Source organism: Humulus lupulus, chromosome 5 (genome assembly GCF_963169125.1).
Source record: "Humulus lupulus chromosome 5, drHumLupu1.1, whole genome shotgun sequence".
NCBI lineage: Eukaryota > Viridiplantae > Streptophyta > Magnoliopsida > Rosales > Cannabaceae > Humulus > Humulus lupulus.
In genome coordinates, this window is record NC_084797.1 from 23,067,903 (window position 1) to 23,139,991 (window position 72,089).

At 38.0% G+C, this 72,089-nt stretch overlaps 1 protein-coding gene and 1 long non-coding RNA gene across 2 annotated transcripts; one reads left to right on the plus strand and one right to left on the minus strand.

Annotated features, from left to right (window-relative positions):
* Window positions 1-31,340: 31,340 nt before the first annotated feature.
* LOC133780319 (uncharacterized) lies at window positions 31,341-33,030 on the minus strand. The gene is made up of 2 exons (XR_009869226.1): window positions 32,535-33,030; window positions 31,341-32,423 (listed from the first exon to the last, which is right to left on the minus strand). It is a non-coding gene; the product is annotated as an uncharacterized LOC133780319 (long non-coding RNA).
* A 2,416-nt stretch (window positions 33,031-35,446) lies between these two features.
* LOC133780320 (hevamine-A-like) lies at window positions 35,447-36,346 on the plus strand. The gene has a single exon (XM_062220133.1). It carries the CDS (start codon window positions 35,447-35,449, stop codon window positions 36,344-36,346), a length of 900 nt encoding a protein of 299 aa, XP_062076117.1.
* The last annotated feature ends 35,743 nt before the right edge of the window (window positions 36,347-72,089 follow it).

The following is a 72,089-nucleotide window of genomic DNA, read 5'->3' on the forward strand; positions in this document are numbered from 1 at the left end:
ACAACATACTCGTATATCTCGTTAGGAATGATAGAGAAATTAGACAAACCTTGTAGAACTAGGTTTGTGACATAGTTGCCTTCGGGTGAAGTAGTCCTGTCATCACGGATAGTACGAGGCGTACCGATCAAGATTGAGGACGTAGAACTAGAAGGAGACCTGATAGAACTGGAGATCAAAGACTTCGACGTGATACAAGGCATGGACTGGCTAGCAAGGCATGACGCAACCATCAACTGCAAACGTAAGAAAGTGACGTTCAAGACTCCTGATGGCCAGAGACTGTGCTTTATGGGACAAGTTTAAGGATTACGAACACTGCTTATATCATCTCTTAAAGCTCAGAGGATGATAGGAAAAGGATGTCAAGCATTCTTAGCCAGCATCACGGATGTGGTAAAGGAAATTCCACTCAAAGTGTGAGACGTTCGCATTGTAAAGGAATTTCCATAAATATTTCCTGACGACTTACCAGGGTTGCCGCCGACTCGGGAAATTGACTTCACAATCGAATTAGTACTGGGAACCGAGCTTATCTCTAAGGCACCATATCGGATGGCACCTACCAAACTCAAGGAGTTAAAGACGCAGCTACAAGAACTCTTAGACTTGGGTTTCATTAGACCAAGCCATTCGCCATGGGAAGCACCGGTTCTATTTGTGAAGAAAAAGGACGGAAGCATGCGGATGCGCATAGATTACCGCGATCTGAATAAGGTGATGATTAAGAATAAGTACCCGCTACCCCGGATTGACGACTTGTTTGTTCAACTCCAAGGAGTGACCATGTTTTCAAAGATTGATTTACGGTTTGGGTATCATCAGCTCAAGGTACGGGAAGAGGATATTCCCAAGACAGCTTTTAGAACTCGTTATGGGCATTATGAGTTTTTAGTTATGTCTTTCGGTCTTACCAACGCTCCAACCGCATTTATGGATTTAATGAATAGGGTCTTTAAGGACTACTTGGATAAATTCGTCGTAGTGTTCATCGACGATATCTTGGTGTACTCAAAGGACGCAAACGAGCATGAGGAGCATTTAAAGTTGATCTTGTTACGATTAAAGGAGCATCAACTTTACGCAAAGTTCAAGAAGTGTGAATTTTGGCTTTCACAAGTAGCATTCCTCAGGCACATTGTATCGAAGGACGGAGTTGCAGTAGACCCATCTAAGGTAGAGGCTGTGAAGGATTGGCCAAGACTAAAGAACGCATCAGAGGTAAGAAGCTTTCTGGGATTAGCAGGTTATTATCGGAGGTTTGTAGAAGGATTTTCTAAGATAGCCACTCCACTTACCAACCTGACCCGGAAACAGCAAAGGTTCAACTAGACTGATAGATGTGAAGAGAGCTTCCAGTTGCTTAAGGATAAGCTATGCTCAGCACCAGTACTTTGTGTACCGACACCCAACGACAAGTTTTTAGTCTACTGTGATGTGTCAAAGCAAGGGTTGGGATGTGTGCTAATGCAAAATGGCAAGGTGATAGCCTACGCCTCAAGGCAGTTGAAGGAGTACGAGCAATGCTATCCAACACACGATATGGAGTTGGCAGCGGTGGTCTTTGCATTGAAATTATGGCGCCATTATCTTTATGGAGAACGGTGTGAGATTTATACAGACCAGAAAAGCTTAAAGTATTTCTTCACTTAGAAGGAGCTCAACATGAGGCAGCGCAGGTGGTTAGAACTAGTGAAGAATTATAACTGTGAAATCCTATACCACCCACGAAAGGCAAACGTAGTTGCTGATGCGCTAAGTAGGAAGAGTTATGGAAGTCTAGTAGCACTAGCCTGTTTAGAAAAGCCGCTACAGCAGGAGCTGATCAGTGCCGGAATGGAAGTAGTCATCGGTAATCTGGCTAACCTGTCGATCCAGTCAAGTCTATTAGAAGAAATACAAATTGGGAAAGGGCATGATGACACATTAGTAGAACACATGGATGCAGTTAAAGAAGGCAAGGCCACAGATTTCTCAACATCAGGACAGGGGTTATTGAGATATAAGGATCGGGTATGTGTGCTGGATGATCAAAGGATTAAGATGAAGAATTTAGAAGAAGCACACAATACCCCATACTCAGTTCACCCAGGGTCAACCAAGATGACTCACAACATTAAGGCAATATATTGGTGGCCAGGAATGAAGAAAGATATAGCAGAATTTGTGTCTAAATGTTTACTATGCAAGTAAGTGAAAGCAGAACATCAGCGGCCTGTAGGCTTATTGCAACCACTTAGCATTCCAGAATGGAAATGGGATGATATAGCCATGGATTTCGTGACGGGTTTGCCACGAACAAGTAAGCAGCATGACTTGGCTTGGGTAGTAATAGATAGACTAACTAAGTCAACTCATTTTCTGCCTGTTAAGACTTCATACACCGCAGACCAGTACACAGATGTTTATGTCCGAGAAATAGTTAGACTACATGGAATCCCTAAGACAATAGTGTCCAATAGAGGATCAGTGTTTACATCGAGATTTTGGGGAAGTTTGCAACAAGCCTTGGGTACTAAGTTAAGTCTTAGTACAGCGTTTCATCCTCAGACAGATGGTCAGTCCGAGCGTACCATACAGATTTTAGAAGATATGTTGCACGCTTGTGTACTTGATTTCGGAGGATCATGGAGTAAGTATTTGCCGCGTATAGAATTCTCCTACAATAGCTACCAGTCAACGATCGGGATGGCGCCTTATGAGTTACTTTATGGAAGAAGGTGCTGATCACCATTACATTGGGACGTGGTGGTGGTGGTGGTGGAGCGGTAGCGGTAGCGGTAGCGGTAGCGGTAGCGGTAGCGGTAGCGGTAGCGGTAGTGGTAGCAGTAGCGGTAGCGGTAGCGGTAGCGGTAGCGGTAGCGGTAGCGGTAGCAGTAGCAGTAGCAGTAGCAGTATGATAGTTACTGTGGTTTTTGGTTCAAGCCGAGACTTTGTTGAACACTCATAGCAACACTTATAGATTTTATAAGTTTAACCTATAGTTTAAGAATATTAATTATAACATAAGGTTTGATTAATATAGCTGATTATAAAGATGATATTTATTATACTATAAGGTTTAGATAGAATTAATAAGATCATGATACTTTTCGTGTGCATGTTTATTTAAGGATTTAATTATAGTTTAAATAAAAGAAAGTTCTAGAAACTCTAGAATCTTCCAAGACCATTAAGAGCATGACACTTGTCACAATCTTGTTTATTTGAGGATTTAAGCATTTTAAGTGGATAATTCAAAAATAGAAGTTTCTAGAAGCCCTAGACCCTTCCAAAACTTGCTGGAATCTCATATTACTCAGTCAAACCTGATTAATCAATTCAAATTATGTTGAAAAAGTGCAATTACATGTTTAATATATTCACGTATGTCGATATATCGCAGCATAGGAGGCGATGTATCGCCATACGGGGAATAAGAAAAACACGTCAACTTTGCACAAACGAAACAACGAGCACACGGGACATAGGGACAGGCGATATATCGCCTATGATGGGCGATATATCAGCCCTAGGGCCATAATTTCAAACGTTGTTGAAACCGAGCTTGATTCATTCCTTAACCTCTTGACTAGCCTCTAAACATTTTGACCGAGTCTTCACCTGTTGAACGAATATTCAAATATTTTTCCATTAATATTCATTATTTTATTCAAGCTAAAAGGAGGTAGTTTCCCTCCTTAAACTCTATAAATAGGACCTAGTAGCTAGCCATTTTTCTCATTCTTCAAGCTGTGTTCAGAGCCTTCAAGTTGCTAGGGTTACTATAGAGTGATAAACACTTGGGTTAGGATAAAAGATTTATCATCTTAAGCTTTATAAACACTTGGGAAGTGAGATAAATAGTTTGTTTTCAATATGAAGGTGTAGTTCGGTTCTAGTACATTCAAAGGTATTTAAGTTCTTTGAACTTAAGTTTTCTTTTCGGTAAGCTTATTTTTGGTGGTTCAGTTCATTTCTTTATCATCTCTTTCTTTAGAAATACTCACATTCTTATTTTTGGTTTTAGGAGTGTTCCAAATCCCGTCCTTATTCTTTAATATCTGGTGCCGCAGTCGGTTGGGGTTAATGAGTAAGTGGGATAGTAGGGATGTTGGGATGTAATTCTTGTTACTATACCATAATAGCACATTTAGTAAAACTAAACATAGTGTAACATCCAAAATTCGTAACCTAATTGATACCAAATTAGTATTCGACTATGAGAGATTAGGTTCAGAATTTCGGCTTGTGAAATAATGTGGCTTGGTACTGTAATCGGTTGGGGTTTCGTAATGAGTGAGCGAGACATTGTGGATGTCGAGATGTAATTCTTGTTACTATACCATGATAGCACAATTTGTAACAATAATCATAGTCTAACATCCCAAATTCGTACCCTAATCGACACCAAATTAGTATTCGACTACGATAGATTAGGATATGGATTGCGCCTTGTGAAATCAAATGGCTTGGTATCGTAATCGGTTGGGGTTTCATAATGAGTAATTGGGACATAAGGAATGTCACGATGTAATTCTTGTTACTTGACCATGATAGCACAATTAGTAACACTAAACATAGTAACATCCCAAATTTGTAACCTTATCGCTACCAAATTAGTATTCGACTACGAGGGATTAGGTTCGAGATTGCGGCTTGTGAAATAATATAGCTTGCAACCGTAATCAGTTAGGGTTTCGTAATGAGTAAGCAGGACATTAGGGATGTTGAAATGTAATTCTTGTTACTATACTATGATAGCACAATTAGTAACACTAAATGTAGTCTAACTTCCCAAATTTGTATCCTAATCGATACCAAATTAGTATTCTACTACGAAGGATTAGGTTCAGGATTGCGGCTTGTGAAATCAAATGGGTTGGTATCGTAATCGGTTGGGGTTTCGCCATGAGTAAGTGCAGCATTAGGGATGTCGACATGTAATTCTTGTTACTATACCATGATAGCACAATTAGTAACACTAAACGTAGTCTAATATGCAAAATTCGTAAGCTAATCGCTACCAAATTAGTATTCGACTACGAAGGATTAGGTTTGGGATTGCGACTTGTGAAATAATATGGCTTGGTACCGTAATCGGTTGGGGTTTCGTAATGAGTAGGCAGAACATTAGGGATGTTGGGTTGTAATTCTTGTTACTATACCTTGATAGCACAATTAGTAACACTAAACATAGTCTAACTTCCCAAATTCGTATCCTAATCAATACCCAATAGTATTCTACTATGAGGGATTAGGTTTGGGATTGCGGCTTGTGAAATCAAATTTATTGGTACCGTAATCGGTTGGGGTTTCGCATTGAGTAAACGAGACATTAGGGATGTCGAGAGGTAATTCTTGTTACTATACCATAATAGCACAATTAATAACACTAAACATAGTCTAACATCCCAAATTCCTAACCTAATCTCTACCAAATTAGTATTCGACTACGAGGGATTAGGTTCGAGATTGCTGCTTGTGAAATCAAAAGGGGTTGTATCGTAATCGGTTAGGGTTTCATACTGAGTAAGTTGGACATTAGGGATGTCGTGATGTAATTCTTGTTGCTAGACCATGATAGCACAATTAATAACACTAAACATAGTGACATCCCAAATTTGTAACCTTATCACTACCAAATTAGTATTCGACTACGGGAATTAGGTTCGAGATTGCGGCTTGTGAAATAATATGGATTGCAACCGTAATCGGTTAGGGTTTCGTAATGACTAAGCGGGACATTAGGGATGTTGGGATGTAATTCTTGTTATTATACTATGATAGATAAATTAGTAACACTAAACATAGTCTAACATCCAAAATTCGCAACCTAACCACTACCAAATTAGTGTTCGACAACATAGGATTAGGGTCGGGATTGCGGCTTATGAAATAATATGGCTTAGTACCGTAATCGGTTGGGGTTTCGTAATGAGTAAGCGAGACATTAGGGATGTTGGGTTGTAATTCTTGTAGATATACCATGATAGCATAATTATTAACACCAAACATAGTATCACATCCAAAATTCGTAACTTAATCGCTACCAATTTAGCATTCGATTACAAAGGATTAGGTTCTAGATTGCAGCTTGTGAAATCAAATGGGTTGGTACCGTAATTGGTTGGGGTTTCGTAATGAGTAAGTGGGCTATTAGGGATATCAGGATGTAATTCTTGTTACTAGACAATGATAGCACAATTAGTAACACTAAACATAGTCTAACATCCCAAATTCGTAACCTAATTGCTCCCAAAGTACTATTCGACTACGAGGGAATAGGTTCGAGATCGCGACGTGTGAAATCAAATGGCTTGGTACCGTAATCGGTTGGGGTTTCTTAATGAGTATGTGGGACAGTGGGGGTGTTGGGATGTAATTCTTGTTACTATACCACAATAGCACATTTAGTAAAACTAAACATAGTCTAACTTCCAAAATTCGTAACCTAATCGCTATTAAATTAGTATTTTCTTGCTTCAACACAGTTGTCTAGTTTTTTTTTTTTTTTTAAATTGAATAACCTTTTCTGGAATAGAATGTTTTGCAATGCACCGATGTATGCACAATACAGACGGTCTCATCCAACCATGACTATCGAGGAAGTAAGTTGATCGCTTGATCACTTGTTTTACAGTTTTTTATATCTATTAACATCCAATTTGATTGTGTGCTATCTTGAAACAGATTCATAGAGTGTTGGGTGAAACATTTGAAGCTTTGTAGAGTCCAAAAATATTGACTTAGCTAGCTAGATAGTAATAGTAGTAGTTAGTATTAGTTTGTAGTGTGCTAGTTACCGTGGATTTTGGTTCAAGTCGGGACTTAGTTGGAAACTCATAGCAACAGTTATGGATTTTATAAGTTTAACCTATAGTTTAAGAATGTTAATTATAACATATGGTTTGAATAATATTGCAATATCTAGAAATATATTTATTATAACCTATGGTTTAGATAGAGCTAATAAGAGTGTGACACTTGTCATAATTATGATTATTAAGGAATTAAGCATTTTTTATGGATAGTTTTAATAAAAGAAAGATCTAGAAGCTCTAGAATCTTCCAACAGCTGTTAGGATCGTATTATGACTGAGTCAAAGTTGTTTATCCAATTCAAATTAAGCTGAAAAAGTGCAAATACGTGTTTGATATATCAACGTATGTCGATATATCGCCTACGAAAGATACAGAAAACACGTCGACTTTGCACGTGCGTACGAGCGGGGCTCGGGATTAGGGTGGAGCTGATATATCTCCCAGTGTAGGAGATATATCGCCCCTGGTGCTTCATTTTTGAAAAGTTTGGTTTTTAATTTTGAAAATTACCCTTAACCACTTAGACCTGCCTTTGAATGATTTTGACCGAGTTATGGGCATCAGTTGAACGAAAATTCAAATCTTTTTCATTTTATAATCATTTATTTATTCAAATAAAAAGGGGTTAGTTTCACTCCTTGAACTCTATAAATAAGACCTAGTGCTCAGCCATTTTCCTTATTCTTCAAACATTTTATCAGAACCTCCAAGGTGCTAGTGTTACTATAGAGAGATACAGTTGGGTTTTGGGTTAAAGCTTTGTACGCCCTAAACATCCATGGGATATTAGCGAGCTGGAAAAGGGCATAATTCTATCCGCCACGTGGAAGCCACCTACCCGGAGCTGCTATTATGAGTCTCCACCTCTTTAGCTAGAGGTAGTAAAAGGTTTAGTAAGAATACTCGAAGGCATCGGGTCAGCAGTGTTGACACCACGAGCTGGAACTACATCAAGCTCGAGGTACGACATAGAGCTGACACCCCCGACCATTTATGATGTCAACCACGCAATGTAAACGTGCGCATATCAGACATCACATGTCTTCTCCATTCTTGAATTCTCGGACACGCAACATAAACGTGCGTGTTCAGGCACCCCACGACTGGTTTGGGCCATGCGGTCCATTATCCCCCTTACCTATTGATTAGACAACACTTCATTGTCAGGTTTTAGGAATTAATCATCGGTGTCACAGAAGTGACATGATGGGTAAGAAGGTCACGAGATGACCCCCTTTACCAACACCCAGGTGTCCTCTCCCTATAAATATGGAGACCATGGCCGTAGCAAGGGGTTGGCGTCTAGTTTGTAAAGAAACCCCTGTAAGGAATACTAGAGATATATCAATAATATTGGCTGGTGAACTAGAGGGATTTTAATCTTCGAACCACCGTAAAAGGAAAGGAGTTATAATATTCCCCCTATACTATTCTCCCCAGTTTAGAATATAAATATTTACATATTACGGTTCATCATCTAGCACTAATCCATCCCGTTTATTCGTATAATTATCTGTTGCCGAAGAACCGCGTCAACAAGCTTTATCATTCTAAGCTTTTATAAACACTTGGGAAGTGAGATTTAATGTGATCTAGATATTGAGGTTTAGACCAAACCATAAGATCATTCAATGTATTCCTATTCCTAAGTTCAGTTCTATATGGTTCTTTAGTTTTCTTTTATTCAGATCCTAACTCTTGTTTATGATTCTTGATTAGGTATTTAAGTTCTTAAAACTTAAGGTTCTTCTTGGTAAGTTTCTTCTTGGATGGTTTAGTGTTCTTTTCATCTCTTTTTCTTTAGATTCTCACCATTCTACTGGATGGTTTACTATTGGATTATAGCAGTGTTCTAATCATGTTCTTGTTCCCAAATATCCTCGCTTTTGGTAAGGAAAATAAGCTAGATATATGTGCTTATATGTTTATGTTATGATATATTTTATGCTATGATATGATATATGTTATGTTATATGTTTTATAGTCCTTGGGAATATGACTTGTCTAGCTAGCAAACCCCAAGAATTTATGGGCATATGACTTGCTTAGCTAACAAGCCCCACAAATTTATGGGTTGGTACCGTAATCGGTTGGGGTTTCGCAATGAGTAAGCGGGACATTAGGGATGTCAAGATGTAATTCTTGTTCTTATACCATCATGGAACAATCAGTAACACTAAAAATAGTCTAACATCCCTTATTCGTAACCTAATCTCTACCAAATTAGTATTTACTATGAAGGATTAGGTTCGGGATTGCGGCTTGTTGAATCAAATGGGTTTGAATCATAATCGGTTGTGGTTTCGTAATGAGTAAGCGGGACATTATGGATGTCGCGATGTAATTCTTGTTACTAGACCATGATAGCACAATTAGTAACACTAAACATAGTAACATCCCAAATTTGTAACCTTATCGCTACCAAATTAGTATTCGACTACGAGGGATTAGGTTCGAGATTGCAGCTTGTGAAATAATATAGCTTGCAACCGTAATTGGTTGGGGTTTCGTAATGAGTAAGCAGGACATTAGGGATGTTGAAATGTAATTCTTGTTACTATACTATGATAGCACAATTAGTAACACTAAACGTAGTCTAACTTCCCAAATTTGTATCCTAATTGATACCAAATTAGTATTCTACTACGAGGGATTAGGTTCAGGATTGCGGCTTGTGAAATCAAATGGGTTGGTATCGTAATCGGTTGGGGTTTTTCCATAAGTAAGGGCAACATTAGGGATGTCGACATGTAATTCTTGTTACTATACCATGATAGCACAATTAGTAACACTAAACATAGTTTAATATGCAAAATTCGTAAGCTAATCGCTACCAAATTAGTATTCGACTACGAAGGATTAGGTTTGGGATTGTGACTTGTGAAATAATATGGCTTGGTACCGTAATCGGTTGGGGTTTCGTAATGAGTAAGCAGAACATTAGGGATGTTGGGTTGTAATTCTTGTTACCATACCTTGATAGCACAATTAGTAACACTAAACATAGTCTAACTTCCCAAATTCGTATCATGATCAATACCCAATAGTATTCTACTACGAGGGATTAGGTTCGGGACTGCGGCTTGTGAAATCAAATTTATTGGTACTGTAATCGGTTGGGGTTTCGCATTGAGTAAGCGAGACATTAGGGATGTCGAGATGTAATTCTTGTTACTATACCTTCATAGCACAATTAGTAACACTAAACATAGTCTAACATCCCGAATTCCTAACCTAATCTCTACAAAATTAGTATTCGACTATGAGGGATTAGGTTCAGGATTGCAGCTTGTGAAATCAAAACGGGTTGTACCAATGTAATTCTTGTTGCTAGACCGTGATAGCACAATTAGTAACACTAAACATAGTGACATCCCAAATTCGTAACCTTATCGCTACCAAATTAGTATTTGACTACGGGAATTAGGTTCAAGATTGCGGCTTGTGAAATAATATAGATTGTAACCGTAATCGGTTGGGGTTTCGTAATGACTAAGCTGAACATTAGGGATGTTGGGATGTAATTCTTGTTACTATACTATGATAGATAAATTAGTAACACTAAACATAGTCTAACATCCAAAATTCGCAACCTAACCGCTACCAAATTAATATTCGACAATAAGGGATTAGGTTCGGGATTGCGGCTTGTGAAATAATATTGCTTGGTACCCTAATCGGTTGGGGTTTCGTAATGAGTAAGCGAGACATTTGGGACGTTGGGTTGTAATTCTTGTTGATATACAATGTTATCATAATTAGTAACACCAAACATAGTATCACATCCAAAATTCGTAACATAATTGCTACCAATTTAGCATTCTATTATGAAGGATTAGGATCGAGATTGCGGCTTATGAAATCAAAAGGGTTGGTACCATAATTGGTTGGGGTTTCGTAATGAGTAAGCGGGCTATTAGGGATATCGGGATGTAATTCTTATTACTAGACAATGATAGCACAATTAGTAACACTAAACATAGTCTAACATCCCAAATTCGTAACCTAATCGCTCCCAAAGTACTATTCGACTACAAGGGATTAGGTTCGAGATCGCGGCGTGTGAAATCAAATGGCTTGGTACCGTAATCGGTTGGGGTTTCTTAATGAGTATGTTGGACAGTGGGGATGTAGGGATGTAATTCTTGTTACTATACCACAATAGCACATTTAGTAAAACTAAACATAGTCTAACTTCCAAAATTCGTAGCCTAATCGCTACCAAATTAATATTTTCTTCCTTTAACATAGTTGTCTAGTTTTTTAAAAAAAAAAATTGAATAACCTTTTCTGGAATTGAATTTTTTGCAGTGCATAGATGTATGCACAATACAGACGGTCTCATCCAACCATGACTATCGAGGAAGTAAGTTGATCACTTGTTTTACAGTTTTTTTTTATCAATTAACATTCAATTTGACTGTGTGCTATCTTGAAACAGATTTGTATAGTGTTGGGTGAAACATTTGAAGCTTTGTAAAGTCCCAGAATATTTACTTAGCTAGATAGATAGTAGTAGTAGTTATTATTAGTTTGTAGTATGTTATTTACCTTGGATTTTGGTTCAAATCGGGACTTAGTTGGAAACTCATAGCAACAGTTATGGATTTTATAAGTTTAACCTATAGTTTAAGAATGTTAATTATAACATAAGGTTTGATTAATATTGCTGGATCTAGAAATATATTTATTATAACCTATGGTTTAGATAGAGCTAATAAGAGTGTGACACTTGTCATTATTATGATTATTAAGGAATTAAGTATTTTTGATGGATAGTTTTAATAAAAGAAAGATCTAGAAGCTCTAGAACCTTCCAACAGCTGTTAGGATCGTATTATGACTGAGTCAAAGCTGTTTATCCAATTCAAATTATGCTGAAAATGTGCAAATACGTGTTTGATATATCAACGTTTGCCGATATATCGCAGCATAGGGGCCGATATATCGCCTACGAAAGATACGGAAAACACGTCGACTTTGCACGAGCGTACGAACAGGGCTTGGGATTAGGGTGGAGCTGATATATTGCCTAGTGTAGGCGATATATCACCCCTGGTGTTTCATTTTTGAAAAGTTTGATTTTTAATTTTGAAAATTACCCTTAACCACTTAGACCTGCCTTTGAACGATTTTGACCGAGTTATGGGCGTCAGTTGAACGAATATTTAAATCTTTTTTATTTTATAATAATTTATTTATTCAAATTAAAAGGGGTTAGTTTCACTCCTTGAACTCTATAAATAGGACCTAGTGCTTAGCCATTTTCTTCATTCTTCAAGCATTTGATTAGAGCCTCCAAGCTGCTAGGGTTACCATAGAGAGATACACTTGGGTTTTGGGTTAAAGCTTTATCATTCGAATCTTTTATAAACACTTGGAAAGTGAGATTTAGTGTGATCTCGGTATTGAGGTTTAGATCAAACCATAAGATCATTCGAGGTATTCCTATTCCTAAGTTCAGTTCTATATGGTTCTTTAGTTTTCTTTTCTTTAGATCCTAACTCTTGTTTATGATTCTTGATTAGGTATTTAAATTCTTGAAACGTAAGGTTCTTCTTGGTAAGTTTATTCTTGGATGGTTTAGTGTTCTTTTCATCTCTTTTTCTTTAGATTCTCACCATTTTACTGTTGGTTTATAGGAGTGTTCTAATCCCGTTCTTGTTCCCAAATATCCCGACTTTTGGTAAGAAAAATAGGCTAGATATATGAGCTTATATGTTTATGTTATGATATATTTTATGCTATAATATGATATATGTTATGTTATATGTTTATAGTCCTTGGGCATATGACTTGTCTAGTAAACAAACCCCAAGAATTTATGGGCATATGACTTGCTTAGCTAACAAGCCCCACAAATTTATAGGTTGGTACCGTAATCGGTTGAGGTTTCGCAATGAGTAAGCGGGACATTAGGGATGTCGAGAAGTAATTCTAGTTACTACACCATCATAGAACAATTAGTAACACTAAAAATAGTCTAACATCCCTTATTCGTAACACTAATCTCTACCAAATTAGTATTCGACTACGAGGGATTAGGTTCGGGATTGCGGCTTGTTTAATCAAATGGGTTTGAATCATAATCGGTTGGGGTTTCATAATGAGTAAGCAGGACATTAGGGATGTCACGATGTAATTCTTGTTACTAGACCATGGTAGCACAATTAGTAACACTAAACATAGTAACAACCAAAAAATTTAACCTTATCGCTACCAAATATGTATTCTACTACGAGGGATTAGGTTCGTGATTGCGGCTTGTGAAATAATATAGCTTGCAACCGTAATCGGTTGGGGTGTCGTAATGAGTAAGCGAGACATTAGGGGTGTAACTCTTGTTACTATACTATGATAGCACTATTAGTAACACTAAACATCATCTAACATCAAATATTTTTAACCCAACCGCTACCAAATTAGTATTCGACTACGAGGGATTAGGTTCGGGATTACGGTTTGTGAAATAATATGGCTTGGTACCGTAATCGGTTGAGGTTTCGTAATGAGTAAGTGGGACATTAAGGATGTTGGGATGTAATTCTTGTTACTGTACCATGATAGCACAATTAGTAACACTAAACATTGTCTAACATCCCAAAATCGTAACCTAATCGATACTAAATTAGTATTCTACTACGAGGGATTTGGTTCGGGATTGCGGCTGGTGAAATCAAAGAGGTTGGTACCATAATCGGTTGGGGTTTTGCAATGAGTAAGCGGGACATTAGGGATGTCGGGATGTAATTCGTATTACTAGACCATGATAGGACAATTAGTAAACATAGTCTAACATTCGAAATTCGTAACCGAATCGCTACAAAATTGTTATTCGACTACGAGAGATTAGGTTCCGGATTGGAGCTTGTGAAATAATATGGCTTGGAACCATAATCAGTTGGGGTTTCGTAATAAGTAAGTAGAACATTAGGGTTGTTGGGATGTAATTCTTGTTACTATAATATGATAGCACAATTAGTAAAACTCAACATAGTCTAACATCCAAAATTCGTAACCTAATTGCTACCAAGTTAGTATTCGACTACGAGGGATTAGGTTCGGGATTGCAGCTTGAGAAATCAACTGGGTTAGTACTGTAATCGGTTGGGGTTTCGTAATGAGTAAGCGGGAAATTAGGGATGTCGGGATGTAATTCTTGTTACAAGACCATGATAGCACAATTAGTAACACTAAAAATAGTTTAACATCCTATATTCGTATCCTAATCTCTACCAAATTAGTAATCGACTATGAGGTATTAGGTTTGAGATTGTGGCTTGTGAAATAATATGGCTTGGTACTATAAACGGTTGGGATTTCGTAACGAGTAAGTGAGACCTTAGGGATGTTGAGATGTAATTCGTAGTACTATACCATGATAGCACAATTAGTAACACTATACTTAGTCTAACATCCCAAATTCGTAACCAAATTGATATTGAATTTGTTTTCGACTACGAGGTATTAGGTTTGGGATTGTGGTTTGTGAACTCAAATGGCTTTGTACCATAATTGGTTGGGTTTTCGTAATGAGGAAAAGGGACATTAGGGATGTCGAGATGTAATTATTGTTACAATTCCATGATAGCACAATTAGTAACACTAAAAATAGTCTAACATCCCTTATTCATAACCTAATCTCTACCAAATTAGTATTTGAGTACGAGGGATTAGGTTCGGGACTGCGGCTTGTTTAATAAAATATGTTGGTAGCATAATCGGTTGGGCTTTCGTTTTGAGTAAGCAGGACATTAGGGATGTCGAGATGTAATTCTTGTTACTAGAACATGATAGCACAATTAGTAACACTAAACATAGTAACATCCCAAATTCGTAACCTTATCGCTACCGAATTAGTATTCGATGACGAGGGATTAGGTTCGAGAATGTGGCTTGTAAAATAATATGGCTTGGAACATTAATCGGTTGGGGTTTCGTAATGAGTAAGCCGGAAATTAGTGATGTGATTCTTGTTACTATACCATGATACCACAATTTGTAACACTAAACTTAGTCTAACATCCAAAATTAGTAACCTAACTGCTACCAAATTAGTATTCCTCTACGAGGGATTAGGTTCGGGATTGCGACTTGTGAAATAATATGGCTTGGTACCGTAATTGGTTGGGGTTTCGTAATGTGTAAGCGGTACATTAGGGATGTTGGGAAGTAATTCTTGTTACTATACAATGATAGCACAATTAGTAACACTAAACGTAGTCTAACATCCCAAAATCGTAACCATATCGATACTAAATTTGTATTATATTACGAGTGATTAGGTTCAGGATTGCGGCTTGTGAAATCAAATGGGTTGGTACCGTAATCGGTTGGGATTTTAAAATTAATAAGCGGAGCATTAGGGTTGTTTGGATGTAATTCTTGTTACTAAACCAGGATAGTACAATTAGTAACATTCAACATAGTCTAACATCCAAAATTTGTAACCTGATTGCTACCAAATTAGTATTTGACTTCGAGGGATTAGGTTCAGGATTGCGGCTTGTGAAATTAAATGGGTTGGTACCGTAATCGGTTGAGGTTTCATAATGAGTAAGCGGGATATTAGGGATGTCACGATGTAATTCTTGTTACCATACCATCATAGCACAATTAGTAACACTAAACATTGTCTAACATCCCAAATTCGTATCCTAATCGCTACCAAATTAATATTCGACTATGAGGAATTAGGTTCGGGATTGTGGCTTGTGAAATAATACGGCTTGGTACTATAATCAATTGGGGTTTCGTAATGAGTAAGCGAGACATTAGGGATGTTGAGATGCAATTCTTGGTACTATACCATGATATCACAATTAGTAACACTATACAAAGTCTAACATCCCAAATTGGTAACCTAATCGATACCGAATTTGTATTCGACTACGAGGTATTAGGTTCGGGATTGCAGATTGTGAAATCAAATGGCTTGGTACCATAATCGGTTGGGTTTTCGTAATGTGTAAGTGGGACATTATGGATGTCGAGATGTAATTCTTGTTACTATGCCATGATAGCACAGTTAGTAACACTAAAAATAGTCTAACATCCCTTATTCGTATCCTAATCTCTACCAAATTAGTATTCGACTACGAGGGAATAGGTTCGGGATTGCGACTTGTTTAATCAAATGGGTTGGTACCATAATCGGTTGGGCTTTCATTTTGAGTAAGAGTGACATTAGGGATGAGGGATATAATTCTTGTTACTATACCATGATAGCACAATTAGTAACACTAAACATAGTAACATCCTGAATTCGTAACCTTATCTCTAACAAATTAGTATTCGACTACAAGGGATTAGGTTTGGGATTGCGGCTTGTAAAATAATATGGCTTGGAACAGTAATCGGTTGGGGTTTCGTAATGAGTAAGCGCGACATTAGGGATGTTGGGATGTAATTCTTGTTACTATACCATGATAGCACAATTAGTAACACTCAACATAGTCTAACTTCAAAAATTCATAACCTAATTGCTACCGAATTAGTATTCGACTACAAGGGATTAGGTTCGAGATTGCGGCTTGTGAAATCAAATGGGTTGGTACCGTAATCGGTTGGGGTTTCGTAATGACTAAGCGGGATATTAGGGAGGTAATTCTTGTTACTAGACCATGATAGCATAATTAGTAACACTAAAAATAGTTTAACATCCCAAATTTGTATCCTAATCACTACCAAATCTATATTCGATTATGGGGGGTTAGGTTCGAGATTGTGGCTTGTGAAATAATATGGTTTGGTACTATAATCGGTTGGGATTTCGTAAGGAATAAGTGAGTCATTAGGGATGTTGAGATGTAATTCTTGGTACTATACCATGATAGCACAATTAGTAACACTATACATAGTCTAACATCCCAAATTCATATCCTAATCGCTACCAAATTAATATTCGACTATGAGGTATTAGGTTTGGGAATGTGGCTTGTGAAATAATATGTCTTGGTACTATACTCAATTGGGGTTTCGTAAGGAGTAAGCGAGACATTAGGGATGTTGAGATGTAATTCTTGGTACTATACCATGATAACACAATTAGTAACACTATACATAGTCTAACATCCCAAATTCGTAACCTAATCGATACCGAATTTGTATTCGACTACGAGGTATTAGGTTTGGGATTGCGGTTTGTAAAATCAAATGGCTTGGTACCATAAATGGTTGGGTTTTCGTAATGAGGAAATGGGACATTAGAAATGTCGAGATGTAATTATTGTTACAATGCCATGATAGCACATTTAGTAACACTAAAAATAGTCTAACATCCCATATTCATAACCTAATCTCTACCAAATTAGTATTCGACTACGAGGGATTAGTTTCGGGATTGCAGCTTGTTTAATCAAATGGGTTGGTACCATAATCGGTTGGGCTTTCGTTTTGACTAAGCTGGACATTAGGGATGTCGAGATGTAATTCTTGTTACTAGACCATGATAGCACAATTAGTAACACTAAACATAGTAACATCCCAAATTCGTACCCTTGTTGCTACCGAATTAGTATTCGACGACGAGGGATTAGGTTCGAGATTGCGGCTTGTAAAACAATATGGCTTGGAACAGTAATCGGTTGGGGTTTCGTAATGAGTAAGCGGGACATTAGGGATGTTGGGATGTAATTCTTGTTACTATACCATGATACCACAATTTGTAACACTAAACCTTGTCTCACTTCCAAAATTAGTAACCTAACTGCTTCCAAGTTAATATTCGACTATGAGGGATTAGGTTAAGGATTGAGCATGTGAAATAATATGGCTTGGTGTCGTAATCGGTTGGGGTTTCCTAATGTATAAGCAGTACATTAGGATGTTGGGAAGTAATTATTGTTACTGTACCATGATAGCACAATTAGTAACACTAAACGTAGTCTAACATCCTAAAATCGTAACCTAATCGATACAAAATTAGTATTATATTACGAGTGATTAGGTTCGGGATTGCGGCTTGTGAAATCAAATGGGCTGGTACTGTAATCAATTGGGGTTTTAAAATTAATAAGCGGAACATTAGGGTTGTTGGGATGTAATTCTTGTTACTATACCATGATAGCACAATTAGTAACACTCAACATAGTCTAACATCCAAAATTCGTAACCTAATTGCTACCGAATTAGTATTTGACTACGAGGGATTAGGTTCGGGATTACGACTTGTGAAATCAAATGAGTTGGTACCGTAATTGGTTCGGGTTTCGTAATGAGTAAGCGGGATATTAGGGATGTCAGGATGTAATTCTTGTTACTATACCATGATAGCACAATTAGTAACACTAAACATAGTCTAACATCCCAAATTCGTATCCTAATCGCTACCGAATTAATATTCGACTATGAGGAATTAGGTTTGGGATTGTGGCTTGTGAAATTGTAGAGTCCAAGAACTTTACTTAGCTAATTGTTTAGTAGTATTATAGTATGTTTAGTATTATCTTTGTAACTGTGGATTTTTTATTCAGACCGGGAATTATTTGGACACTCATAGTAGTACTTGTAGATTTTCTAAGTTTAACCTATAGTTTAAGAATATTAATTTTAACCTAAGGTTGATTAATATGACTGATATTAAAGATTATATTTATTGTACTATAAGGTTTAAATATCAACCAATAGGATTTTAAGCACATGTTATGAATGGTGATTAATGATTAAGTATTTTTGATGATTAAATTTAATAAGGAGTAAAGTCTGAATGTTATAGCGTCAGTCAACAGCTTTGAATACGTTGAAGGCTTAGTCAAGGCTGTTTACTCCATTCAAACTTAGCTAAAAATGTGTAATTTCGTGTTTAAATATTCAGCGTGTGCCGATATATCGCAGCTATAGGGGGCGATATATCGCAGCACGTAGATACGGAAAACACGAATCGATGCACGGTCGCCTCGGGAACAATGGTCCAGGCGATATATCGCCTATAGGGGGCGATATATCGCCTCCTCCAGCATAAATTCAAACATTTTTGAATTCTTTTCCTTTCAGCCATTCAAACTTCTTCAAAAGTCCAGCATCTTTTGAACGAGTCTTCAGCCTCTGCTGAACGATTATTCAAATGATTTTCACCTAAAAAGCCATTATTTTTATTCAAGTAAAATCACGATACTTTCATTCCCAAACTCTATAAATAGGACCTAGTACCCAGCCATTATTCACCTTTTGCTCTAAGTTCAGAAGCTGCTAGTGTTAAGTGAGTGTGAGAGTGTAAACACCTGGTTTGGGAAAATCATAAGCTTAAACATCATAAGCTTATCAAACACTTTGGGAAGTGAGGTTCTATAGTATTTCGGTTGTGGTATAGATTGGTCTTTCAAGTCTTTGAGGTAAACCAAAACTTTAGTTCATTTGCTTTATGTTATTTCCTCTTTCATAACCTTCTACTCAGTCCCCTAACCTCATTCTTATTTTGGTTAGGGAATCCAAGTTCTTAAGCACATAAGTTTCGGTAAGTATGTTTTTCAATGGTTTAGTCTTTCCATCCTTTTCATTTCTTCTTCTTCATAAGACTCACTCTTTCTCATATGGTTTTAGGAGTGTTCCAAAAGTCTCATCTCAGTCCATCATATCCCGGTAACTTTGGTAAGGAAAATATGATAGAATCTATATGTGTATTGCTTATGTTATCTTATGTATTATGTTATGATATGTTATGAATATGTTATGAATGTGTATGTTTGTAGGCTTGGGCTTATGCCCTATTTGACTAACAAGACCCCAAAAAGATTATGGGCATATGCCTACTTAGCTAGTAGGACCCCACTAATCTCATGGGCATAAGCTTGTTTAGTCTATGGGACCCCAAGTAATAATGGCCATTGTAATAAGTGTATGTATTAAGTGTTATGATATGTCTTTACGTTTATTATGAAATTTATGTGTATGACTATGTGTTAGATTTTCCTTGCTGGGCATTAGGCTCATTCCTTTTTGTTTTATGTGCAGGAAAATAAGCTTTAGAGGCGGTAAGATTCGTGACGCTTAGAGGATGTGTATCGATGGTGAATGGAGTCAAGGGGCCGAGCGTTATTCGATTCGAGGATGTAGTCTCATTTTATCTTTTATGGTTTTATATGTATTTTCCGCATTTCTTATGTAATTCTTTTCATTTAAATCATGTTTTTCTTTTTTAAAGACAATGGGATCCCATATCCTTCTTAGTATTTATTTGTAAGTAACTCTTATTTTATAAGTTACTCAATAAAATTATGGTATTTTCGTAAAAATGTAAGTTTATGTATAGTTTCGTTAATGGTCCAAAAAGTCTAGATTAGTGGGTCATTACAGAAATAATATGGCTTGGTACTATAATTAATTGGGGTTTCGTAATGAGTAAGCGAGACATTAGGGAAGTTGAGATGTAATTCTTGCAACTATACCATGATAGCACAATTAGTAACACTATACATAGTCTAACATCCCAAATTCCTAACCTAATCGATACCGAATTTGTATTCGACTACGAGGTATTAGGTTTCGGATTGCGGTTTGTGAAATAAAATGGCTAGGTACCATAATCGGTTGGGTTTTCGTAGTGAGTAAGTGGGACATTATGGATGTCGTTATGTAATTCTTGTTACTATGCCATGATAGCACAATTATTAACACTAAAAATAGTCTAACATCCCTTATTCGTATCCTAATCTCTACCAAATTGGTATTCGCCTACGAGGGACTAGGTTTGGGATTGTGGCTTGTTTAATCAAATGGGTTGGTACCATAATCGGTTGGGCTTTCGTTTTGAGTAAGCGGGACATTTGGGATGTTGGGATGTAATTCTTGTTACTAGACCTTGATATCACAATTAGTAACACTAAACATACTAACATCCCAAATTCGTAACCTTATCTCTACCAAATTAGTATTCGACTACGAGGGATTAGGTTTGGGATTGCAGCTTGTAAAATAATATGGCTTGGTACCGTAATTAGTTGGGGTTTCGTAATGAGTAAGCGAGACATTAGGGATGTTGGGATGTAATTTTTGTTACTATACCATGATAGCACTATTAGTAACATTAAACTTAGTCTAACATCCCAAATTCGTAACCTAATCGATATCTAATTAGTATTCTACTACGAGGGATTAGGTTCGGGATTGCGGCTTGTAAAATCAAATGGGGTTGTACCGTAATCGGTTGGGGTTTCGAAATGAGTAAGCGGGACATTAGGGATGTCAGGATGTAATTCTTGTTACTAGACCATGATAGCACAATTAGTACACTAAACATAGTATAACCTCCAAAATTCGTAACCGAATCGCTACTGAATTAGTATTCAACTACGAGGGATTAGGTTTGGGATGTCGTCTTGTGAAATAATATGGCTTGGTACCGTAATTGATTGGGGTTCGTAATGAGTAAGCAGAACATCTGGGATGTAATTCTTGTTACTGTATCGTGATATCACAATTTGTAACACTAAACATAGTCTAACATCCAAAATTCGTAACCTAATCGCTACCAAATTAGTATTCCACTATGAGGGATTAGGTTCGGGATTGCGGCTTGTGAAATCAAATGGCTTGGTACCATATTCGGTTGGGGTTTCTTAAACAGTAAGTGAGATATTAGGGTTGTTGGGATGTAATTCTGGTTACTATACCATGATAGCATAATTAGTAATACTAAACTTAGTTTAACATCCCAAATTCTTAACCTAGTCGCTACCAAATTAGTATTCAACTACGTGGGATTAGGTTTGGGATTGAGGAATGCTAGATGAAATGGGTTAGTACGGTAATCAGTGTGTTTTTTTAATGAGTAAGCGGGACATTAAGGATGTTGGGATGTCATTCCTGTTACTATACCATGATAGCACAATTTGTATCACTAAACATAGTCTAACATCCCAAATTCGTAACCTAATTGCTACCAAATTAGTATTCGACTACATGGGATTAGGTTTGGGATTGGGGCTTGTGAAATCAAATGGCTTGGTACCGTAATCGGTTGGGGTTTCGTAATGAGTAAGCGGGGCATTAGGGATGTCAGAATGTGATTCTTGTTACTATACCATGATAGTACAATTAGTAACACTAAAAGTAGTTGCTATGTTTTTTTTCTTTGTAAAAAGAAGTTATCGTATAAGAGAAAATAATTCTGAAAATAATAAAACTAAAATATGTTTGTCCCAATTTTATATCAATTCTTTTCAATATGAACTATGGGAAGTTTGTCTTAGGCGTGTTTTATTTGAAATCTTTTTTTCTTTTATTGTTTTGGAAACCAAACACATTGTACAAACCCTATAGTCCTTTCATTACACTTTCTCTAATTGCTACTCTCTTGTCCCATCCTTCTGACTATGAATTCCAGCCACACATGCTTGTACTACCTATGGCACTATAATATGTCCAATTGTTTCATCTTTAAGGACAATTCTAGGTAATGGCCAAAAAATGCATAGGTTTTGGGGCATCAATCCATGACCCCAATTGGTATAAGCGTGAGTTGTGCCCTGCCATAGTGGTACTAAATCATTTTTTTTAGTTTTTTTCTTTACTATGATGGGTGCCCTTCATAAAGGTACTAGGTAGGTAATTTTTTGTTTACTTATCAGTGTGAGGGTTACCTTATAGTTTATTTAGTTGGACAAGAATTTATTGAAAAATGGATAAAAAGTCGGAGGTTGGTGACCAACTATTGAGGTGGTGATTTATTCCTCTCATCACTAAATAACAAAAAAGTAAATGCAACACATATGAATATTCTTCATTAAAAAACCTTGTACTTTACTAAAGAAACATTAGAGATGCAATGCATTAATGAACCTAAACTACCTCAACAATGGAACTGTATAAATAGTAGATTATTGGTTATCACAACATCACACCTTAAGCATACACCTTAACCATGGACAACCAAAACAATTCCAATGCAAAGAAAATGGAGGTGAGCGAAGCTGAAGATAGTTGTCATCCATGTCCCGACTGCTTGATGATGACTGAAGCAATTGATGGCATGATGAGTCGGCATGAGCTAGTCCAACAAAGTGCTGAAATTCTTCTTAATTGCTGATTAAAATTGACAGAAGTGGAGCTTCACATATATGAGGCAGAGAATAATCTTGCCAAGGTGGATGAGTTGTTGGAGAATAGCCAAGAAATGATGTTATACTATGAATTTCTTTCTAACTACTGTTTTATTTTTATGTAGGGGCTAGATGTGGTGTAATCCATCTTAATGTGAATGTTCTAAGTAGTTTTTTATTTTTACGTAAGGGCTACGTGTCCTCTAATCTATCTTAAAATACTGGTTCTACTTAGTTTTCTAATAGTTTGTAGGGGTTACATGTCCTGCAAGCTATCTTAAATTATGCAAAACTATAGTCTTATATTATTAGAAGTTATAACTATAAAGTCGTCCATTGATTTAGTCATTGCATGAGTTATGACCCTCTACTAGTTGTTCATAATTAAAGCTAGGTCTTAATGCTGTTAACCTCTCTAATTTTGTCTTTATCAATTAGTTCCATTGATCCTCTAATGAACATTATTCTATAAATTTAATTATAGAATGAAAATTTTGTTCTCTAACAGAAATTGAGCGCTCTATGTTCAAGCCCTGAATCAACACTAAAAATAACAACTAATCTGCTTTCATTTTAGTAAGGAGTAGATTCCATATATGTGAAGTATGTTCCCAGCCACTTGTCATTCTATGACTCCAAGACATCAGGAATTTGGTTGTAGGAATATTGAACCTTATCCGATAAGTCATAAGTCATAAAAGCACAAATATGAGTTCATTACTCACTTCAGGATTGAGGTCAAGTCTCAAACGACCATCGATTGATGAATGTTGAACTTCTATATTTTAACGGAGATTGCCAGAAGTTTTTTCTTTCATCGTCTCCTAGTCCAATACAATCTATATTGTATACGATACATCTATCTCTTTGCGTCACTACACTTAACAGTCTGGATAAACTGTTCTGTCTTAAACAAAAGATAGACCGTACTCATAATCTTTATTAAATAAAGCTCCCACTTTATTTAACAATTATGGATCATTTTTATATTATTATTTTGAATTAAATCCTCTTGTATATATATAATTATACATATACTTAATTCAAGACCACATCAATAATATTGGATCTTCATGATAAATGGCAAGTGTTATTAAATACAAATATGAGTACAAAATATTAACTTTATTTAATTAACAATAATCGTCATACAAAAATACGCTTTATGGGCACAAATCCAAACAGATCAATCTTCGAAAACATTGTCTTGCCTTGCAGCTAATCAAACAAATCATTAATTCTTGACATCAGATACTTGTTCTTGATGGTCAAATTACAACACCGACGCACCCCACGGTGAGAAGTCGGGTATAATGATTCCCAAATCAAGTAGCTCTTGTAACTATACCTTCAATCTTTCGGTTCTTCTAGGGTCATTCTATATGTTACCTTGAACACTGGTTCCTTCCTCGGTGCCAACTCAATAAAAAATTCAATCTTTCGATGCACCTTGGTAAATCCTCTGGGAATACATCCAGAAACTCGCGGACAAATCTAGTCTCTCCAGGCCTAACTGATACAACCTTAGTGGTATCCACCAAACTAGCTAGGAATCACATGCAACCACCTCACAAATAGGTCTCTAGCTCTCAATGCTGATATTATAGGAATGTAAGGTCCGTTCACAGCACCCACATCCCTTGGGCTCAAAGGTCACTATCCTCCTTTTACAATCTATGGTTGCCCCATACTTGGCGAGCCAATCCATGCTCAGAATCATATCAAAATCCTCCATAGCTTGCTCAATCAGGTCTACTGACAACTCTTTACTATCAACCTCTACTGGTAATGATTTGACCCATCTACTAGAGACTACAAATTCCTTAGCAGGCAACAAAGTCTCAAACCCCACAACATAGTTTTCGCATGGGCTACACAATCTGTCTATCACTCTACTAGTTACAAAAGAATACATAGCACCAGAATCAATCAATGCAGTGTAAGGACAACCATCTCTAGAAATCTGATCTATCACTACTGAGAGACTAACCTCAGCCTCTGATTGCATCAAGATGAACACTCGAGCTGGAGTCAAGCTGTCCGCCTTCTTGGTTCTTCCTTCTTTGATCTGAGGCATTCCTTCCGAAGGTGCCCAACTACTCCACATAAAAAGCATGCCTTCACTCGACATTCTCCTAGATGGCGTCTCTTGCATCTGGCACCCTCTAAATATGTCCTCCAAATCTCATGGCCGCCCTGTCAGCCAACCTGAATGCCCCAAGCACTCCTGTCTAGGCCAAAAACTATAGAAGTGTTTGGGGTCTTCCTCTTCTGGTCACTAGGGCCAAAAACCTGAATGCCCTGAGCACCCCTACCAGATCCTGCGAATGTAGGTACCACCCTTTTTGTATCTTCCCTCGCGGCACTCTCACGCCAAATCTTATTCTTTGCGCCCTCAGAAGTAAGGGCCTTCTCCACTATGTGAGCATAAGTCGTAACTCCAGGCACGGAGGTGATCCCAACATCCTGGGCTATCATAGCATTTAACCCTCGAACAAACTGTTCTTTTCTTGTTACATCAGTTGGCACCAAGTCATAAGCGAACTTGGCCAACCTATCAAACTTCAGAGCTTATTCTATCACTGTCATGGTACCCTAAACCAGATTAGTGGACTCATCTGTTTTTGTAGCTCTGACTGCATCATTGTAATACTTCTCATTAAACAAGTCTCTAGACTATTCCTAGCTCAGTGTAGTCACATCCGAGTCTGGGATACCACCTCCCACAAGATACGGGCATCCTCCAAAAACATATACATTACACATGTCACTCTGTCATTTTCTTCCACCCTCATAAAGTATAGGATAGAGGTAATCATACTCACCCACTACTCAGCTCGCACTAGGTCTGGCCCTCCCTCAAAAGTAGGAGGGTGTTGTTTTCTAAATCGTTCATATAAAGGCTCACATCTGTTTTCAGCCCCTGGCTGCTGCTGTAAAAGTGGTACCATGGTAGGTGGCCCAATTGGAGGAGCGTTCCCTGGTAAAACCTATTGTCTCAACAAGCAGATCTCATCCTCTTGTCCGTGTAGTCTGGCTTGCATCTCAGCAAACATCCGTTGCCAGTTTTCAGGGGCTAGTACAGGGTTCTGACCCTGGTCATCATCTCTAGCCTGAATCTCAATGTCGACTAGTTGATCTGATCACCTTGGAGACATAACTCTCCAAGTATATCTGTAATCAACAACTTGGCTCATCAGGTAATGATAATAGCACCCAGCACCACCCCACAGTCCCAAAACCGACCAAAGAAGCATACTCATGAAATAACAATGCTAATAAGCATTTCGATAGCCTTCACATACAGCAATTATGCTAATAAGCATGTATTTTCATATTCATGTTCAACCACAGTGCTAATAAGTTCGTTCCCATTATTCACAAGCAACATTAGTGCTAATACGCACATATTTAATATTCACATAACAGTCAACAATATAACTCATGCTTCTTATTCTAGCACGCAGATAAGGCATATATATTTCAATTAAACAATTATGCACATAATCACACCATTAGTTACCAAACCTTGAGCCAAGCTTATCTTTAGTGGTGAGTTACATGCCTAGCCAATCTAAAAGAACCATTAAACCTTGGCGGCTTTGATACCAAGTTGTAACGCCCTACTAATCCAAGACGGTTACACTGTGTGTTTAAAATGGTGCTTAACTTGTTAAACGATTCATTTGGACTCATTACTACAAAAAAACCATTTTAGGACACTATTTTAGGGCACTCACCTAGATGCGAGCCCTAAAAACAGCTCCTGGACTTTTTAGGGCTCGCGTTGAGAGTCCTTAAAGAATTTCTTTTAGGGCTCGCGGAGCGAGTCCTAAAAACTATGTGTGTCCTAAAAGTTTGATTTTTTTTTTTTAACAAAAACATCCTGGACTTTTTAGGACACTCATTGCAAGTCCTTAAATAATTTTTTTAGGACACGCGGTGCAAGACCTAAAAACATATGTGTGTCCTAAAAGTTTGACGTTTAAAAAATCACAAATTCCCTCCAATCCCTTAAATCACTCAATAATATAAAAAAAAAACATAAAAATCACTAAAATCACTACCTCTCCTCGGTTTTCTCTCTCTCCCGAAGCTCCCTCTCTCTAACTCGTCTCTACCAAGGCCAAACGGCCGCCTTGCCATTGCCGCCCATTGCCATGCGCTGCCCCAATCGACGCGCCGCCCCCCGAAACCTCCAACCATCGGAGCAAAGCCCCTCACGCGCGGCCTAAGGTCCTCAAAGTGCTTGTCGAAGTTTATGCGATTTTGGGCTTTCCAAAATATTTTAACCACTTTTTGGTCACCTCGAGCCACCATGAGATGAACCATCACCACCACCATATTCCTTGCATCTTGGGCTTCAAAACCCACTAAAGAATCAGACCCAATGGCCATCGTGGAGTGGTGGCGCCGCCACTTACTCCGACCATTTTTTTAGGGCTCGCATCAATTCCTTTAGGGCTCGCAACATTCTTACGAGTCCTAAAAAATCTCAAATTTTAAGGCTCTCAAATAGAGGATTCGCGCCCCACGAGTCCTAAAATTTTTTGCAAGCCCTAAAAAGCATTTTTTGTAGTAGTGACTTAAGCATGAAATTATAGGGTTAGGTATGAAATTTTTTGGCCAAAAGAATATTATGTTTCATTAAAAAGGTTCAGTGTGTACATGGGATCCCAGAAAAAAGTTTATAAACAAGGTACAAAATGGCCGACCTAAGCAGTAAAATAAACTAAAACCCTAGATTCACAAAAGAAGTCTTGACCGTGGCGATCAAGCAGGCCACATATGTACATGTCACCCGCGATGCTCTCCAACTCATGCATGGCCCAACTTTTCTTTGCCTTTACCAATACCACATAGCACCCGTGAGCCGAGGTCCAGCAAGAAAACTCAATTCAACAAAACAGATAATCAACTAAATATGAATCACAAATAGCATGCTTAGCGGTTATAACCAAACTCAAGCAGGCATACAGATCATTTGTGCAGCCATAAAGTTGTATGAGCGCATATCGCACTCTCGGATTGGCCGAGACATACCGACTTGCATTCCATATGCTAATGTCGACCACGACTTATAAGCCGAGCTTTCCAGACAAATACATAGATATGTATCTCACGTACAACATAATTATACATAGCTTAAATCATTCACACATAACCAAGTATTCAAAGCGTGGTTATAACCACATTCAATAACTGAGGTCGATGACCTAACGTCGGTACAAGTGTAGTTTTCTTACCTCGAGTCCTCAAAGATTTAATAAGGCGATGCCGAGTACGATTATTTCCCCAAGCGCCGCAGAGCTACCGTGGAAAAACCCAGAAGTGCGATTTTCAGAAATCGCAAATCACTCCAAACACCCCCATTCAACCATACTTTCACCACCAAACGACCACAACCAATCCTGCAACATCAATAGACCCAAAAACACACCCAAAAATACTCTAGAAGTACCAAAACACAATACTCAAAGTTTCTTCTTCTTTTTTCCAAGGGCACCATAAGAAAACTCAAAGAGTTTCAAGATCAAATTTACCTCTTAGAAAATGAATCCCCAGCTGAATTCCCTAGCTTGGCAACTCCTAATCCTCAAGAGCAAGCCTCAAATCTCACCAAAGGTTGCTTCTAAGATCAAGACTTCAAACAAAAATGTTCCTTGGAACAAGATAGAGTGAGAGAGAGAGAGAGATAGTAGTACACGTGACAGAGCATAATGTTGAACACTTAGTTTATTTCTTGCTTAAGGGTCCCAAAAGACCAAAATGTCCCTACCCCACAAGTCCCTTACCAAAGCCCACAAGTGTAAAAAGTTCGTTTCCCTTAAACTCCCACTAAACCTCAAGTTACACTTAAAATTCTCAATTAATTCCACTAACCCTCCAAATACCTATATCTTTCCCAAATATAATCCATATTTAGATAATTCTCGGTATTTCACCAACTTAACAAAATACCCCTAGGCTCACCGTGAGTCGGATATTTATTCCTGTTGTGACTTTTACGCTAACTTGCTCAAAAGGATCGACTCGTGCCGAATATCTCAAATATATCCACATAATAATGTGGTCTCAAACACATAGTACATAAAAAGGAAAATACCATTTTGGCCCCTATGTTTTTGTCGAATACGCGATCGGCCCCGTTATTTGTTAAATGACATTTCAGACTTTGTGTTTTACAAAATAGAGATCAAAATAATACCCTACACTCGATTTTTGTTAAAATATTTTCAATTGTAAGATCAATTCTTGGGTTGTTGGAGATTAGACAGGTTCACAGTAGTAGAGAATGTGGTTGAGGAGCAGAGAATGAAATATTATATTTAAAAATATTTTGACTAAAATCGGGTCTATGGTACTATTTTGTCCCATTTTGTAAACATAGGGTTCAAATTATCATTTAACAAAACATAGGGGACGATTGCACATTTGAGAAAAATACAGGGGCCAAATCCCTACATAAAATTACAGATATACACTCAACGAGTCAAAATTACGAAAATGCCGTATTTTTAACAAAAACGGACACTTAAGCACATTTAATATACTTAAACATGCAAAGGCAGTCATATCATAATATAACTCATATAATTTACATATTCACATATAAATATTCGATAAAATCACATAATATCACATATAGATCCAATTATGCCCTCTCGACACTCTAATCAAGACATTAAGTCTTAATAGGCATTTTGAGACGTTACAACACCTCACCATAATTCCCACCTCACCTTTTTGTTGCACATCAAAATATGTGACAAGATAAAAGATCTTGGGTATTTATGAAAATGATTGGACCTATGAAGCTAGGCAACCCTTAGTGTTCCCAATGACAGATACACACCACTAAGGCGTTAAATGCCCAAACTTTAAAAGACATTGGAAGTCAAAATATTTAACTGCCTCGTGAAGCGTGATTAGGTTCTGAGTGTTAGATCCGACCAATGAAGGGGTCATGCAACCAGAGAAGGGTGCCAATGGCATAACCTGAACCTATTCATAGGTTTGCCCCAATTACACAAAGGTTGCCTACTTAGAAAAGCTAATAGATTCTAACTCAAGATTTGTGGGAAATTGAAGGAATTTTGTTCTGCCCGGCTTGATATTGAGATGTGGCCAGTCCGTCCGTACGATGTGGCTGCATGACCCACAATGAGAAGTAGGTTGAATTCAGTGTCGAGTATGTGGCCTAAAGCATGAATTCTTACCCATTCTTGCATCGGTACAAGACAAACGTCAATATAGCATTACCTTAATGGAGATGAAAAATGGTGAAGCTCGAGCCCTTACAAGTTGGTGGTCTCTAATTACCTCAATGGGGGGAGGAAGGGAAGCAAACTCGAAAAGTTAAGTGGCCATACCTATTCAAGCTCACACATGAGAAAGATGCCACACAGAGCCCCAAATGTTTGCTTCATTGAGAACCATCACGTAATCTTCTAGCATAAGCCTTAGCGCCAAAGCTTGAGGTAAATGGAACTAAATCATGCAACTTTTGATGGCGTTTTTCCCAAGACTATAAATGGGACCCAAGGTGGCGAAGATTGGCCTGGTCTAGGTTGTAGTCCCTTGATGGTAACCTTGCGATCATCTCAGCCCACTTTCTTGGCCACTTCCCTAGCCAAATGGATTCCATTATAAAGCTTCATCTCTACCCTTTAGAATAGAGCCCTTGCACTAGACTGAAAAAAGGGTTGGGTTCACCTTTTTTAGCCCGAAGGTCACCCCTTAAATTTGGGTGATAGGTGTCACTCAATGAGTAGTTAATCACCCAACTGTAATGATGAAACGATTGACTTTAGGTACCAAGGAAAAGGTGTTTCATGCAAGCAAGTAAGAGCATCAGCAGTGCAAGCAACCTTTTGTGTTGCCAAAAGTACATAATCATATTAAAATATTATTAATTTTTCAAAAACAGAATAAGCAACTTTTCCTTACAGTGGCTACTTCTCTAGCCACAACAAATAAAAATCTCACTTGGTAATGCCATGTTGGCATTTTATCTGACAAATATGGTCAAGCCACTTCTGTGGCTACCAACGTTATAGATGCTCTAAGGATGCATATTTTTCCCAGGGGAACGGGGACCTGCCTCTTAGTCACATCAATCAGGGGGATGTCTTGTTTTGACTCCCAGAGATCGACCATTTTGTATTCAGTTTATTAGCCAGCCCAGCGATCAAATCCAATGGTGCAGTTCCTTTCATATATTAGATTGTCCTAAAACCATTATTTGTCTATAGAGGATGTATTTTCCTTCTACACGACACACACAACCACTCAATACACAAATTTGTACTTGTCACGACCCGAGCCCTAGGCCGTGGCAGATTTGTAATATCCATAACTTGGGTGGTCAAAGTTCAAACTTTGACCCTCGGTGGAAAATAGTCTTTATAAATGATCCTTTAATTTATATTAAATATTACTATAATTATAAGTCGAAACAATGGAATAACTCCTATAATTATATATGAAAATATTACGGATAAAAGTAGGATCATTTATCTTAATACATAGAATAATAATATCCCCACAGTTATGTAGTCACCAAACAGTTAAATTTAATAAGTCATAAAATACCCAAAATAATACTTAGCATCCACCATTCCTCATTTCTAACTAGGACATAGCTAACTTAGATGTACAGACTGATAGGTTCCAAATTAAATACATACAATGTTCAAAAGATAGGACTATGACACTAAACACCTTGGCTTCAGCAACAATTCATACTTTTCCACGTTCGCGTCACTAGGCTCTTGGAATGGGAGAGTTAGGGGTGAGCTTATAAAGCCCAGTAGGAAAGCAACTAACAACATCGGACTCAAAAGTTCAATAAAAACCACTGCATGGTTAGCTTTTTAAAACAAAACATACATCATCATGTATAAACCAAAATAGAGAGACCACAAATAATCATAAGAGCATAGCTACAAGTACACATCACACCGTCCACTAGATCCCTAGTTCCCGTTACCCACCATAGAAAATCCGACATCCTAAACCGGGTAGCCGGACCTGATAACCACCACAAGGGGGAGGCTCAGAACACTTCCTGTATACATATGCTAGGTCTTTACACCTACAGGTGAGTGGACACCTGATCTACCTATGATGACACAGAGACTAGGTCGTGAAACAACAACGTGCACCAATCATGATCACTATGGCTCTCATCGGTATAACCAAATGCATGTAAACATGAAAAGAAAGAAACATATTCCCTTTATATTTTAGAAAATTGGGCAGCATAACAGCTACATTTGAATAAACCCAAAATCATAACCTGCATAAATAAGTGAACAAAAATATATATTTGACACTCAGTGCCCTCAGAACAGATAAGAAAATATGCAGGTTAAGTTTTCAATTTTTCAAACATTTTATAAATATCAAAATTGGAATATGTTGAATGCAATTTAATACGAGTACAATAAGTCCAATAGTCTAGTTGAGTCCCTACCTCTTTAGATACCTCCTTAGAATTTAATCTGAGCCCAAAGCAACGCTCCTAAGCTTATCGATGATCTTAGAATGATTTAGTCCGATTTTAATATCACGTTTTTCCTACGTGCACCAAATGAGAAAACGAGTATCATCATAGCATTCCTTATTCAAAATCGTGTCCAATGACATATAATATGACCATATTTAAAATTTCAAGTTCCGGAACCTCACCCAAACGGTGCACTATAGCGGTTGGTGGCGGTACTGGAAACGTCGACGAATATATGCATAGCATATATCAAAACGATCCTCTCGATGAGTACATCACGAAAGTACAGCTCCTTCGCCCAAATGAACTCTGGTGTCGCCGGAAAACGCTTCCAAAGGGCGGAGATACCCAAAATCTTGTCGGAGAAAAACGGCGAGTTGACCGAAATAAATTAGTGAGTTTTGTTCCTCTCTTCACGCTGGTTCCAAGAGTATCAACTACTCGTCAAGAGGGGGTCGGAGTTGGCCGAAAAACACAGTCAAAGTTGACAGAACAAAACTTTGACTGGCGATTCCAAACGATTGACGGCGAGTTGGACGGTGCCGCTTGGCAGTTGAGGTCGCCGGAGCAAGGCGAAACCGCTGAGCTGCCGCGCGTCAAAAATGGTGGCCCGTGGTGGTTGGGTCTGGTGCCTTGCCATGGAATGCCAAGAGAAGAAGAAGAAGAAAAAGAAGAGAGTGTCCGGGAGAGAGAGAAAAAGAAAAGAAAAAAAAAACTGAATATATAATTAAATTAAAATATATATATTTTTTTCTTTATTCCTACCCTTTTTGACTTTTCCAACCTGAGAAAAGTCTCAGGTTTCACAGTACTTGAGAGATACACTCTTTCTCGATACACTCTCTCTTTTTATCTCTATGAAGATATCATTCCACTCAAGGACTAGTGAGAAGTTCATCTGATCAATACTTAATATCATAGTCAAAGTACTTCGCAAGGTACATTCCCCATCATTTTCCACACTTGATGCCTATCTAATTCAAGTTATTTCAATACTAGTTCACCGAGTGAGTCTAAATTTCAAGCGTCACAAATTAACCAGTGACTTCGCATTTCCACTCTTTGCCCTATTCATATCAAAGAGACAAAATCTTGCACCAACAGTATTTTTTTAAAAAAAATTATCAAATAATGGGTCTATATTGAAATTTTGAATAAACAAAAGACCAATATATGATATTTCTTATTTATTTATATTTATATTTGCTAGGCCGATAAGTATATAAAGTAGACAAAATGAGTGAAATAGTAATTGTTTTTTTAAATAATAAGTTGCATGCGTGGATAAAATTTTCAATGTAAAAAGTAAATGATGACTATTTTTATAAATAATAAAGTTCAAATTCTAGGAAAAGAATGACAACTCTTAGAGAGACTTATACATAAAGTTGTCAATTTTAGTTTATGTAATAAAGTTCATATTAATGTTAAGCTTCATTAATTATACATAAAATGCTACGTTATGTGGTATTGGGAGGTTAAGGTACCTAGCATAATCAAGATTTTATGTTCAATTTTGGTGTTTGAATTCGTATCTTCCCAATGAATGCATGCTACATTTAAATTTATTAAATAAAACTGATATAATTGGAATTTTTTTTAGCAATATTACCAAATTTAATTGGTTGGATATGAATTAAGGCACTTGAATCACACCGATCTAGAGAATCCTGATTTCTTATAGCAACTAAAACTAAATGACTGATTTAAATATCAAGAGATAATTAAGGAGATAAATGGCAACTCTTGTTAGAAAGTGACGTTTGTCATTTTTTATCCTTAATAAAAAAAAAATTATATCCCAGTTCCTATAATTAATTGCCATTTCCTTTTAAATTATGTCTTACGTTTAAACAAAACGTTCATTTATATTTTAAGTATAATGGATAAAGATGACATATTGTGTATTAGTCTACCTAGTGTAACTTGTAAAGGAAGCTTATAATTAAAAAAAAAAAATATATATATATATGTGATAATCTTTTTAAATATAAATTATATTTTTTTAATGAAAATTAAGATTATGTATTATATATTACTATTGTAATGATATTTTATAATATTTATATTTATATTGATGTAAGTATTAAATATTTAGTCTTGTATTAAATATTATTATAATGATACTAATTTAAAATATTTGAATTCATATTAGTATAATTAGTAAAAAAAATAGGATTATATATTATTATCATAATAATATTTTATAACATTTATATTTATATTAATATAATTATTAAATATTTTGTATTATATATTATTATAATAGTGATATTTTAGAACTTTTGAATTTGAATTAATATAATTATTATTAATGTAGTTTTATATTAAATATTATTATAATAATGATATTTTATAATATTTAAATTTATATTAATATAATTGATAAACATCTATATTTTTAAGTTAATTTTAAAAGTATATTCTATTAAATATTTATAATATCTCATTAAAATTAACCAATCCAACCGATAAAATCTACACATTTTTATATAGAAGATTAATATATATATATATATATATAATAATAATACAAGTAGAAGGTAGCTTATTATTCTCTTAGTTAGTATGTGTGTTTATTTTCATATATTAATTTATGCCTTTGTATCATTTAATAATATTGTTTACTCTCAAGTGTCATGACATTTAACTAACAACCATTTTTCTACCCATCATATAAATAAGATCTGTATGTAAATAATCGATGGAAAACATTCCTAGAAACTGAACTATCAGATCGATGGGCCCACGAGATTATCTAAAAACTCTCAACAAGTGCCACCTCTTCTTCCTTCTCCATTCATGCAACCATATAATATGTTATCAAATACAACATGGATTATATATAGAACCGTTGAAAAGCTCCTTGTCAACTTCCTCAAGAAACAGAAAAAGTAAACATACGTTACCTTAAAATTAATACCACATAAACAATGGAAATCAAAACCAGCAACCTAGACTAACTAAATAATGGACATAACCCTAATGCTTTTAAAGCCTATAAATAGAAGCAAAAACCCATTAAAGCAACCACACCAAACCAAATAGAGTAAGAAAAGTAACACGTACGAACCGTATCAGAAAACATATATAGATGGCCATAAAATCCAAACTGATCACATCTCTACTCCTTGGCTTTTCAACCTTGGCCTTATTAATCCACACCTCTAATGCTGGTGGCATAGCCGTCTACTGGGGCCAAGCCAGCAATGAAGAAACCCTAATCAAAACTTGCGAGTCTGGAAGATACAAATATGTCATCATAGCCTTTCTCAACAAGTTCGGCAACGGTCAAACACCGGAGCTCAACCTCGCCAGCCACTGCAACCCCGCCGGTGGCGGCTGCCAGGTGGCTAGCAATGGCATAAAGGCTTGTCAAAAGAAAGGAATCAAAGTGCTTCTTTCCATTGGAGGTGGCATAGGAAAGTACACTCTAACTTCCACAGCCGACGCCAAAAAGGTGGCCGACTACTTGTGGAACAACTTCTTGGGTGGCAAGTCCAACTCTCGTCCCTTAGGCGACGCCGTTTTGGATGGAATAGATTTCGACATCGAGCTCGGAAACACACAACACTACGACGATCTGGCAAAGGCTTTAAAGGCTCACAGCACGAAAGTTTTACTGAGCGCAGCTCCTCAGTGTCCGTTTCCAGATAGGTTCGTTGGTGAGGCGCTTAAGGCTGTGACTTTTGACTATGTTTGGATTCAGTTTTACAACAATGCTCCATGCCAGTATAACGCTGATACCGGTTCTGTCAAGAACCTTCTTGACTCTTGGGCCGAATGGAACCGAAAGCTAAAGGCTAAGAAGATCTTTATGGGGTTGCCGGCGGCCAAGAAGGCAGCCGGAAGCGGGTACATTCCGCCGAGTGTGCTGAAAGAGAAAGTTCTTCCCATAATAAAGAAATCGCCAAAATATGGAGGCATCATGCTGTGGAACAAGTTTTATGATCTTCAGAATAAATATAGTCATGCCATTCTCAAAAGTGTTTGATTGGGCTGAAATGAAATAGGTGTGAAATATTTATATATATATATATATATATGCATCGTTATTTAGGTTTAAATAAAAGCAACTTATTATATATATATATATATATATATATATATATATAGTTGCTGATTGATCAGATGCTCTCTGCATATAGGTGGATCAAATTATTAGCTTCTGCAGCGTTTATGTAATATAATATATATGTACGTAAGTATCATCATTTGGTATTTATACGTATTCAATCAATAAAACAAATAAAATAATAATTATTATATTGTTTTCGTTGTATTTGTAAGCATATAACATTTACGTGGCATTGGAAGACAGGAATGTCTATGGAATAATGGTATCTTATAAAAAACTTTTATGGAGAATGTAATTTGGGTAAATCTCAAGAAAATATTTATAAAGATGAATAACAGAATTACATCATTGCAAATTATGCCACCTGGCTTACACAGAAAATAAGGCAAAACGGTTCTAATAGAATTCGTACAACTAGTGCCCATTACACTGAATATTCACTGAAAAGAATAACAACCAAAACAGCCAAATGATTGGGGAGTAAATACTCTGTAGTGGCAGTACACAGTAGTCGAATGAGGAGCCATTAACCATTCAGGTTCTTAACACCACCCCTCAAACGAAGGGGTGAGATCTTCACACCAAGTTTGTCAACAAGAACCTGAAACCTTGATTGAGTAATACTCTTTGTTAAACAGTCTGCAATCTGATCTGAAGTTGGGATGTATCTGATTTCAAGTTCCTTTTTCAGCACTTTGTCCCTAACGAAATGAACATCTATCTCAATATGCTTGGTCCTTGCATGGTATACTGGATTGGAGGCTAGTGCACTAGCACTAATATTATCACACCAAGTAACAGGTCTTTCGGGCAGCTTGAACTGAAACTCCTTCAATAAGGACTCAATCCATGTAATTTCTGAGGCTACATGTGCTAGTGCTCTATATTCAGATTCAGTACTCGATCTGGAAACAACGGCTTGCTTCTTGGATGACCACGACACAAGTGAATCACCTAAATAAGCACAATAACCAGCAATTGACCTCCTATCATCGGGACAACATCCCCAATCCGCATCACAATATCCCACCAAGTTTAGTCTTTCACAGTAACTAATATGTAGTCCATAATGCAATGTACCTTTTAGATATCGCAAGACTTTTTTAACTCCACTCCAGTGACTTGTTGTTGGAGTCTGCAGAAACTGGCTCAATTTATTTACTGCAAATGCAATGTCTGGCCGAGTATGGCACAAATATTGTAAGGCTCCTATTGCACTGCGGTACATTGTGGGATTTGAGAGCATTGTTCCATCAGTTTTTGACAGCGTTTTTCCAGTTATCATAGGAGTTGGGCACGGTTTCACATTCAACATGTCATATCTGTCCAAAATCTCAGCAACATATTTAGTCTGCGTGAGGTATAGCCCTGTTTCATCTCTGTAAGCCTCTATGCCCAAGAAATAATGAAGTGCTCCTAAGTCTTTAAGAGAGAAATGTTTGTTCAGCCTGACAATAAAATCATTCAACTCAGCCACATTATTACCAGTAACTATTATGTCGTCCACATAGATTAGCACAAAAATAATGATTGTCTCAGTCATGTAGAAGAACAGAGAGGTGTCGGCTCTTGAGTTTCTAAAATTCCACTGCTGCAATGTATTCTTTAGTCTGTCAAACCAGGCCCGAGGAGCATGTTTCAGACCATATAGCGATCTGTGAAGCTTGCAAACGTGGTCTGGTCTTTGAGAGTCTTTGAATCCTGGTGGCTGCACCATGTACACATCTTCCTCCAAGAACCCATTCAAGAAGGCATTGTTTATATCCAATTGCCTTATGGCCCAGTTCCGTGAAATAGCAATCGTCAAGATGATCCTCACCGTAGGTGCTTTAATAACAGGGCTATAAGTTTCACCAAAATCGAGTCCGGGCCTTTGATGAAACCCCTTAGCAACTAGTCTGGCTTTAATTCTCTCTACAGTCCCATCTGCTTTCAGTTTAGTCTTGTACACCCATCGACATCCAACTGGATTAATGTCAGCTGAGAGAGGCACCAAAGTCCAAGTTTTGTTTCTTTTCAATGCGTCCAGCTCGGCATTCATAGCTTCAGTCCACTCCTGTGATTGCAAGGCCTCTTTAACACTTCTAGGCTCTTCCAAATTCAGATTCCACTTCGCTGCACTCAGATATACTTTTGGCTTAAAAATCCCAGCTTTCCCTCTTGTTGTTATGGAATGAGTTGGTAATTTCTGAGTTGCTGCTGCAGTTGCTTGGACAGCTTTGTGTCAATCTAAAACTTCAGGTGGAATTGGTTTTAAAAGTATTTCTAACTGGAATACTGCGGCTATGAGTAAGTATGTTTGGGCTATTGCTAATAAGGAGGATAACTTGTGGGTTAAATGGGTACACCATGTGTATGTTAAGAAGGAAGATTGGTGGAATTACAAGGCTACGGTACAAGGCAGCTGGTACTGGAGGAAACTTGTGGCAATTAAGGACAAGATGAAGAACTTAGTTGATATCTCTCTGTTTACCCTTGATAAGTTCACGATTTCACAGGGATATAGGCTGCTGTGTCCTATAACTGAAAGAGTTTTTTGGAGCAAAGTGGTTTGGTGTAGACTTAGCATTCCCAAACATAGCTTCATGATGTGGCTAGCTGTGTTAAAAAGACTCAAGACTAAGGATAGACTACTCAGATTTCAGGTCATAGATAATGCTGAGTGTTTGCTCTGTAGTAGAAGTATAGAATCAGTAGACCATTTGTTTTTTGAGTGTCCATACTCAAATGACTGTCTGGAAAAAATTAAACAATGGCTGAATTGGGGTATGAGAACAACATCATTACCAAGAATAATTAGGTGGATCGGAAAGCCAAGCTTAGCAAGTTTAAGAAGAGCTTGTTTTCGGCAGTCACTGCAGCTCTTGTATACCAGATTTGGCGCACCAGAAATTGTAAATTGTGGCTGTCAACTTTGGAAAGTACTGATGCAGCTGTGCTCAAAACTAAGGATGTAGTTAAATATAGAATCATGTGTGTGGCCTAGGAATGTAACTCAAAGAGAAATAGATTGGTTTAATACTTTGTAAAGAATTTTCCTGTATAGTTAATCAGATCCTCCTGTTTGGAGGGTGCTAATAGGTTGTAAAATTTGTTTTGGGGTAATGATATACTTGCTGATTCATCAAAAAAAAAAAAAAATTCTGAGTTGCTGTAGGCTGGACTGTTTCGGGTTCTATGTGCTCTGTAGCTGCATCATGTAAATCAATTTCTTCAGCTTGTTCAACAGATTGAGCTTCTCGATTACTAACCTCATACTCAGTTTGAATTGTGAAGTTGTTGTGCGACGATGGTGGTGCTGCAGGGGATGCAGAAACTGATGCTGTTGGAGTTGTATCAACCAAATTTTGATTGCTGGCTTGAGTTCTTTGAGTGAAAGGTAAGAATGGTAGATGAGACCAAGCTGCATTATGTACAACAACTTCTTTTTCAGGAGCATAGTTATTCAGAAATCCCTCTTTAAAGGGAAACTCTAACTCATTGAAAGTCACATTTCTTGAGATATAAATTCTTCCTATTGAACTCAAACATTTGTATCCTTTGTGTGAGGTACTGTAGCCTAGATTAACACATTTGAGGGAATGGAATTGAAATTTCTGAGATTGATAGGGTCTAATACATGGGAAACAGGCTGACCCGAAAACCTTTAAGAATGAGTAATCTGGCTTTTTGTTAAATAAAACTTCAAAGGGTGATTTCAGTTTTAAAACTGGTGTTGGGAGCCTATTTATGAGGTAAACAGCTGTTTGAAAGGCATCTACCCAGAATTTTAAAGGCATTGCTGCTTGTGCTAAAAGTGTCAGTCCCATTTCTACAATATGCCTATGTTTTCTCTCAGCTCTTCCATTTTGTGATGAAGTATGTGGACAAGAGTGTTGAAAATCAATTCCATTAGTTTTGACAATGTTTGAAAAAGCTTGAAATTCACCCCCCCCCCCCCAATCAGTTCTAAGGACTTTAATATTCTTCTCAAACTGGTTTTCCACAAAAGTTTTGAACTGGACAAAAGCTTCTAATGCTTGATCTTTGGTTTTAAGGGGGTATAGCCATGTGTGTCGGCTAAAATCATCCAGGAAGTGAATATAATACTTGAAATTTGTGTTAGAGGCAATTGGTGAAGGCCCCCATAGATCCGTGTGTATTAAATCCAGTACATGAGTGGCTCGATTTGAGGATAGTTTAAAAGGAAGAGCATGGGATTTTCCAAATTGACAGGCATCACAAAAATGTAAAGTTTCATTCATTGAGTAAGGCACAAGAGAGACCTCTAAAACATGTTTTAAAATTTTTACAGAGGGATGTCCTAATCTCCTATGCCATACATCATTTTTGGAAAGCAAAAACTTGTCATTGGGAAGATGTATTACATCAGATTTTGGTAAAACAGAAACAGCAGCAATTTTTTGAAACACATTTTGACAACTTCGGACTGGATTATGATTGTGAGTAGGGACTGACTTTGTTGTTGAGGTGTCAAGTTGATACAATCCATCTTTAAGCATCCCTTGCAGCAGCACCATCTTTGTTTTCTTGTCCTTCACAAAACAAAAATCAGAGTGAAACTCAACAATAACATCATTATCAGCTGTCAACTTTGATACACTAATTAGGTTCTTTGCAATCTTTGGAACATGTAGTAGCTCATTAAGTGTTAACTGAGTATCAGTTTTAGTAGGCAAACAACTTGAACCGATAAGTGATATTTCTATTTGATTACCATCACCTACTGTGAATTTCTCCTTACCACCATAGTCTGATTTTTGAGTCAAATTGGATGTAGTGGCAGTAATGTGATTACTTGCTCCAGAATCGGCATACCAAACATCATTGTCTACAATCTCGGGTGATGCAAGAAATGCAGCGTGACTTCCTCCTAGTGAACTCTTGTTGGCAGTGGGATCTTGACCCATAAAAGACTCATTGTACCTATTATAACAATAGGCTGCTGAATGGCCATACTTACCGCACACCTGACAAGTGGGTTTGGCATTGAAAGATCGACCTCTACCTCGGCTTCTTTGACCGCCACCTCTTTCTCCATTCTGTCCAAAAAAGACTCTGCCACGACTAAAAGGAGTACCACCTCGGCCTCTTGCAGATCCATGATTCTGCTTAGCTACAAAATTTGCAGAAGAACCCGATATATGTCCAGCCATGCCTGAACTGCTTCCTTTTGGTATTTCTCCAAGAACCTGTAATCTCTCAAGTTTGCTATCAAAAGAAAGCAAAATATCCTGTAGTTCCTGCCAAGTCATACGAGTTCTCTCAATTTGAACAACAATGGGTAAGTATTCAGCACCCAGACCAGATGTAACATTTGATATTAGATGACTTTCAGGATATGGGTCTCCAGCCAAAGCTAAACTATCAGCCCACATTTTCTTTTGTCTAAGATACTCAACCATAGGTGTATTACCTTTCCTTGTAGTTTGAATCAAGGTCCTGGTGTCATCCAGCTTTGCTCGTGAGTATGCTCCATATAGGTTCTCCAATGCACTCCACAGAGAAGCCGACGAAGCGCACCCCATCACTTCAGTGGCTATTGTCTCCGACATCGAACTGTAAATCCAACCCATCAGCAATTAGTCACTCACGATCCATTGCTAGTACACGGGATTGAGTCGCATTCCAAAACCTGCCTGACCTTCAGGAGTCGGCTCTGCTGGCAAGTACTCGGGTGGACAGGGACGACTTTCATTAATGAATCCATCGAGTTTGTGACCTCGGATAATCGTGGACACCATAGTTTTCCACAAAATGTAATTGTTCCTGTCTAATTTGAGAGAGAAGGGCTGGTTTAGTGTAGTGAACGGCTGAGTGTAATTGTAAGCTGGGTTCTGCAATGTACTGTCATTTGCAGTGAAGGTTCCTGCTCCACTTGAAATCGGAGCAGCTGGGTTAGAGGGCTGATTGTTCGCCGGAGTTCCTGGAAGAGGAGTCTGAGAGTTTCCCGTCGACATTGGGTCACCGAACCTGCTCTGATACCAAGAAAACTTTTATGGAGAATGTAATTTGGGTAAGTCTCAGCTCAAGAAAATACTGAGCTACTTTATTGCCTTTATATAAAGATGAATAACAGAATTACAACATTGCAAATTATGCCACCTGGCTTACACAGAAAATAAGGCAAAACGGTTCTAACAGAATTCGTACAACTAGTGCCCATTACACTGAATATTCACTGAAAAGAATAACAACCAAAACAGCCAAATGATTGGGAAGTAAATACTCTGTAGTGGCAGTACACAGTAGTCGAATGAGGAGCCATTAACCATTCAGGTTCTTAACACTTATTTCCTAATAAATCATTCAATTGTCTGGATTCATTTTTTACTTATGAAAGCTTTCTCTATTTGAAAGGTTATTCACTAAATAATGTGGATTGAAGTTTCCGAAAGTAAATGTGTTGAAATTTGAAAGCACATTCCATTATTCCAACATAAACATTAAACAATATTATACCCTAATTACCCTTCTTTTTTAAAAGCAAAAAAATCTAATATTACCCTTCTCTTATACGTTCATGTGAATCTGTAAAGAACTAAAAACAACTATTCTTTATACAATTATACCTCTATGTTGGTATTGTAATTAGGGGTGTTAACAAAATACCCAAGATCCAATTCAATCTGCAAAGTATATATATATATGCATTTGTGCGGACTAGATGTACTTTCGCTTGTAAGAATAATTGATTCAATCCCATCTATATCTATTTATATATATATTTAAAATTATTATAAATATGTATAAAAAATTAATATTTTAAATATTTAAAAATAAAAATCAATATTTTAAAAAATTAATATATGATATTTTTAATAATTGTGTTGTTGAAAAGTTATGTGCTTGCATTATTATATATTTATTTTGTTGTTGGAGATTTAAGCATTAATAAGCTTGAAATTATGTGCAATTGGAGCTTGTTTATTTGTTATTGAATATTTAAATTTAAAAATAATATATTATTTCAATATTTATGTGATTTATTGTTTATGAGAAAAATAAATATGTACTTTAGTGAAAATTATTAAATAATTTAATATTAAAAAAAACTTCGCACTAATATAATTGATCCAATCCGCATTATTGTAAATTGGATTTGAGTTGTTATGTGGATTGGATTGGATTTGAAATATGAAATTCACACATAGTGAGAATTAAATAAATTATGAGCAAAATAGTGCATATTAAATTGGATAAACACCCCTAATTTGTAATAATTTTTTTATCTTGTATTTTTCTTCTTCTTACTATTTTGATTTTTAATAATCAAATCTAATATATAATTTTAAACATTCTGCATTTAATTAAACACATTTTTTAAGTCTCTATAATGTCACATAACATTATATCTCTTTACATGATATTAATTTATGATAAATCAATTATTTGTTTAATTTATAATATAACGGTAATTTGGTTTAAAAAATGTAATTTTGAATTAAATTGGTAATTTAGTAAGAAAAAAAAGGTTAATGTACAAATATAATTATAATTTGGTCAAAATAATATAAATTTTAGTGATTTCATTTCATAATATACCAAATATAATAATCTTTATTCACTTATTGATTCCAAAATATATACCAAACAAAAGAATGACAATTCTATTCTTGTAAAACCCAATATATTTTTCCAAAAAGTATTATAATTATTTTTTTATAAGTGGTGAGACCCACTCTTATATATATATACACACTCTTTTCTCTTTCACTTCCTTCTCCCTCATAGTTATTTCTTCTTCTTCTACTTCTTTTTTGTTTTTGTTTTTCATTTCTTTCTTTTTCTCTCGGCAACAAGCCACTACCACAACCATGGACGAAGTCTTCTGGCCGCCAGCTACTGTCAAGCAGTCCATAAATGTTCAGCAGCCACTGATGAAGTCATTCACCAAGCGGCATCGCCTCACTCGCAGCCAGCTATCTGGAAAAGTCAGTCAAAGTTTCGTCATCAAAACTTTGAATGCCTTTTCCGGGGAACTCCAACCACCCCTTGGCAAATGGTAAATACCATTGGAACCAATGAACCAGAAGAAATTCACCCTTTACCTACCAATATTAATCGTGGGTAAAGATAGTGTATCGGTAGGTAAATCCATTTACCTAAATATTTTGACCAATACTGTATTGGTAAGCAATACTTAGACGAGAAATGTATCATTGTCTGCGTACGATTGACATATCGGTAGGTAAAACTCACGGGGACCTCATAGAAATGATTTGGAGTTGTTTGACATGGCATCTAATGTTGCAACTAATGTGGCAAGTTTTAGTGTAACACGTGGCACATATTTATTGAACCAGTTGGAGCTTAGTAATAGGGTTACTTGTCACCTTTTTATTGGTTACGTGGCACTAAAACCCATGTCTTCTCTCTCTTTTTTCTTTACTTTTCTTTTCTTTTCTTTCTTTTCATTTTCTCTCCAAACCAGCCATAGCCATAACCCAGTTGGACCACCGCCGGAGATCCATTTATGACAAGTCACTACTAGAAATATAGGTTTTTACTTTAGTTTTTATACTGAGCATACAAAAAAACCGAAGTAAAAACATTTTCAAACTCTTTTACTTCGCTTTTGAAATTGGCGCTTTGAAAAAAAATGACATACTACTTCGCTTTTTTTAAAAAAAGAAGTTAAAAATTCAAAGTGAAGAGGGTCGTGTTTGGTTGCACAAGCCCGTGACTTATGTTTAGAGATAATAAAGATGTGAAAAAATGGCTAAGCCAAACGCGGCCCTTGTGCACCTTTTACTTCGGTTTTTAGGTAAAAACGGAAGTAAAAGGGTTATATAACCCTCTCCCTCAACCCGAAAGGTCATATCCCTCAAATCCCTCTCTCTCCTCTGTACAAAAAAACCCCAAAAACCCCCCATTAACAACCGTGAGCCAACACCCATTTTCATTCTCCAAACTTTTTTTTTCTTTATTTCTTGCTACATTTCTTCATTATAAACCGAAATATAGTCCAAAAATATATTTTTTTGTGTGTTTTAGAGAAAAAAAATACATTTGGTCGTGGGTATTTTCTCTCATGGTTTCTTGGTGTTTCTTGCTGGATTTTGACCGGAGTTTTGTCATTGCAAGGTGTTTTTGAGCTTCAAAACAGGTATGGATTACTAAAGTATGGTTTTGATGATAATTTTTTTTATTTTTCTATGTTTTTTTATTATTCCGAATTTTATAATTAATATTAATAATATTTTGTTAACTTTTCTAATTATTTGTTTATTTTGTTAGGTTAAATAATGTGATAAAAATTTGGTTTATTATAAATATATATGTATATTAGTGAATTTTAGAAATTGTGACAATAGATAAATTTGCTTTTTAAATATTTGAACAAAATAAATAGCTTGAAGATGATCAAAGTGTTGTTCATTAGTTTCTTTAACTAGTTTGATTTTTTTTTGTTTATTGGTTTGATAATTAATTATGTAGTTTACTAATTATGTAAGTAATGTTTTAGTAGGGTCGTTGATTGAGTGGTGAACTTTGTTGTTCATTTCGGGTGAATTGAAGAGTAATATTGAAGGTTAGTTATTTTTAATTTTTATTTATATTACTACAAGATTTATGTATAAAGATAAGACTAATTAAATCATGCATATTGGATTTAGTGAAAGTTATGTTTTAAAATTAGTGAAGTAGGCTCTGGGAAATTTGCGTGCTGTGGTGATATAAGGATGGATTCATTTATGCTTGATTATTGTGTTTATTTGTGTTGTTTTCATAGGAAATTTTGAAATTGCGGTATGTTATAGAAACAGAGGATACTCTGCCGAAGTTTTTAAAACATTTATAAGACTAGAATCTAATAATGATGGATTCATCTATGCTTGATTATTGTGTTTGTTTGTATTGGTTTTATAGGTAATTATAAAATTACGGTATGCTATGATAACAGAGGATACTCTGCCGAATTTTTTAAAAATTTTATAAGACTAGAACCTAATAATGATGGATTCATCTATGCTTGATTATTGTGTTTGTTTTAATTGGCTTTATAGGTAATTATGAAATTACGGTATGCTATAGAAACAGAGGATACTCTGCCGAATTTTTTAAAAATTTTATAAGACTAGAACCTAATATAAGTTTTTTTTCTAAATTATTCGGAATTTAATATTTTTATTAGTATGGATAAATCATGGATGCTTGAGAGGAGAGAAACATCACAATTTCAAAATGGATTCAACAAATTTTTAGAGTTTTTCCTAAAGAATTGTAGTGATCCACAAAAAATCCGTTGTCTTTGTATCGATTGTGGTAATGGAGTAAAGGGGAATATTACCATGATAAAGGATCATGTATTTTGTCGGGAATTTGATATAAGTTATAGTAAATGGTATTGGCATGGATAATTATTAAATGACGACCCATATCCATTAAGTAGGCGAGGTGTAGATGATTTTGAGAGTAATGATTTTGATGATCATCCTATAGAATTGCTTGATGAAGCATAAGAAGAGTTTTTTCATAATCCAGAAAAATTTGATAGTATGGTTAGAGATGCAGATAGACAATTGTTCAGTGGTTGCAATAAACTAAGATTGCCCACAATTGTTAAATTTTATAATATAAAAGCATAAAATGGAGTTAGTGATAAGTGTTTTAGTCAATTTTTAGCTGCTTTCAAGGAGATTTTGCCGCTAGAAAATTGTTTTCTGGAGTCTACATATGAAGTAAAGAAAACATTAAGTTTGATAGGGTTGAAGTATGAGAAGATTCATGCATGTCCGAATGATTGTATTTTATATCATAAGGAGTATTCAGACATGGACGCTTGCCCAGAATGTGGTTTATCACGGTACAAACCTAACAAAAGTAAGGAGATTAGGAAACGTATTCCTCATAAAGTGCTATGGTACTTACCTTTGATTTCGTGCTGAAGAGATTATATCTAAGTGCAGAACACTCTAAGAACTTAATATGACACGAGACTGGACAAGTGAAAGATGGTAAACTCCGACATCCTGCAGATTCACAGGCCTGGAAGAAGGTAGATTATATCAATCCAGAATTCAAAAATGTACCAAGACATCTTCGTCTCGGTTTAGCTGCTGATGGAGTAAACCCGCATAGATCTCTTAGTAGTAGGCATAGTTCATGGCCTGTCTTCCTGGTTATGTACAATCTTCCTCCTTGGTTGGTCATGAAAAGGAAGTTTATGATGCTTTCATTAATGATTTCAGGCCCAAAACAACTAGGACACGATATCGACGTTTATTTGGCACCATTAATTGATGATTTGAAAGAGTTGTATGAAAATGGTGTTGAGACATATGCTGGTTTTAAAAAAGAAGTTTTTAATTTGAAAGCGGTGTTGTTATGGACTGTTAATGATTTTCCAGCATATGGTATCTATCAGGTTTGAGCACAAAAGGTTACCAAGCTTGTCCAATTTGTTGCACCAGCACAAGGGCCCGTCGCTTGTCAAATAGACGCAAAATGTGTTATATGGGTCATAGACGATATTTGCATTTAAGTCATCCTGACATAAATAAAGAAAAGGCATTTGACGGTACTGTGGAACGAGACCTTGCTCATTTGCCATTGTCAGGTGAGCAAATTCTTAAGGAAGTAGAAAAAGTTGACTTTAGGTATGGGAAGAAGAATAAAAATTAAAAAAGTCAATGGATGTTTTCAAAGAAAATCAATTTTCTTTCAACTTCCTTACTGGAAAGATTTACTCGTTAGACATTTCTTGGATGTCATGCACATAAAAAAAAATGTATGTGAAAGTATAATCGGTACATTACTTGATATCCTAGGTAAAACCAAAGATGGTTTGTCTAGTCATTTAGATCTTGTTGAGATGGGTATAAGGCGCCGCTTGGCACCTGAAAAAAAGGTAAACACACATATTTGCCTTCTGCTTGTTTTACATTGTCTAAAGAAGAGAAGCAAGCCGTATGTCAATCATTGGCATAAATGAAAGTGCCTGATGGTTATTCATCGAATGTTCGAAACTTGGTGTCTATGCAAGATTTGAAGCTAATTGGAATGAAATCACATGATTGTCATATATTAATGCAACAATTACTTCCAATTTCCATTCGGTCAGTTTTACCAAAAAGAGTTCGAGATAGTGTGACAAGTGTGTGCATCTTCTTTAATCAACTATGCGGAAAAGAATTGGAAATGAAGAAGTTGAATGCATTGCATGATGAAATAGTTCAAACTTTATGCATGTGAAAGTTAGAATCCCGTGATCCGTAAGGGGAAAGACCGGGTAAGCTGTGCAATCCCACATCGCCTGGGGAAGGTCAAGTGTGTTGATTCTAAGACAATGTAGGTATGGGACTACACAGTTGAAGAGGGCTTAAATGGATTGATGGGTGCTACCTATATCAACATGATGCATCTTCTTTTCGGTAGCCCATCACTTGAGAACTCCAAAGTTAAGCGTGCTTGACCTGGGGTAATCTAGGGATGGGTGACCTCCTGGGAAGTTTTCCTAGGAAGCATGTGAGTGAGGACAAAACATGCTGAAAAGACTCGTGTTGGTTTGTAGGGCTAGTCGTCATTCCAGAAAGCAGCCATAGTGACGTGGGGCGTCACAATGCAAGCTTGAAAAATATTTTCCACCATCTTTTTTTGACATCATGATACATTTGATGGTCCATTTAGTAAGAGAAGCAAAGTTGTGTGGGCCAGTTGGGGCGAGATGGATGTATCCATTTGAAAGGAATATGAAGGTGTTGAAAGGATATGTATGTAATCACCATCGCCCTGAAGCTTGTATGGTTGAGTGTTATTTCGCAGAAAAAGCTGTGAAATTTTGTTCAGAGTACATGATTGGAATCGACACATTCGGAATTAGCAAACCATGGAATAACTCAGATGGAGTTGATAGAGGATTACGAGGGAAAGGAACAGTAGTGACCATATCTCGTGCAGAATTAAATCAAGCTCATTTAGCTGTGTTGGAAAACAATCCTGAGCTTCAACCATATACACTACAAAAAACGGCACTTTTGCCGGCGCAAATTTGCGCCGACAAAAGTGTGGTTTTGCGCCGGCAAAACCCAGGTAGTTTTTGCCGACGCAATTTTGCGATGGCAAAGGACCGCGACGTACCCCCATCGCTAATTATACTTTTGCCGACGCAAATGTAATGCGCCGGCAATGGTATCTTTTGGCGACGAAAAAATGCGCTGGGAAAAATAAGGATGTGCCGGCAAAATTTTTTGTCACGTTGTTGTGGAAAACACTTTTAGCGGGGGAAAAATGCGCCGGAAAAAGTTGACTCTTTTAGTGGCGCATTTTTGCGCCAGGAAAGGTGTATATATGCAGTGAGGATTGAAACTTTTGCCGACGTAATTTTGCGCCGGTAAAAGTATTTTTTATTAAATTACTAATTTTATTTTCAATATATTAATATTAATTAATAATTTTCGATTTTAATATATTAATAATTATTTAATTTTTTAGTAATATTATTTAATTAGAAATAAAATTAAAATTTTATAAATAAATAAATAAAAATTACAACTATTAATATTTATTGTCTCCACCAAACATGAAAATATAAAAGTAGTTTAGTAAAATAAATGTCTCATAAATTAAACTTTAAATAAAAAAAAAAACTGCTACAAATGAGTATTGCCCGCCTCATCATCCCCGCCTCCGTCAGCATCATCGTCCTCGTCCAGATCCTGGTCTGGTAAGTCAACAGTAAAACCATGAGCCAATTCACCGACCTGCTTCAACAAAGCACTGAGCAGGAGGTCTTGACGCCTTTGACGACTCTCAAGTTTAGTATTATGCTTTTTTAGGTTATGATTTTCTAGCATAATGTCCTCAGTTCGCTGTAAAAGGTTGTCCATTTCAGGTGGCAATTGCCCGGACATTTGAGAAGTTGACGAAGATGCTGCCCTCTTCGCGCCAATTGCCTTCAACCTAGGCAACCCCCCAAACCCTTTCTTATAACGCAAGCGAGGTCCAAGGACATCCGTGACAATATCCATATCAGGCGGGAACTGACCGTCGACATTATCGTCGACACAAGAAACAACAGATGATATAGGGGCCGTAATCTGTGATGTTCGACGCTCGGTCATCTCAGTCTGCACAATAAAAAGCACGTATCTCGAAATCCAATATAACATTATTTGAAAACCTAACTTATAAATTTTTAATATAACAACATATAAAATATAACTTTATTATCTATCTGCCAACATCCTATCATTAATGACTGCAGACCAGTGATTGAAAAAGAATGTAATTAATTTTGTTCATGTACTAGGGAGCAAGTGGGCTAAAGTAAATTTGGTCATGAAAATCCATATCTGAATCAAAATCATGAAGATGTTGTTGATATATACGGTAAGTGCAGTTAATTCCATTAATGGGGAATTTACATCTCCAAACATATACATCCACTATATTTGCATGTGTTTTGATTCAGATATGGATTTTCATGACCAAATTTACTTTAGTCCACAAGCTCCCTGATACGGGGACAACATTAGTTACATTCTTTTTTATCTTAGTCCACAATCATTAATCATAAAAATATTGGCACATAGATTATAAAGATTTAATTGTTAAAAATTTAATTAATAATTAATAAATAATTACTAATTGACAACAACCAATTAATAATTAATATTTATTAATTATTTACTAAACTTTTTAAAAGTTAAATGATCATAAATTAGTTAAGGTTATGGAACTTACATGTTTTGTCGCCGCTGCATCACTAATCCACTTATCCTTCTTCTTGTGGAGGTGTTCGAATGTGTCGATCATGCTCGGGAGCTCGCCAGTAGATGGGTCCATCTAAAAAAGCAAATTATTTAAAAATTGTGACATTTATAATATTTTCGTAAATGTAAGGATATAGGTTATTATAATTTACGTGATCATAAACATGGACAACGATGGATTTGGAACAGTGTCCTCCTGGTATGGTCATTTTTGCTCGAGCTTCTTTATTTTTCTTCGATATACGTTTCAAACAGAAAACAGTACTCATTAATCTAGATTGTAATTTTATAATTAAAAATTAATGTAAAATCTATGGCATACCTTGTGAGAATCAGAAGCCCAAAAATCACATAGAATTGCCCAATCAGAAGAAGTAATCGACACAAAAGGTTTTGACTTTGCTCTCTCATTGTCCACCTCTCCTCCAACATCTACCCAGTGTTTCTTCATCGTGTGGCGCCAATCAGTCAGATGTTTTTGCATTTGTCTTACCATGGCATCGTTGATTACTGGATTGTCTTCTGGATAAATGAATTTTTCCTAAAATCACAATTAAATTTGGAATTTGTTAAAATATTATGAAGATAGACAAAATATTTAATAGTGAGTTATTAAAGGTTTAAAAAATGCTTACAGATAGCCTCTTTCGAATAACTTGGATATCAGCTGGTTTTACTTGTTCCCAAGCTAGTGAAGTTGGGGGTGCGGTGCTACGCAAATAACGAGCCATGGAATTGTTGAACCACTTGCCGTACTTTTGAATAGCTTTTCCAGTATGTTCATCAAACTCTACTTTCAAATGACTAACTTTTTTGGTGGCCAACTCTTTTCGATATTGGCACCGTAATAAGCTCCCCTGCCTCTCTTGGAGCCACCACCTGTGTCATTACTTGGTTCGGCCATTCTACATTAAAATATTCATTAATTAACTAATTCAAATTATGTATGTCTATTGCTTTTTGTTATAAAATTAACATTTATTCATTATGGTATTTCCCAACCTACCCTATTCCGACCTAGTAGATCCCTTGGAGATAGTAAGCAGACATGTGCGACTACCCATTTTTTCAAGATGTTTCTCAAACATCTTGAAAAAATGAGTATCAGTACATTAATACATTGACTATCCCCAAGTCATCCACTAGGTGCATCACTATTGTTTTTTGTTATTGAATTAACATTTTATTACTTATTGTCTTTCCCAACTTACCCTATTCCGACCTAGTGGATCCCTTGGAGATAGTAAGCAGTCATGTAGTCATTCTCATTTCTTCAAGATGTTTCTCAAACATCTTGAAAAAACGAGAACCACTATATGAATACATTAATTATCCCCAAGGCATCCACTAGGTGCATCACTATTGTTTTTTGTTATAAAATTAACATTTTATTACTTATTGTCTTTCCCAACCTACCCTATTCCGACCTAGTAGATCCCTTGGAGATAGTAAGCAGACATGTGCGACTACCCATTTTTTCAAGATGTTTCTCAAACATCTTGAAAAAATGAGTATCAGTACATGAATACATTGACTATCCCCAAGTCATCCACTAGGTGCATCACTATTGTTTTTTGTTATTGAATTAACATTTTATTACTTATTGTCTTTCCCAACCTACCCTATTCCGACCTAGTAGATCCCTTGGAGATAGTAAGCAGACATGTGCGACTACCCATTTTTTCAAAATATTTCATCAAATATCTTGAAAAAATGAGTACCAGTACATGAATACATTGACTATCCCCAAGGCATCCAATAGGTGTGTGTGTACCTATATCTGATACTATCATTAATTAATGATAATAAATAAAGTTTTCATTGAATTAAATAAAAAGTTACATACACTTGTTTAAATTACATATCACTGTCCTTATCATCAATAACTACAACATCATTACGAACATCACTATCACTATCACTATCGACTAGAACATTATCGTCATCCTCATCGTCTTCATACTCGGCCAACGTGTCGTCTTCAAATTCAACTTCATCATCGACAACAAATTCATCTGAACCTTCGCCAACCAAATCATCGATGTTGTACACTTCAGTGGCATTGACATCAACCCGATCATACTGAAGATTATGAAAAATTGGAAGTTCTACCCACAACTGAAATGAAGAAGAATTAACTTCTTGCAATATTGGTATATCATTTGTGGTCTCAGTATCATCAACATCGGAATTTGAGAAATCCCATACATTCCTCGGAATGTATTCATTAACGAGCCTCCAATCATCCCCATTTTTCACATCTCGAAGATAATACACCAACTTCGCTTGAGATGCGAGAACGAAAGGATCATCTTTATAACATTCTTCCATCACATATACGCTCGTAAAATTGGATTCCACTTTAATTCTACTTGTATTGAACCATCTACACTTGAATAGGACAACACTGTAACCCATCAAGTGGGACAATTCAATTACTTCTTCCAAAACTCCATAGTAGTTCACTCCTTCCTCACTTGGCACCATTACACCGCAATTTTGTGTTTTAACCTTCATATCACGACCACGAGTCACAAATTTCACACCATTCACTATCATCCCTGGATATGAGTACATGGTGCGGCTTGATTTGTTTGCGAGAGCATACAATTCATTATTCACTTCAGTAGGTGTTGACTCATGCAAACCGTTCACCTATCAACATTAACATTGAAAGTTAGTTTTGGATTGATTAAGTGGGGTTTCGGAAAAGAATTGACTAATATACATACTCTTTCTTTGAACCACTGAGGAAAATCAGTTTCTTGTTGAACTTCAAGATTCGAGCCCCCCCGTCTTCTTAATTCATCCATATGCTCACTACAAATGGACAACAATATTATGATTTTGGCCTTTACTCGGTATATAAACCAAACATCATTATTGAAAAAAGACTAGAAGACACACCTAACGTACTCCTTAATTTCGGCACAATTGTTCAAGATATACCACTCAGCCTTTTGTTTTAACTGCGGATTGAGGAGCATACTTGATTTCTTACCAAATGGACGACCAACAGCCTTATAAATAGAATATTCCCGATTTGGTTAGGATTCAACGCGATCGTCATTCCTCTTTGGTCGATTGAATCGAGTCTCAACCCCCCGAAGGTACATTGAGCAAAAGGTTAAGGCCTCGTTCACCATGTAAGCTTCTGCGATTGAACCTTCCGGACGTGCACGATTTCTTACATACTGTTTATAAACTGCCATCGAACGTTCAATGGGATACATCCACCTAAAGTGCACGGGACTGCCAAGAATTGCCTCTTTCGGAAGATGCAAAACTAAATGCACCATAATGTCGAAAAATGCTGGAGGAAATATCATTTCCAACTTGCATAAAATGGTAATAATCTTTGTCTCCATCTTCTCAAGGTCTTTCACATTCAAAGTCCGTGCACAAAGTTTTGTGAAAAAACCGCACAACTCAATAATTGGCTTCCAAACTTCAGGAACAAAAAACGACCTAATTGCGGCGGGCAATAACTGCTGAAACAACACATGGCAATCGTGTGATTTCAGCCCAGTTATCTTGCCATCATTGACATTGACATTCTTCAAAAGGTTTGCAGCAAAACTGTCAGGGAATTCAACTGACTTCACAAATTCACAGAAAACTCGACGCTCCGGGACACTAAGGGTGTAACTGGCGTGCGGTTTCTTCCACTTGTTTCCCTCTTTGCGGAGGTGGAGTTTTTCCCTAATTTTCATGTCTACCAGATCAAGTCTTGCCTTGTTAGTGTCTTTAGATTTTCCCTCTAAGTTCAACAAAGTTCCCAAGACACTGTCACAAACATTCTTCTCAATGTGCATTACGTCCAAGTTATGCCTCAACAATAACTCCTTCCAATAATCAAGCTCGAAAAATATGCTCTTCTTCGACCAATTAAGTTCAATCGGAGCCCTTTTGCGTTTCACACCACCAAATTCTTTGTGTTTCCCAGGATGTCTAATTTGCAAATTTTCTAATTGCTTCAACACATCATCACCAGAGTAATCTTTCGGTGGTGGCCTGAGTTCCTTGTTACCGTCGAATAATGCTCGTTTGCTCCTCCATTCATGATCCATATCAAGAAACCTCCTATGGCCAATGTATGCAATTTTACTTCTAATCCCTACAGAGGGAGTTTCTTCATTGCATGTGGGACACGCCTTGTACCCTTTTGTGCTTCACCCAGACATCATAGCATAAGCTGGGTAGTCGTTAATGGTCCACAAGATTGCTGCACGCATATTGAACAAGGTACTATTGTATGCATCTCGTGTCTCGACACCATTCACCCATAACTCCTTCAACTCGTCAAGCAAAGGTCTCATATAGACATCGATATCTTTTCCAGGTGAAGAAGGACCTGGAATTAGAATAGACAACATTAATGATTGTGGTTTCATGCACTTCCACGACGGCAAGTTGTATGGGACAAGTATCACAGGCCACATGCTGTAAGAGTTGCTCATGTTCCCAAAAGGATTGAAACAATCTATAGCCAACCCAAGCCTAACATTTCGAGGTTCGGCTGCGAAAGATGGGTACAACTCATCAAGGTGCTTCCACGCCTTACTGTCAGCGGGGTGCCTCATCACACCGTCTTCCCTTGGCCTTTTAGAATAGTGCCATCTCATATCCTCTGCAGTATATCTGGAACTGTACAGCCTTTTCAATCTCGACGTCAACGGAAAGTACCGCATGAGCTTATGGGCCACTTTCTTCCCGTTCCCACGATTATCTTGCCAGCGAGACTCACCACAAACCGGACAGAATTCCAAATTCGCATTCTCCTTCCAAAACAGTGCACAGTCATGCTTGCAAGCATCGATGGACTAATATCCCAATCCAATACTCCGCAACTTTTCCTTCGCCTCATAGTTAGACTTAGGTAAAATTGTTTCGTCAGGCATAGCGTCGACTAACAATTCCAGCAAACCATCAAAGTAATGATTGCTGCACTTGTTAATAACTTTTAGATGCATCAGCTTCACCAAGAAGTTCAACGCGGAATACTTTCGGCAACCCGGGTACAGTTCACTTGACATCTCCTTAAATAAATTGTCATACTTGTCGCGATGTTGAGGATCATCTTGGGGAGGATCATTATAGTTTCCAGCGGGAACGTCATCTTCAGCGTAAACATCCTCCAGGATATCCACTTTCTCATCTCTATCATGATCTCGTACCACAGCTGGTGGCGACGGCAGTGCCTCTCCATGGTAATGCCACACTTTGTAGGACTCTACGATGCCATTGTTGAATAAATGCATTGAAATTGATTTTATAGGCTGGAACTTAACATTCCCACATTTCTTGCACGGACAGCGAACCAAACCCCGATCGTTCAACTGATTTTTGGCGATATCGAAGAACTCCTTAACACCATTTCTATACTCTAGAGACCAACGATTCCTCGCACTCATCCAGCTCCTGTCGCTCGCCATCTTTAAGCGAAATAATTAAGAAAATATTAATAATTTTCTTAAAATGAGGGAAATGATAGTCAAAGTATTTCATGACTGTTTGTCTCCCTAACTATCACTAACTGATAATAATATCCTATCTCTGGCAAAAATAATTATTTATAGGGATTTTTGCAGCTAAATTACTCAAACTTACAACTTACCAACACTTAAATGACACATGGCACCACATGATTGGTACACATTATTATTATTATTTTAAATAACTTTTCATAAAAAAAATCATTTTATAATTTTCATTTTTTAAAAAAAATCCAATTTATTGTTTTTCAATTTAAAAGTAACAAAAAAAATAATTTTTTCTCATTTTTTTCAAAATAAAAAATCAAATTTGTTGCTTTTAATCAATAATTTAAGATTAAGTAAAAAAAATATTTAATCTTAAATTATTGCTTGGATTTTAAACAAAATTACTTAATCTTTAATTGAAAAAAGTAGACAAAATGATAAATAGGAAGATTTTAATAATAATAATGTTGACGCCGTTTTTCGTCAACAGATAAAATAAGAGAGCACGTAAACAATTAAAGACAATGACCAAAAGAAACAAACGAATCAAACACACGGTTTTTTACGTGGTTCAGCAGTTAAATCTGCCTAGTCCACGAGTCTCTGTTATTAACCTCAAGATTATCTCTGAACAATTCTTTAGCATGAATTCTACAGAGTTTTCTCTCAAGGATCAGAACTTCGGTCCTTTACAATGGTGCATGGCTTCTCTATTTATAGAGAAGGATGCAGAATACTATCCCACATATTTTGGGTAGTTACTCTTTTGTGAATAAAAATAAATGGCTATAAATGCCTTTAATCAGATAAAAAAGGAAACGTCCCTGATGACCAGGGAACGCATAACTGACTAAATAATATCCCACGATTCTTGGGGATTTACATCAATAAATGAGGATTACATCTCATGTTTACAATACTTGTAGATATTCAAGGTGGTTATAGCGTATCTTCAAGACTTTAGCATTTCAGGTTTCATGTCATTATGCGAGCCACTGACATCTCCCGAGCTAACGTTGCTTTCGAGATGGGATATCGAGCTCAAGACCCATGCTCCGAAGTTCCTGAAGATGAAGGTATTCTCGGAACTACCTTTCGAGATCGAGAGCATTTCGAGATCACCGCATTCGAGATCATATATCATACTTTGCAGGCTCGACTTACAATCCTAGATCACTCTAATCCTCACGAGACCATTTGTTGCGAACTCAGCTTTCGAGGTCATATTTACTATGGCTCGAAATCTGGGTATAACATCTTGCCCCCTCAAAAGTATTTGTTCGAATCCTAAGAGAAGGAAACTTTTGAACTACTCTTTCTGGGAACCATACCGTCACACTCTTGAGAATGGACACGTGCCAGATGGGTATTGCTCACTTTAGGTAGTTGAGTACCTTGGGAACACGCCCACGATCGTTCGTCTGACAACTTTTTGGCGCCATCTTGTCACCGATCCCCATCCATTCGATATGTTGAGGATTTTAATCAATGCTCCTGATTAACTTAGTTTTTCCACCTATATATACAAGACCCCCCTCTTCGTCTTCTTCTTCACATTTGTTCATCATAAACAAGAAAAGAAGAACAACCAGAAAACCTGACTCTCTTAAGAAGCTTCTGTCCTGCGCATGTTTTCTCGACCCAAGAAACAAAGAAATCTTGGTCTGTTCGAGTCAGTGAGTTCTTTCTTGCAACCTCTTCTCCAATCGACGATTTCGCTGCAATCACCATCACTGTGTAAGTACGCCATTTTTGTTGTTCTTTTTATACTGTATTTGCTGTGTATGCTAGTTTACGTTCTTAGCATGATACGATAGGAGGTTTTGAACCGATAGGTTTTTATGCTTTCTGGATTTTCACTCTGGATGTTCGTCTCTGGTTTATACCCAGTTTCGACGTTTGAATGTGGTTCCTATTTTCTGGGTTTTGAAATTCTTAGGCAGCGTTTCTTGTACATTAAGCTTTCGGATAAAAACATGGGCTTTGACAAATGCACGAAACCCAAAAACGCTTTTCCTGGCTAACCGCCACTCTCCTTTCCCTTGAATTTCGGGATTTTCAAAAAATTATCCATACTCCTTTTCTTTTTCGTGGAATACACGCCCCTGACACTTCAATAAAGGGTCTTAGTATTTAGTCTCGTTCCTAAATCTCCGAGCTCATTCCATCGAGCTCGTGACTCTTGCATACATGGCCCTCACCATTTTTTCTTTCTCGTTAGATGTCACAGAATCCGAAAAGACGGTCGGGGTCATTACGAGCAATCCCTTACGAGCCCAAATCTCCGAGCCCGGAATCGGTCTTTGCCTGGAACCAACGTCGGATAAAAGAATACGAGCTTGCGCGTGAGCATGAGGACATTCGAGCCCACTATCGTCGTCAGATAGACGAGGTCATTGAAAAGAAGAGAAGAGTTCTTCGGGAAGCCATCTATCCGGAGCCCAACCCTGGACCTAGGCCAATTCCCCTCGATCCAGCGTTAAAAGTCACGGTTGCATACCACCCAGGGGAACTCCAGTTTTCCTGAATGGCGGAGCCTTCGTCTTCGCAGCCTAGGAGGTAGATGTTTGAAGCCGAATTCTACCAGAGCTCGGTTACCACCACCGACCAAATAACTGATATCTTGGCCCTCCATGGCCTTAGTTCGTTGGACACACTGAAGTGTCGAGCTCCGACAAGGCATGAACGGAGCTGTTTCGCTCCTGGGGGCCGCGATTCCAGTGTGAAATACGCGGCCTGGAGCCAGGAACATATAAGGGCAGGAGCTTTGCTGCCCCTGAAGTCCTTTTTCAGAGACTTCATTGATTTCGTTGGGTTGGCTCCATTCCAACTCAACACCAACTCATACAGGGTGCTGTCTACCCTGAGGTCCTTGTTCCACGAGCTAGGGTGGACAGGGCCTTCACCCTAAGAGATTTTATATCTCTTTTGTTTGAAGAGTAATCCCTCCCGAGCTCGGGGAAGAGATGATTTTTACTATCTTTCGAGCTACCCCAAAGAGACAAAGATCTTTGAAGATCTTCCGAACCACCCTCCTGACTTCAAGAAGGCTTTTTTCTGGACAGACGGTCTGTCCCCGTCTCGACACCGTTCGTTCAGGCGGATTCGTAAGTGTTCTCGTTACTTTCTATTTTTAAGCTCAGAATTTTAGCCCTAAAATCCATATTTAGTTGAAGTGTACCTCGTCTTTCAGCTAACTTTCAGCGTCCCACCCCTGACGAAACAATGAAGGAGCACAGAGAGGCCCTGCTCCGACTCCCCTACGGCAGGAGGTCTCTCTCATTTCTATTACATAAGGACAAGCTACGAGCTTGTGGGTTGTTGGGACAAGGCCAGTCAACCTCTGACTGGTCCAGTAAAAAATATGAACGCTGGGAGGAAGTGCCACTGCCCACAGGCATCCTTCCTCCGAGGAGAGAAAGGAAAGCATCTCTCCCAATTCGCTCGAGAAGTCCGTGGTCGGGAAATGAGGCCAATGACGAAGCCTCGAGTTCGGACTCCGGTGGAGGTAAAACCCTTCCTACTTCGCGAATGTGGTCCTCTACTTTATTAAAACACAGGCCCAATAGACTAGTCTCGTGCCCACAGGATAGATACCACTTCTACATATGGAGTTGGGTAGATGACTGTGTCCATAGGTTTGATAGTGGGCTCGGGAAATATGATACCATGTACACCACGGACGAGGTGTTGAATGGGATAGCGGTGCAGTACGGGACCAATGACTATAGGGACCTCTCGAGGTTATCACCAACTTATAGGGAAGGCACTCCCCCCGCCTCTTCTGAAGACGGGGGAATTTCATGGTCCCCAAGCTCAAGCTCGGGGGAAAGTTCCAGTTAGGTTTTTTCTACCATCATTCTATACGTCTGTGATACTGAAGTAACTTGTACACCTCTTTTACTGACTCACTGTGTTGACTTGTGCAGGCGATATGGACTCCGACCTCGACGCCCTTATCGACAATGCGGGTGCCAAGAGGAGCAAATGCCCCAGGGCAGGGGGACTGAAAACCAGCCAGCCTGGGAAAGGCTCCAAGAGATCTAGGTAAACGCCTCCTCCTCCCCCGCCGGCTTCGAGCTCTGCTGCTGCATCGACTGGCGAGACTAACGCCCCCACGACGATGCCATCCTCGCAGGCCGTCGTCTCTGCGGTGGCACCGGCCTCGCAGGCTGGTGTCCCTGCCGTGGTCGAATCCCAACCTCCTGTGGCGGGTCAAACGTCTTCTGCTCAGCTCGCCAAGAGACCTTCTGCTTCTCGAGCTCAGAAGCTAACCATCTCCACCCATATGGACTCATATGTGGTGGATAACGCTGCCCGACCTCATGGATCTACGCTGATTTCGGACGTCATGTCCCGGATCGGCTAGAGCTACGGCAGTTTCGAGGCTCCTCAGTGGCAGTGCCTAACTGGCACCCGAGACCGCACTGTCCTGTACGAGAAGAGTATCGAGCACACTGCCGCGGTAAGTATCCTTCTATATTCCTTTTGCTTACATTCATACTGTCTCGAGGCTAATGGTGGTCTCTTCCTTTTTTCAGGCTCTTGCTTTCACTGCCCAGCTCAATTACGAGCTGAACAAAGAAATCCATTCGAGTAGGACTCTCGCCCAAGAGGAGAGGGACCTCCACCTTAGAGCGAATGATGATCTGAAGGCGGCGAATACTAAGCTCGAGGCAGTGGTTAAGGAGCGTGAGGAAATGGCCAAGGAGCTCGGAAAGCTGAAAACTGAACTCGAGGAGCAAAAGAAAGATAACATCCAGCTCCGGGAGACCAATAAGAAGCTCGAGGAAGACAAGACCGCCACCTTCGACCTTATAGAGGATGTCAAAGCTCGCCTTACTGCCGAGTACAAAGAAAAGAAGGAGACGGCAGTCGACTCAGCCATGTACCGGATGTGGGCTTATAACGAAGAGCTGGACACCAGCTTTTTGGGTCCCCTCGAGGCGCCGTTCCTTGAATGATGGAATGCTCAGCTCGAGAAGGAAGAGGCTGAACGGCTTGAGAAGGAGAAGGCTGAGCAGCTCGAGAAGGAAAAGGCTGCTCCGGGTACCGTTTCGGAGGAAGCTCAGGAGGATAGTCATGCTATTCGTCCTGAGGGGTCCGGTGCCACTGATGCTGAGAAGGCCAAGGAGACTCCTCTTCACTGAATCTGACCTCGGGGAGATCAGTTATCGGGGCTGCGTCCCCTTATGTAATTATTGTAATTTATGCCCATGGGGCTGATACAATTTCTTTTAACTAATTCTTTTACATGCTTTACATTTCTTGGCTCGAAACATTTTGCACATTTTTATAATTGATGAACCGGTTATGTTTATTTGTGCATACAAACATAGTTTGGATTTAGGCTCGAAATTCGATGCATTCATGCATAGTTTATTCGAATTATCCGTTTCCGACCTCGTTACTTATCAAGGTCGGATATTACTTTAACCATGAACTCGAAAGTACTTATATGGTATGTAATATGAATGATTTGGTTAATCTTTTTTAGTTACTTTTCCTCATCCTCAGTATTTTGGCTCCGAGGTTAAGAGTTTGAAACTATATTTCTAAGATATTCCAGCCTCGATCTCGACATATTTCGTGATGGGTTTAGGCTTCCATTTATCATCGATCGATAATTTGGCTGGTTTGTTCCAAACCTGTTAAGCTTGCACATCTGGTTAACTCCAAACGTTTTAGGTTTTTGGTAGTTCGGTTATATCCGAACTATCTAAGCCCGCGTATTTGGTTATATCCAAATACTTCGTATGTTTTTGATAACTCGGTTAAGTCTGAACTATCTAAGCTCACGTATTTGGTCATCTCGAAATACTTCATGTTTGATAATTCGGTTGTGTCCGAACTACCTAAGATCGCGTACTTGGTTATATCCAAATACTTCATGTTTAATAATTCGGTTGTGTCCGAACTACCTGAGCTCGCGTATTTGGTCATCTCCAAATACTTCATGTTTGATAATTCGGTTGTGTCCGAACTACCTAAGATCGCGTACTTGGTTATATCCAAATACTTTATATATTTTTTATTTTTCAAGCTGGAGGTATGTATACCAATGATGCCCCCTTAATATCCTATGAGTGTGACCATAGGTTATTAAATTAAGAGAGTTTGCAAAAATAAAAATAAATTACATGTGAAACAAAGTTGACATTTTATTTGATGAAATTAAAAAACAAACTAACATAGATAGAAAATCATGGTTACAGGCAACAATTTTCCTATACTATTGATAATAAGGTCTAAGGTGTTCGCCATTCCATGCTCATGGTATGAGGCTCCCATCTAACCTCGCAAGTTTGTATACGCCAGGGCGGATGACTGATTCTATCTGGTATGGTCCTTCCCAGTTTGGCCCGAGTACTCCTGCTGCTGGATCTCGGGTTGCTAAGAATACGCGTCTCAATACCAGATCTCCTACTCCGAACTTTCGATCTCGAACCCTTTTATTGAAATATCTTGTGGTTCGTTGCTGGTAAGCAGCATTTCTCAGCTGAGCCTCCTCCCTTTTTTCTTCGATCAAGTCTAGGGTTTCTTTGAGCTGAGTATGATTGGAACTTTGGTCGTAAATCTGAGTTCGAATCGTTGGAATTTCGAGCTCAATGGGCAACATTGCCTCGCAGCCGTATGCTAGAGAAAATGGGGTATGTCCAGTTGATGTCCGAGCTGTAGTTCTATATCCCCAAAGGACTTGAGGTAATTCCTCAGGCCATCGTCCCTTTGCTTCTTCCAACTTTTTCTTCAAAGAACTTTTGAGAGTTTTATTAACGGCTTCGACCTGACCATTCGCCTGAGGGTGAGCCACTGACGAAAAGCTCTTTATTATACCGTTCTTGTTACAAAAGTTGGTAAATAAGTCGCAATCAAACTGGGTTCCGTTGTCAGACACAATCTTTCTTGGCACTCCATATCGGCATACGATGTTCTTTACCACGAAATCTAGGATCTTCTTCGAAGTTATGGTCGCCAATGGTTCAGCTTCCGTCCATTTTGTGAAGTAATCAACCGCGACCACAGCATACTTTACTCCTCCTTTGCCAGTTGGGAGCGAGCCTATGAGGTCGATGCCCCACACCGCCAAAGGCCATGGGGATGTCAACATGGTCAGTTCAGAAGGTGGAGCTGGGGGTATCGTGGCGAATCTCTGGCATTTGTCGCACTTTTTCACGTACTCGAAAGAGTCTGTTTTAATGGTTGGCCAGAAATATCCTTGGCGTATAACCTTCTTGGATAGGCTATGCCCCCCGGTATGGTCTCCGCAGAACCCTTCATGAATTTCTTCAATAATCTTCTTTGCCTCGGGAGGAGTTACACATCTGAGCAATGGCATGGAATACCCTCTTCTGTATAGCCTTCCGTCCAGGATGGTGTAACGAGGAAGTTGATACATTAGTTTCCGAGCCTGATTTCGATCTTTTGGAAGAATTCCATTTTCGAGGTACTCAACTATCGGGCTCATCCAGGTCGGCTCTGTCTCGATCATACACACATCTTCCTCGTCAGGCTCAGTAATGCTGGGTGCTGACAGGTGTTCTACGGGTACAACATTCAACTCCTCATTTTCGGCGGAGGTGGCGAGCCGAGCTAAGGCATCTGCATTTGAGTTTTGTTCTCGGGGAACCTGTTCGATTGCATAAAACTCAAAAAACTCTAATGCGGACTTTGCCTTCTCCAGATAAGCTGCCATTTTTGTGCCACGAGCCTGGTATTCTCCCAAGATTTGATTAACCACGAGCTGGGAGTTGCTGTAGCAATGTATAGCTTTGGCCTTGAGCTCTTTTGCTATTCGTAGTCCAGCAAGTAAAGCCGTACTCAGCTTCATTATTAGATGCTTTAAAGCCGAACCTTAACGCAGAGTGAAATTTTCTCCCTGCAGGGGTGATCAGAATAACTCCTGCCCCCGCTCCATTTTCATTTGATGACCCGTCGACGTAAAGTTTCCACAGCTCGTGGGCCGTGGTTGTTACCTCGTCGTCGGCTATACCAGTGCACTCCACTATGAAATCCGCCAACGCTTGTGCCTTAATGGTCGTTCTCGGATGGTAGGTGATCTCGAACTGTCCGAGCTCAACAGCCCACTTTAGGAGTCGACCAGACGCCTCTGGTTTAGACAAGACTTGCCTTAATGGTTGATCTGTCAGTACATGGATAGGATGTGCTTGAAAGTAAGGGCGGAGCTTGTGAGATGAGTGGATTAGGCTGAGGGCGAGCTTCTCCATCAGTGGATATCTTGATTCTACCCCCAGTAATCTTTTACTGATATAGTAGACGGGTTTCTGTAATTTCTCTTCTTCTCGTACGAGCACCGCGCTTATCGCGTGTATGGTAGTTGAGAGGTATAGGAACAGTACTTCCCCCGTCTCAGGCTTCGATAGGATGGGCGGTTCGGCTAAGTGCTTTTTGAGCTCCTGAAAGGCTAGCTCGCACTCATCTGTCCATTCGAACTTCTTACTTCCTTTTAATAAGTTGAAGAATGGGAGACCGCGGTCCGTTGACTTCGAGATGAACCTGCTCAAAGCTGCCATCCTGCCAGTCAAGCTTTGAACATCTTTATGTTTCCGAGGCGAAGGCATATCGATCAGGGCCTTTATTTTGTCGGGATTAGCCTCAATCCCACGAGAATTGACAATGAAACCCAGAAATTTTCCTGAAGACACCCCAAAAGTGCACTTCTGAGGATTCAACTTCATGTTGTACTTTCTGAGCACGCCAAAGCACTCTTCAAGGTCTTCAACATGGTTCTTGTTAAGTTGAGACTTTACAAGCATGTCATCAACATAAACTTCCATGTTGTTCCCTATTTGCTCTGAGAACATCATGTTTACGAGCCGCTGGTACGTGGCTCCGGCATTCTTGAGTCCGAATGGCATGACATTGTAGTAGTAGAGCCCTTTATCTGTGATGAAGCTCGTATGCTCTTGGTCGGGGGCGTGCATGGGAATCTGGTTATATCCAGAATAGGCATCCATGAACGACATCAGACCATGCCCCGCCGTGGCGTCTACGAGCTGGTCAATTCTCGGCAGGGGAAAACAGTCTTTTGGGCAGGCCTTGTTGAGGTCCGAGTAGTCAATGCACGTTCTCCACGTCCCATTGGGCTTCGGGACCAACACTGGATTGGCCACCCAGTCAGGGTAAAAAGCGTCCCTTATGAAATTATTTGCTTTCAGCCTGTCCACTTCCTCCTTTAGCGCTTTCTTTCTGTCCTCATCCAGCTGCCTTCGCTTTTGCTGCTTCGGGGGAAAGCTTTTGTCTATATTCAATGCGTGGCTCGCTACATTAGGGCTTATTCCCACCATGTCAGAGTGTGACCACGCGAAGACATCCTGGTTTTTCTTCAGAAAGCAAATTAATTGCTATTTTGATTCGTCTTGGAGGTGTTTTCCGACCTTCACCTTCTTTGAGGGATCAACTTCCTCGAGCTAAACCTCTTCGAGCTCTTCCAAAGGTTGGAGGTCAACCTTTTCCTCAATCCTCGGATCGATCTCCTCATCAATTTCTAAAACTGTCCCATCTTTTTTGTATGACAACGAGTGCTTGAGCGCTCGTTCGTTTCTTTCCCCTCAAAGAAATGTTGTAGCACTCCCTTCCTGCCAATTGATCTCCTTTCAATGTTCTGACCCTGCTCGGAGTTGGAAACTTAAGGGCTAGATGCCTTACAGATGAAACTGCCCCCAGCCCGACCAGGGCGGGTCTCCCGAGCAGTACATTGTAGGCAGATGGTAACTCTACTACCACGAACTCCATCATCTTGGTCACCGAGACTGGATAGTCTCCCAAGGTCACAGGGAGTTCGATGGACCCCATACAGGCGGTTCCTTCTCCAGAAAAGCCGTACAAAGTGGTTGCACAAGCCTTCAGGTCGCGAAGGGAGAGTCCCATTTTCTCTAGTGTTGCTTTATAAAGAATTTTTACTGAGCTCCCATTGTCTATGAGAACTCGGCGCACTCTTTTGTTGGCAAGCTGTAGGGTGATGACAAGTGGATCATGATGAGGGAACTGGACCTGGGAGGCATCTTCCTCGGTGAAGGTTATAGGCTGAGTTTCAACCCTTTGGCTTTTTGGTGCCCTTGGTTCGGGTTCATAAGGAGACCTGTCCCCTGTCTTCAGCTCATTCACATATCTCTTTTGAGCATTTCTACCCCCTCCTGCGAGATGAGGACCTCCCGAGATGGTTATTACGTCCTCTCCATCTATCGGCGGAGGCCTATCTTCTTCCCGAGATCGGGAGTTATTATTCTGTGCTGCTGGAAGCGCGGCTACTCTCTGGCTGGCAGTAGTCTGTCCAGTACTCTGGTTTTTGACATACTGCCGGAAATAACCTCTCGAGATCAACCCTTCGATCTCGTCTTTCAGCTGTCGGCACTCATCAGTTGTGTGTCTGGTGTCCCTATGAAACCGGCAATACTTACTGGAATCCCTCTTGGACTTTTGCTTCCTCATAGGGTCCGGACGCCTGAAGGGGACCTGGTTTTCATTAGCCAGGTATATATTTTCCCGAGACTCGTTGAGCTCGGTGTGTACTTTATATATGGAGTAATACCTTTCTCCTTTCTTTTTCTTTCCCCCTTCAGCCTCGGGGTTATTTCCCTCGCTCTTTTTCCTCTTAGAGGGATTCTCTGAGGTAGGCTGTGAAGTTACTGGATCAGCCGAGGTTGAGGCGGAGCTAATGTTTATCGTTGTAGTTTCGGTTTGCGAGGTTGCTTTTAGCGTTGACCTCACCTCCTCTACATTGACAAATCTCTGCGCTCGCTTGTTAAACTCGGTTATTGACCTCACCGGTTTTCCTTGCATGTCATCCCAAAGGGCACTTCCAGGAAACACACCAGCTCGGATAGCCATCAAATGCCCACTGTCATCCACATCTCATGCTCGGGCGACCTCTAGATTAAATCTTGTCAGGTAGCTTTTCAGTGTTTCACCTGGCTGTTGCCGGACGTTAGTCAAACTGGACGCCTCTGGTCTGACTCCCATCATAGCCCGGAACTGCTTCTTGAAGTCTCTAGACAATTGATCCCATGAAGTTATCGAGTGTCTCTTGTACTTCTCGAACCAACTCTTGGCAGGTCCGGCCAATGATGTCGGAAACAACATGCACCTGAGCTCATAACCTACGTTACTGGCTCTCATAATAGTGTTGAATGTACTTAGGTGGCTACATGGGTCGGTTTTTCCTTCAAACGCTGGGACGTGAGGAATCCGGAACCCTTGAGGGAACTGAGTGTTAGAAATATTGGGAGCAAACGGCTCGAGCTCCTCATCAGAGTCCTCGTACCGACCACTCCCTCGTTCATTCTTCAAAAGCCTAAAGGCTTTTTCGAGCTGATCAATCCTTTCTTGGACTGGGTCCTTAGGTGGTGCCTGGAATTGATAGTCATTAATCGCGATCCCAGGCTCGCGTCTCCGTGAGGGATCTCTACGCCCATTCAGATGATTCCTTAGATCCGGATTTGTCTGATCTCCTTTCCCCCTGCTCTGATTCAGATGATTTCGCAGGTCAGGATGTCTCTTGTGATTTCCAGTATTCTTACGACCCCGGTCGTGTTTACTGACAGACCTAGTTTCTCCGGACTCATCACTGGTGAAACTCATTGATCGGTCATTTCGTGGTGGATCCTTTCTACGTCGCCTTGTCTCCGCAGTGCGAGATCGGGACGTCTGACTTCTCTCAGATGGCGCGCCTCTCCTCTCCTGGAACGTCTCCCTGTTTCCTTGTCTTTCCCCCGCACGCCCTTGATCCTGATCTCGAACAGGTTGAGCGTTTCTGCGGGGAGGTGAAGGATATCTTATGGGAGACGGAGGGAACCGTATTGGTGACGGTGGTTGTCGTCCTTGCCTCGGCCTAGAGGGTCCAGAATTTGCCCGAGATGGGCCAGTTTCGTTCGGTGCACAACCAGGAACCTGAGTCCGAGCCTCGGCAGGAGCTCGGTTGTTCTCAGTTCCTGCAGGCACTCCCACAGGTGGATTAGGCGAGACCCGAGCTCGGGTACTCCTCTGAGGCCTAGAAGGAGCAGATGGCTCTGCTGGTGCTGGAGGTTGTGCCGGCCTCCTTGTGGCAGCATTTTTTCGTGGACGTCCACGGGGCCTCTGGGGAGGAACGTGCACGTCCCTTGGAGGAGGGACTTGGTCTTCGCGCGGAGGCGGGGGCTGAGCCACCTACGCCTCTGCAGCTATCCTAGTCAACTCCTTGTTACGTTTGTTGGCTTCTGCCAACAACTGTTTCAGCTGCCGATTCTCCAATTCTACAATAGGGACATAACGTTCAGGGTTATAGTACATGTCCTCATCCCTTGGTTGTGGAGGTGGTCCCCGGGAATCAGAGGACCCACTCCTTTCATCAGCGTCCGGGTTCTCCATTGGGTGTTTTCCAGGACGCCTTGGGTAATTTTTTTCAGGAATGTTTTGATTGTTTGCAGCCATGAATCTCTCAGGGATGGATTCTTGAGGCTCTCAATGAAAGCACCAAACTGTTGACGCCGTTTTTCGTCAACAGATAAAAGAAGAGAGCACGTAAACAATTAAAGACAATGGCCAAAAGAAACAAACGAATCAAACACACGGTTTTTTATGTGGTTCAGCAGTTAAATCTGCCTAGTCCACGAGTCTCTGTTATTAACCTCAAGATTATCTCTGAACAATTCTTTAGCATGAATTCTACAGAGTTTTCTCTCAAGGATCAGAACTTCGGTCCTTTACAATGGTGCATGGCTTCTCTATTTATAGAGAAGGATGCAGAATACTATCCCACATATTTTGGGTAGTTACTCTTTTGTGAATAAAAATAAATGGCTTTAAATGCCTTTAATCAGATAAAAAAGGAAACGTCCCTGATGACCAAGGAACGCATAACTGACTAAATAATATCCCACGATTCTTGGGGATTTACATCAATAAATGAGGATTACATCTCATGTTTACAATACTTGTAGATATTCAAGGTGGTTATAGCGTATCTCCAAGACTTTAGCATTTCAGGTTTCATGTCATTATGCAAGCCACTGACATCTCCCGAGCTAACGTTGCTTTCGAGATGGGATATCGAGCTCAAGACCAATGCTCCGAAGTTCCTGAAGATGAAGGTATTCTCGGAACTACCTTTCGAGATCGAGAGCATTTCGAGATCACCGCATTCGAGATCATATATCATACTTTGCAGGCTCGACTTACAATCCTAGATCACTCTAATCCTCACGAGACCATTTGTTGCGAACTCAGCTTTCGAGGTCATATTTACTATGGCTCGAAATCTGGGTATAACAAATAATAATAAATTAAAAAATTTGAGGATATTAACAATAAAAAATTAAATTAAAAAAAATGTATTTTTCATACTTAATCTTAAATTGAAAAAAAGTTTGATTTTTTTATTAAAAAAATGTAAATTTTATTTTTTGTTAAATTGAAAATTATTTTAAGAATAATAACAATGTGGACAAATCATGTAGTGCCACATGTCCTTTGACTAGTCAACTCTAACATTTACTTAATTATTACTTTTATTTTAAAATTAATTTCATTTTGTAATTTTTTATTAAATTCTTCAATTTGTATTGGATTATTTACTTAATCAATAACAATTTTATTATATTTATATTTTACTTAATTATATTTTATTAAATCATTTATATTTTAAACTTTTTTCAATTACAAAACATCTAATATTAATGTTAAAATTAAATATTATGATTGGTAATTTTATTTTATTTAAATTATAGTTAAAAATTATTTTTTTGATGAATTTTTAATTATACTTAAATTTTTATTTAATTAATTATTAAACTTTTATTAATTTTACTAACTCTAACAAAATTTGGGCAGCATAACGACAATATTTCAAACTATCCCAAAAATTGAAAAACCTACAAATTAAACACATATATACCCAGAATATTCCTAGATCATACAAAACATATATATACATTAACAAATACATCAATTTACGTATATACAAATATTTAACTACAAAAAAACATATACCGAAACTGAAAAATTATTAAATACATATTTACAAAAATAACACATTTAATATAAAATAATTTAAAAATATAAACATACATTATTAATCTAGTTTTTTTAAGTTCATACTTTATCTAAAATACATATATCGCAAAATACAATATAATAAATATTAACAAGCAAAATTAAACAAGTACATATAACACATTAAAATAAAAAAAATACATATTCAAATCTGTTTTTTAAATTTTACAAAAAAAATTAATAAATACAAAAAACATATATTATAAAAGTAACTTAAATATAGTTTTTATTAAGATAAACAAATACATATAAAGCATTAAAATAAAAATGAATGTTAACGGCTATATTTTTTGTAATTAATGTTAATTTTCCTAAGACTAACAAAATTTGGGCAGCATAACAGCTATATTTTAAACTATCTCAAAATTTTATAAAACCTGCAAACTACACACAAAAATATACATAATATTACTAGATCAATATACATAATATTCCTAGAGCATGCACAACATAAATGCATATTTAATTAAAATTTCTAAAATATTTTAAAATTTGATTTTTAATTGCTAAAATTTAATCTTATTATAATACCAAATCTAATCTCATAATCTTAAGATTAATCGAATACTAATTAAATTAATTTCTAATTATGAGATTATATTAGATAATCTAATGTAATGATTTTTACGATATTATCATGCACAACATAAAATTTGATTTTTTCTTGTACCTCTTTTTCTAAAATTTAAAACAGAAAATAAAAATAAAAAATAAAAAAAAAACAAAAATTAAATCATATATAAACAGAAATAAATAAATAAAATAAAAATAAATAAATAAAAAATAAGAAAATACAAAACAGAAAAAAAAAAACATAAATATAAATATAAACATATACATTTTAAAACATAAAAAACATATAAAAATATAAATATATATACCGGTTTAAATATATATTAGTTTAAATATATAATATATATCAGATTATATATAATATATATCAGTTTATATATAATATATATCAGTTTATATATATAATATATAACATATATAAATATATATCAGTATATACTTGTGCAGCGTGGTGGTCTGGTGGTGGCGCGGTGGTCTGGTCGGCAAGGTAGTTCGGTGGTGGCGGAGTGGTCTCGTCGACAGCGTGCTAAAACTGAGAAAAAAAAATGAAATGAGAAGAAAATTTATGGGCAAAACAAACTAACAAACAAAAAAATAAACTAACTTACCTTGAGAGAGATGGATCTGTTGAAGAAGAGAGGGTCTGAAAAAAAAAATGAGAGAAGAGAGGGAAGAAATGAGAGAAATGAGAGAAACTGAAAAAAAAAATGGAGAAGAAGACTCGGGCGGCTGTGATATAATGTTATGACTTTTGCCGGCGCGTTTCGTTGCGTTGCAAAAGTAAAAAATTGCGCCGGAAAAAGTGTATCAGAGAAACCCTACTTCAAAACGACGTCGTTT

Coding starts and splice junctions, on each gene's coding strand:
- LOC133780320 (XM_062220133.1), top strand. CDS start 35,447: ATGGCCATAAAATCCAAACTGATCACATCTCTACTCCTTGGCTTTTCA.